The sequence below is a fragment of the Giraffa tippelskirchi genome, chromosome 4 (assembly GCF_054371585.1).
Source record: "Giraffa tippelskirchi isolate mGirTip1 chromosome 4, T2T-mGirTip1v1.2.pri, whole genome shotgun sequence".
NCBI lineage: Eukaryota > Metazoa > Chordata > Mammalia > Artiodactyla > Giraffidae > Giraffa > Giraffa tippelskirchi.
The window spans coordinates 56,953,709-57,015,491 of NC_137278.1; the positions used below are offsets into that span (position 1 = coordinate 56,953,709).

The following is a 61,783-nucleotide window of genomic DNA, read 5'->3' on the forward strand; positions in this document are numbered from 1 at the left end:
TTTTGCAGTGGCCTTGCCAGCTCCTTCCTCACAGGGAACTGGAATGCCCATATGTCAGTCTAAAAACTGACTCAGCTAGAAACTGGGTGAGGACTTGTAATTTTCCACTGAAGTGAAGGGCACCAGGCTTTTGCTTCCCAGCTCTCCATGTTTTCTGGTTATACAACCAAACAATATTCGGATGCCATCATATCTCTTCCCCAAAGACGTTATGGATCATTAGCCATTGCCACAGGTCTCTGTATATCAAGATACCCTGGTTGCCACTCCAAGATTGCTGCCTGTTCCAGTAATTATGTCTACCCTGCCTCTGATGGTTAAGTGCTCCCACCTGCCTCTGCTATTTCAGAATCTCGTTATTTCCAGTAACACCAGGGAGTCCAGTTCACTGTTGCCATGTCTTACCGTCACCCCAACCTATGGAGGACCCCACCACTGAATTTTTCACTGCCACGAGTGCACTTTGTATCACATAAGGAGTAAAGGGCTATGATGTTTGCAATTTATTCTCAAATTGTTCTGGAAAAAAAAATGTTAAGAATATACAGAGAGAGAGAACAAACAATAAGGCAAGGGAGGCAAAATCTTAGCAATAAAAAAATCTGAGTCTGTGTTGCTGTTTAGTCACTCAGTCATGTCTCACTCTTGAGACCCCATAGATTGTAGCCGACCAGGCTTCTCTTTCCATGGGATTTCCCAGGCAAGAATGCTGGAGTGGCTTGCCATTTCCTTCTCCGAGGGATCTTCCATCAAACCTGAGTCTCCTGCCTAGCAGGCGGATTCTTTACCATTGAGCCACCTAGGAAGCCCGTTGAGTAAGGGTATACAGGTGTTTTTTATACAGGTCTTTAATCACCTTTCCCATTTTTTCCATGGTAATTGAGATACTCATGCTTTCTTCTTCTTATGTCAGATCTGATCCTTATATATTCAGCAGGAAAATTTTGTAATAGAGTGGCACACAATACTTTCCAGGCAATTTCTGGCTACATTTCTTTTCTAATTTTTAATGCATCTCCTTTAACGTTTCACTTTCTTTTCTTTGATCAGGCTTCTGAAGAAACAACTTGGGATTAATCCTTCTAAGCCTTTTATTGTTTTGTTTTTATTTCATTTCATTAACATCAGAGTTTAATTTTACTAATCCCCTCTTTTGTGTGTGCTTGTGTGTGTGTACCTCAAGACCTCAGACTTGGACCAAACAAAATCTTTTTTCCTTTATACCCTCATCATTATTTTTTGAATGGCCTGCTTTATTTATTTACTTTTTGAAATATAATACAGGGACTTCCCTGGCTGTCCAGTGGTAAAAACTCTGCACTTTCAAAGCAGGGGGTGTGAGTTTGATCCCTGGTAGGAGAACTAAGGTCCCACATGTTGTGAGACATCGCCAAAAAATAAAATATAATAGAACAAACAGTTGCACAATCTTTGTCCAAATTAAGAACGGGAAAGAATAAGCTATATCTCTGTGATTTTGAACAATTAGATTGTTATCAACTGGATTGTATTTTAAATCATTAAACTGCATCACAGATTTTTTTTTTAAAGTCCATCTTTTGGGACTGTATATGAAAACAAGAGGATAACAACATGGCCTGAATGACTGTTATCAAGAAGTTCTTCTCCAAAACTTTATTTTCTTTCTCCAAAGCTTTTTACACTTTCAGTTCAGTCGCTCAGTCATGTCTGACTCTTTGCGACCCCATGAACCACAGCATGCCAGACCTCCCTATCCATCATCAACTCCCGGAGTCCACCCAAACCCATGTCCATTGAGTTGGTGATGCCATCCAACCATCTCATCCTCTGTCGTTCCCTTCTCCACCTGCCCTCAATCTTTCCCAGCATCAGGGTCTTTTCAAATGAGTCAACTCTTCACATCAGGTGACTAAAGTATTGGAGTTTCAGCTTCAACATCAGTCTTTCCAATGAACACCCAGGACGATCTCCTTTAAGATGGACTGGTTGGATATCCTTGCAGGCCAAGGGACTCTCAGGAGTCTTCTCCAATACCACAGCCCAAAAGCATCAATTCTTCAGCACTCAGGTTTCTTTATAGTCCAACTTTCACATCCATACATGACCACTGGAAAAACCACAGCTTTGACCAAATGGACCTTTGTCAGCAAAGTAATGTCTCTGCTTTTTAATATGCTGTCTAGGTTGGTCATAACTTTCCTTTCAAGGAGTAAGCATCTTTTAACTTCATGGCTGCAATCAGCATCTGCAGAGATTTTGGAGCCCTCAAAAATAAAGTCAGCCACTGTTTCCACTGTTTCCCCATCTATTTGCCATGAAGTGATGGGACCAGATGCCATGATCTTAGTTTCTGAATGTTAAGCTTTAAGCTAACTTTTTCACTCTCCTCTTTCACTTTCATCAAGAGGCTCTTTAATTCTTCTTCACTTTCTGCCATAAGGGTGGTGTCATCTGCATATCTGAGGTTATTGGCATTTCTCCCGGGAATGTTGATTCCAGCTTGTGCTTTACCCAGCCCAGCGTTTCTCATGATGTACTCTGCATATAAGTTAAATAAGCAGGGGGACAACATACAGCCTTGACATACTCCTTTTCCTATTTGGAACCAGTCTGTTGTTCCATGTCCGGTTCTAACTGTTACTTCCTGACCTGCATACAGGTTTCTCAAGAGGCAGGTCAGGTGGTCTGGTATTCCCATCTCTTTAAGAATTTTCCACAGTTCATTGTGATCCACACAGTCAAAGGCTTTGGCATAGTCAATAAAGCAGAAATAGATGTTTTTCTGGAACTCTCTTGAATTTTCGATGATCCAGCGGATGCTGGCGATTTGACCTCTGGTTCCTCTGCCTTTTCTAAATCCAGCTTGAACATCTGGAAGTTCACGGTTCACGTATTGCTGAAGCCTGGCTTGGAGAATTTTGAGCATTACTTTACTAGCGTGTGAGATGAGTGCAATTGTGCGGTAGTTTGAGCATTCTTTGGCACTACCTTTCTTTGGGATTGGAATGAAAACTGACCTTTTCCAGTCCTGTGGCCACTGCTGAGTTTTCCAAATTTGCTGACATATTGAGTGCAGCACTTTCACAGCATCATCTTTTAGGATTTGAAATAGCTCAACTGGAATTCCATCACCTCCACTAGTTTTGTTCAGAGTGATGCTTCCTAAGGCCCACTTGACTTCACATTCCAGGATGTCTGGCTCCAGGTGAGTGACCGCACCATTGTGATTATCTGGGTCATGAAGGTCTTTTTTGTGTAGTTCTTCTGTGTATTCTTGCCACCTCTTCTTAATATCTTCTGCTTCTGTTAGGTCTGTACCATGTCTGTCCTTTATTGTGCCCATCTTTGCATTAAATGTTCCCTTAGTATCTCTCATTTTCTTGAAGAGATCTCTATTCTTTCCCATTCTATTGTTTTCCTCTATTTCTTTGCATTGATCACTGAGGAAGGCTTTCTTATCTCTGCTTGGTATCCTTTGGAACTCTGCATTCAAATGAGTATATCTTTCCTTTTCTCCTTTGCTTTTGGCTTCTCTTCTTTTCACAGCTATTTGTAAGGCCTCGTCAGACAGCCATTTTGCTTGTTTGCATTTCTTTTTCTTGGGGATGGTCTTGATACCTGTCTCCTGCACAATGTCACGAACCTCCACCCATAGTTCATCAGGTATTCTGTCTATCAGATCTAGTCCCTTAAATCTATTTCTCACTTCCCAGTGTATAATTCTTAGGGATTTGATTTAGGTCATACCTGAATGGTCTAGTGGTTTTCCCCACTTTCTTCAATTTAAGTCTGAATTTGGCAATAAGGAGTTCATGATCTGAGCCACAGTCAGCTCCCGGTCTTGTTTTTGCTGACCGCATAGAGCTTCTCCATCTTTGGCTGCAAAGAATATAATCAATCTAATTTCTGTGTTGGCCTTCTGGTGATGTCCATGTGTAGAGTCTTTTTACACTTTGCATGCTTATTAATTTTCCTCCAATTTTTTTTATTTTAGAAAACTTCAAACCTATAAAATGTTGCAAAAATAATACAATATACCCTCTACTTTGATTTCTTGTTAGCTTTTTTATACATGTTTTCTCTATAGATAGCTAGATATGTTTGTGTGTGTGTGTGTGTGTGTGTGTGTGTGAGTCACTCAGTCGTGTCTGACTCTTTGCAGTTCCTTGGACTGTAGCCTGCCAGGCTTCTCTGTCCATGGGATTTTCCAGACAAGAATACTGGAGTGGGCTGCCATTTCCTTCTCCAGGGGATCTTCACAACCCAGGGATCAAACTCAGGTCTCCTGCATTGCAGGCAGGTTCTTTACTGTCCAAGCTACCAGGGAAGCCCCTTGATTACATATAGTATGAATATATACATGTACATATGTATAAATATGTGTGAATGGTAAATATAGGCATATATGTATACACCTATATTTACAGGTATATAGATATATACACTGACATTTTTTTTCTGAATTATTTGAGAATAAGTTACATTTCTTATTGGAATTCACCCTGAGACACTTCAATGTGTTTCTCCTAAAGAATTCTTATATATTATATATCATAATTCTCATATATTAAGCAACTGTTTTTTTTTTTTTTTGCCAAGCCATGTGTCATGTGGAATCTTAGTTCCCTGACAAGAGATGGAACCCAGGCCCTTGGTAGTGAGAGCTTGGAGTCCTAACCACTGGACTACAGGGAAATTCCCTATAATTCTCATATGTTAACTCAGTATCATCATCAAATACAAGACATTTAACATTTATTATCTAATATACATGTATCTCAGTGGTAAAGAATCTGCTTGCCAATTCAGGAGATGAAGGAGCCCCGGGTTCTATCCCTGGGTCAGGAAGATCCCCTGGAAGAGGAAATGGCAACCCACTCCAATATTCTTGCCTGGGAAATCCCATGGACAGAGAAGCCTGGTGGGCTACAGTCCAAGGAGTCACAAAGAGCTGGACAAGACTGAGCGACTGAGCACGCACACATACAGTGCATGTTAAAATATTCCAAATCATGCCAATATTGTAATGGCTTGGAGATGATCCAGCAATATGTCTTTTGCACCAGTCCCTGAACATTTTCTGTCTTTCGTGACACTAGCATTTTCAAAGAGTCTGAAATGGTTGTTTTGCAGATGCTCCATGTGGATCTGTCCAAGGTTCCCTCTTTCAAGCAGGGTCATGAGTGAGAGGCTTATGGTACTGTTGTGGAAACATACAGTTGTGGAACCTGGACTCTGAGGAGTGTGGAGACAGAGCAGACTCTCTAAGGGACTCTGGGCTTAGCTCAGGTATGAATGATGAGATGAAATTAACTAAACACAATGGCCACTGGGAGCAAGATCGCTCCACACCCACGCCTCAAGAAAGAGCAAGGGGGCTGAAGGAAATGACAAGCTGGGGAAGATGATGCCTTTAGTTCTGGATGGCGAGTGTTCCCTTTGAAAAATCTGAAGAGAAGTCCATATAGTCCAGGACTTCCCTAGCGGCAGAGTGGATGAGAATCCATCTACCAATGCAGGGGACACAGGTTTGATCCCTGGTCCAGGAAGATTCCACATGCTGTGGAGCAACTAAGCCCATGTGCCACAACTACCGAGCCTGTGCTCTAAGGCCCACCAGCCTCAACTACTGAGCTTGCACACCTAGAACCTGTGCTTCACAACAAGGGAAGCCACTGCAATGAGATGCCCAAGCACTGCAACAAAGAGTAGCCCCAGCTCACCGAAACTAAAGAAAGCCTGTGTGCAACATCAAAGGCCAGTAACAGTGAAAAATAAATTAATTAATTTAAAAAAATTCAGGTAGTCGGGGGAAGCCTGTGGCAGAGATCTGGGCTCAAGGAAACCACCTGTGACCTAATGAATTGTTTGAAATTCTCTAATAAATTACGTCCTTACAGAGAGTACAGGATAGAAAAGGCCTGGTTTAAGCCTTGAAGAACATCACCAGGGGTGGGAGCAGGTGAAGGGATGGCCAGAGACACAGGAGGAGGCCTGCAGAAGAAGAAAGACATGGGAATACGAATTTCAGGGAATGAGGAGCAAGGTTAAAGGTTAACTCTGACACTTGTTAAAATGGTAAAAAAAAAAAAAAAAAAGACTTTCCTCGGGACTATTGCAACAGAAGTATTGCAATAAGGGAGAGCTATCTGACTCTACTCTGAACACACCAGGACAAGGGGGATTTATAGCCAAAAGGCAGCTTGAAGGGCTCAGTGGATAGAAAATGACTGAGAGGAGACTTCAAAGGATTCTTGTTAAACTGACAGCAGAATTCTTGCTGTTAAGGCAGGTGAAGGACATATATATCAAAGGTGGAGGATGAGGAAGTTGATCACTTGTCAAAAGTGAGGGCTCAGTGCAGTGCTCAGTTACATGTGACTCTTTGTGACCCTACAGATTGTAGCCCACCAGGCTCCTTTGTCCATAGGATTCAACAGGTAAGAATACTGGAGTGGGTTACCATTCTCTTCTCTAGGGGATCTTCCTGACCCTGGGATCGAACCTGAGTCTCTTGAGTCTCCTGCATTGACGGGCAGATTCTTTACCACTAGCACCACCTGAGGGAATTCTCCCTAAATTAATTCAGAGGATTCTTTGCTAAGACTAGGCACTGCAGGATGGACATAGGATGGCAGCCAAGGTTAAGACTTAGTTAAGAGAAGGTCTGGGAGAAACTGACTCAAGTTTTGTTTTGTTTTGTTTTTCCATTTGCATGGATGGACCTAGAAATTACCATTCTAAGGTTCTGGCTGCAAAGTGGGAGACACAGGTTTGATCCTTGGGTCAGAAAGATCCCCTGGAGAAGGAAATGGCAACCCACTCCAGTATTCTTGCCTGGAAAATCCCATGGACAGAGGAGCCTGGCGGGCTACAGTCCATGAGGTCTCAAGGAGTCAGACACAACTGAGCACACATACACACATTTAGATACTCATAATGGAATGATTACCAAGTTAAATTTTTAGGTGGAAAAAGATGTAGAGATTAACATACTAAGTGAAGTAAATCAGACAAAGACAAAATATCACATGATATCACTTATATGTAGATCTTAAAAAATGATACAAATAAACTTATTTACAAAACAGAAATAGACTCACAGACATAGAAAACAAATTTATGGTTACCAAAGGGAAAAGTGGGGGAGAGGGAGGGATAAATTAGAGGTTTGGGATTAACATACACACACTACTATATATAAAATACATAAACAACAAGGACCTACTATGTAGCACTGGGAACTATATTCAATAACTTGTGATAACCTGAGACAGAAAAGAATATGAAATATTCTTATATAATTGAATCACTTTGCTGTACTTCTGAAAATAATACATTGTAAATCAAGTATACTTCAATAAAAATTGTTTATTTTGAAAAAATGTATAATATTAATAAGTTAGCATTTGCATAAGAAAAACATCATCAAAATACACATACAGGGACTTCCCTGGTGGTCCAGTGGCTAAGACTCCAACCTTTCAATGCAGGGGGACCAAGTCTGATTCCTAGTCAGGAAACTAGATCCCAAATACCGCAACTAAGACCCAACACAGCCAAACAAATATTTTTAAAAAATACACATACATACATGTGGGAATGTGCATTTACTGGTGTATACATAAGATGCTTCTTGAAAGATACACAAGAAACTGGTAGCATAGGTTTATTCTAAGGAAATGAACTTGATGAAGCAGGGGTAAAAGGGAGATTTTTCAGTAGATAGCTTTTTCCACCTTTCAAGTTTTTGTATTATGTGTATTTAAAATTAATGTGTAAATAAATATTCTTCTTGAGATCATACTATAATTATAGTACAATTTGCATTTTATTAGACATCTGTTCGGATGACAATATAAGGAAATGTCTCCTTTTTTATTTATTAATTTATTTTTGGTCATGCTACATGGCATGTGGGATGTGAGTTCCCTGACCACAGATGGAACCTGTGCCCCCTGCAATGGAAGTGTAGAGTCTTAACCACTGGACCACTGGAGAAGTCCCTGTCTTTGTTTTTAAATTATATGCATCACATTTTTTGTCCAATGTTTTCAAGTTTTTATTACTGTGAATTAGATTTCAGGATGCGTTCTTGTACATTCACATGTGTACACGCATGATTTTTTTTTTTTTCCTTTTTGGCTGCACTGCATGGCATGTGGGATCTTAGTTCTCTGACCAGGGACTGAACCCACATTTCCTGCATTGGAAGCACAGAGTCTTAACCACTGGACCACCAGGTAAGTCTGTGTATACTCAAGATTCTGTGGCATAAACGCTTACAAATGGAACAAGATACTTCCACACTGCCTTCCAGAAAGACTGTTACAGGCCACACACCTCTCCCTTCCACACCAGTGTGTTCCTAGTATTGTACCTATTCTATAGCCCTGTGCATTGTCCACAAATTGTGCAGGGTACCTTTGTGGCAAAGACAATACTGAGTGCTCACTTGCTTTGCCTCCAGGACACACAAGTAGGCCACATTTCCCTGAATCCCTTGCCATGAGGTGAGGCTGAGTCCTGGTTAGTGGCAATAAAGATATCCACCAGCACTTGCATAACTGGCTTCTAAAAACCCTCCCCGTGATCAAGTTCCTCTCTCTCTCTTCCTTCATCTGCTTGACCTGTGCAGAAGTTCAAGTGAGGAGCTCTCTGAGCCCTAGGGCATTAGGTTGAGCAGAGAAAGAAACTTTTACCAGGGGACTTGCCTGGTGGTCCAGCAGTTAAGCCTCCACATTTCCAATCAGGAGTCCCAGGTGGGATCCTTGGTCAGGGAACTAGATCCCACAAGCCACAACTAAGAGTTCACATATCACAACAAAGAATGCTGCAACCAAGACCCAGCGCAGTCAAATAAATAAATAAAAATGATTATTTAAAAAGGGATTATGGATATATTAATGTTTAAAAAAGAACTTTACCATCTCTCATTGTTGTCCCCTCCCCTCTCTCTTCCCTGGGAGTTGATCCCATGCCCTGAACCTGGCACCAAGTCTTTGCTCAAATGTCAACTTCTCAGAGGGTATTCCCCACCACCTGACCTAGCACATCCTCCTTCCCCCTGCCCTACATATCTGAGCAACTTTGAGGGACGTGGCTGTCTTCAGAGGTAAGCTGATAATTGCACTTCCAATGACCCTTCTTCCCTAGATGATGGTGCAACCTTAAAAAACCGGCTGGAGCCATTTAGGACAGAGGTGAGGGAGAACAGTGGTCAAACACTGGGCCCCAAGACCTCAGCTCACCACTCCACCACCACTCAGGGGCCCTGTACCTTACCAGGACAACGCTGGCCACATTTCCCAGGCTAAAGTCCTTACAGTAGTCTCTGAAGCCCTGCACCATCTGGGCATACTATTCCTGAACAAAGGAGGTGATCAAAGCATGGTGATCACCTCCTTCATTCATTCTAAAATATTTATTGAGGGACTTCCCTGATGGTCCAGTGGTTGGGGCTCCAAGCTTCCATAGAAGAGGTCGCCAGTTCCATATTGGTCAGGGCGTGCAGGACTTCACAGACCTTGCAGTGTGGCCAAAAATAAAATAAAATTTAAAAAATAAAAAATATTTGGGCTTTTCTGGTGGTCCAGTACTTAAAAATCCACCTTCAATGCAGGGGACACAGGTTTGATTCTTGGTCTGAGAAGATCCCACATGCGGCAGGGCAACTAAGTCCATGCACGGCAACTACTGAGCCTATGTGCTGCAGTTACTGAAGCCTGAGTGCCTAGAGCCTGTGCTCCACAACAAGGGAAGTCACTGCAATGAGAAGCCGGAGCACCGCAACTAGAGAGCAGCCCCTGCTCTCAGCAACTAGAGAAAGCCTCTTGCAGCAACAAAGATCCAGCACAGCTAAAAACAAATAAATCTTCAAAAAAAAAAAAAAATATCTACTGAGCATCTACCAGACATTATTCTCAAGCCTTTCGATATACCAGTGAACAGATGAGACAAAGATTCCTTCCTGTTCAAGTGGGAGAGACAGAGAATAAGCAATAACACTCATAATAAGGTAGGTGAAGAGGTAATAGGGCTTCTCCATTGGCTCAGCAGTAAAGAATCCATCTGCTATGCAGGAGACAAAAGAGATGTGAGTTCAAACCCTGGGTTGGGAAGATCACTTGGAGAAGGAAATGGCAAATCACTCCAGTATTCTTGCCTGGAAAATCCCATGGACAGAGGAGCCTGGAGTGCTATGGTCCAAAGAACTGGACACGACTGAAGCAACTGAGTACACACACACAGGCACAAACACATGAAGAGGTGATAAAGGGAAAAGAGCTGGTTATCTGAAGCACAAGGCAAGAAGTAGGTGTCCATGCTAAGTAGGGTTGTAAGAAGGTGACATTTGAGAAGAGACTTAGAGGTGACAGTCATGTGTTTCTCTGTGAGAAGAAGGTTCCCAGCAAAACAATGAAGTAAAGGCCCTGAGGCAGGGCCACGCCTGGAGTGGTCCAAGAGCAGGAAAGAGACCTCGTGGCTGGGAACTTGGCAGGAAATGAGGTCAGAAGGAGTGAGTGAGAAGGGTGCCCAGATGGCCCAGGGCTTTGGAGGCTACTCTGTGGATTTTGGCTTTTGCTCTGAGATGATGTACATTTGCAGTTTTAGATGGAGAGGTGACAGATATTCTTACTTACATGTTTAAACGATCCCCTTTGGGAACTTCTCTGGCAGTTCAGTGGTTAAGACTCCCAGTGCAGGGGCCACAGGTTGGGTCCCTGTTGGGGTACTAAGACCCTGCATGCCGCACAGCACAGCCAAAAAATGTGAAAAATAAAAGGATCCCTCTGGCCATTGTATTAAGAACACACTCAGGGTGGGAGGAAGGAGAAACTGGGGTAGAAGGGACACGGAAATCCAGCTTTGAGGGATGGTGGCTCTTCTGGATTTGGGAACAGGAGAGGCTGAGAGGTAGTGGGATTGTGGATATATTTTGAGGAAGGAGTCAACAGGATACTGGATGTGAGAGAAAAGCAGGGTCAAGGAGGCTCCCTGACCTGAGCAGCTGGAAGAATGGATCTGCCTGATTTAGGAAAAGCAGGAGTGGAGCAGTTTCAGGAGCAGAATCAAAGGCTCGGCTCTGAACACTGTAATACTGAGATGTTTCAAGACATAAAATGGAAACGTGGGTAGGCAATGGATATGCAAGCCTGGAGTTTGGGAGAGAAGCCTGAGTGGAGATTAAATTTCAAAAGTTGACCACCTGCCATTGTTTGGTTTGGCTATATTCCTTGGGGGATCTTAGTTAGCTGATCAGGGATTGAACTCGTGCCCCCTGCAGTGGAAGCACGGAGACCTAACCACTGGACCACGACCAAATTCCCTGCCACTGTTGCTGTTGCTATTTCTCCCCCAATCTATAATTTGCGACTCAGAGTAGTGAATCTTCCTTTGCTGCCTCACTCTGACTAATGCAGCTTAAACGTATAACTCCAGTACACTGCAGTTGTATGTGAACAGTCTGTCTTTGCAGATTAACTGTTGTGCTTTGCACTGGGACAGTGATGGTTTAATTTTTCACATTGTGAATATAGTGACTTTGTTTCCTAGGAGTCAGGATAATGAAAATGAGAATGATTATAATACCAATGCCATGGACTTCCCTGGTGGTCCAGTGTTTAAGACTCCTCTCTTCCACTGCAGGGCCCATGGGCTCAATCCCTGATCCGGGAACTAAGATCCCATGTGTTGCACAGCATGGCCAAAAAAAAAAAAAAATCAATGCCAGCATGATCCAGATAGCATATAAAATACAGACTAAATGTTTATGTCGGCTTCTGAGGTAGCTCAGTGGTAAAGAATCCACCTACCAATGCAGGAGACACAGGTTTGATCCCTGGTTCGGGAAGATTCTCTGGAGAAGGAAATGGCAACCCATTCCAGTATTCTTGTCTGGAAAATCCCATGGACAGAGGAGCCTGAGGGCTACAGTCCATGGGGACACAAACAGTCGGACATGACTAAGCAGTATGCACAAATGGAAGGAATGAATTAGGAAAGTAAGTAATCAAAATAGATCAGACTGCACACTGTACAGAAAAGAATTTGGGATTGCACATGGTGGAAAAGAGAATCTGAAAGCACATGTGGAAATTGGAACTCAGAAGTTCAGGATGAGATAGGCAAGTCCTTCCAAATCTAGCAAAAGCGCGTTTTTCTCCCCAAAAGACACCAAAGTTCAGCTGAAAACAGCAGCCATTAAATTGACACAAACAAGCACAATTAGTGCATTGTTCCCTTGGCTGTTCTATGAGCAGAATTACATTTCCTCATTCAGATACTGCAACTAAAATATCTTGTGGGCGAACAAAAGGGGAAACGCTAGAGCATAACAGATGTGTTGGATCCTTACGGTGCAAAACTGATTCCAGCAGCTCTCCCCAATGATCCCACATTGCACACGGACTCGGCCACGGCATGGCAGCCATAGCAAATGTTCACCTAGTGATTAGATTCTTTGAAAACTGGAGTTTCAAATCATCTCTAATTTCTACCAAGGTTGCCTTGAAATTGCAGAAGACAAAAGATTGCTGATCTCTTATTCAAATACAAACTGGTGGTGGTGGTTTGGTTGCTAAGTCATGTCCAGCTCTTGCGACCCCACGGACTATAGCTCACTAGGCTCCTCTGTCCATGGGATTCTCCAGGCAAGAATACTGGAGTGGGTTACCATTTTCTTCTTCAGAGGAATCTTCCCGACTCAGGGATCGAACCCGGTTTCCTGCACTGCAGATGGATTCTTTACCAACTGAGCTACCAAGACTTTATTTATCTGCGTATTTGGCAGAAAGTGAAATTGTAAATTTTGGCAAATCCTGTTCAGTGTATAAACTCCTTACCAAAGAAAATGAAAAGATGTTAACTTGCTAAGCGTCCTGGACATATTTTGCTAAAAAGAGATGTGATTTACTTCCCTGTGATATCGAGGCTTTCATAATGCACATTTTTGTCATTTTGCCACTTCCTCAAAATGTTAAGAATTAAATGAGTTTTTTGTTTTTTTTTTTACTTTTCTATTACATAAAATTCACTTTGCCTCGAACCTCTACTCTCAGCAGGCCCACATCACACTGATTCCTTGTGTCAGGCCAATGTGATGACATCAAGCTAAACATTCTCTCAACAAAAGCTTTGAAAATGGAATTTTGAGGATTCTGTTTCACCAATAAGTGAAAGAAAACAAGACACCCTAAAGACTGCAGGCAGTTTACAGAATTATTACTGGAAAAGGAAACAGAAAAAGCAAAACTATTAAATACTGTATCATCAGACAGGAAGAAATATGTCATTGTTATTTTTATTCTGTATAGGTTATACATCTACTTTAAAAAAATATTTAGTTTTGGCTGTGCTGGGTCTTTGTTGCTGCACATGGGGGCTACTCTTCGTTGCTGTGCCACGGCTCCTCTTATTGCGGGGCACAGAGGCTTCAGTAGCTGTGGTGCATGGGCTTAGCTGCCCTGTGGCATGTGGGATTTTCCTGAACCAGGGATCAAACTCGTGTCCCCTGCCTTCGCATGAAGATTCTTATCCACTCTGCCTCGAGGCAGCTCCTATATCTACTTCAATTAGTACTATTTTATTTGCCGTCTTCTTTTTTAAAGTCTCGCATTTCTATATGCTGAGAACATACATGCTTCCCTGGACCAGGTTTCCTGTGGCTTGCACTCTGCCAGGTATAGACTCTTTGAAGTTGCTCTTTTTCTTCATTTTTCCCATCTACATTTCCCCCTTTTCCTTGCCAGCACTTCACACTGCTGCATCGCAGTTACCACTTTATCCTCAATGTTGTCTCCTGGGAAGTCAGAGATTTTGCCTTGGGGCGATCTACCCATACTTGGCAGCCAGCACAGCACAGAGACGGTGTCCAGGCCTTGGCCCTTGGGAGACTCAGGAGGGTGGGTTTCCCTTACTGCACAAACTTGTCTATATTCTTGACACTTTTTTACTGCTTAATGCTATTTAGAGTGACTGGTTGAACTGATACACCTTGCATCCTATAATTTATGGCCCATCAGAGAAGGAGGAAAGGATATTAAGTTATTTGGATCTGATCTTATTTGTATGTCACCACCTCACTGGTAAATATTCATTGTGTTAAAAAGAAATACTATCATGGGCTTCCTTGGTGGCTCAGTGATAAAGAATCTGCCTGTCAATGCAGTATACATGGGTCCGATCCCTGATCCAGGAAGATCCCATGTTGTGGAGCTATTAAGCCTGTGCACCACAACTATTGAGCCTGTGCTCTAGAGCCTGAGAGCCTCAACTATTGAATCCACGTGCTGCAACTACTGAAATCCGAGTGCTCTAGAGCCCATACTCTGCAACAAGAAGCCTGTTCACCACCACTAGAGAGTATCCTCCCACTCACTGCAACTAGAGAATGCCCACACAGCAACGAAGACCCAGCACAGCCAAAAATAAATAAAGTCAAAAAATATATATTGTGACACTCATAGGCTCCCAGAATCTGCAAATTCTGTCTTATCAGGGGCTTCAGAATAGGGTCAAAAACTTTCAGAACCTTATTTCCAAACAAGTTAGTGTCATAAAATGTAGTCCATCAAAAATTAGGAATTCCACCAAAGTAGTGGTTCTTGGTTGCATATTGAAATCAACTTTGAAATTGGTATTTAGGGACTTTCCTGGCAGTCCAGTGGTTAAGATCCCAGGCTTTCAATGCTTGGAGTATGGGTTTGATCCCTGGTTGGGAAACTAAGATCCCACATGCCTCAAAGCCAAAAAAAAAAGAAAAAGAAAAAAAAAAAATCAAAGTCTGGGTCTTTCCCCAGGAGATTCTGATTAAACTGGTCTAGGGTGTGGCAACAGAACTTTTTTGAAAAGCAGTGCATTTTATGGTAAAAGCTAGCTTGCTTGCTTTCAAGATTGTCCATTTCTTTAGAGATCTGGCTTCTATTTGCACACATTCTGCCTGAAAGTTTTTGATGGTATAAATGAGGTATTTATCCTTTGAAGATAAATGCTGACTGGACTATTTATTATCATTCACATAGTGAATGATTATCAACTAAGTCAGTATGTTCAGTGACAAGCACAAAATGCTCAGTTCAACCATCAAAGGTGAAAATAATGATCCTTGAAGATGTTGCTTCCTGGTTCACATACTCCTGTCTCATCACCTTCACACTTCTTTGACTGGAATTCTGCCTCCTCAGAATTCTGAGCGTTGTCAGCTCACTCAACCACTTCAGCATCCACACAAGTTCCCTCAACATTGCTGCCTGTCCCTCCCCACACTCTTCCCAGTGCTTACCCGCTTCATGCCCACCACTTCTCATTGGCCTCCTGGGTTGACTATAGCTGTTCCTTGTGAACTGAGTCAAGCATTTTGAAGGCATTCTTACTATCTCAATACTCCCACCGACAGTGGCTGTAGTGTGACGTGGTGATGGCGTCAGTAGTGACAGGTAGCAAAGGTGGTCAGGATAATGGTGGCTGCTGATGAGGCAGCCATGAGAGACAGGAGGAATAGCAGCTGTGGCCACAGAAGTGAATGGTCACAAGGTGGAGACCACTGAAGAGAACTCAGTGGGTGAAGCAGCCAAGACAGCAACTCTTTGCTGGAGAACTTTCTACAGAGCTCACCCCAACCAAGTGTGTGGCAAGCAGGAAGTGGCAGGAAATTAAAAACCCAATCCTTTGAGACTTCTCCACACTTCACTGCAGGGGCCATGGGTTCCATCCCTGGTTGGGGAACTAAAATCCCGCAAGTCAAACTAAGATAAAAATAAAAACAAAGCCCATCCCCTTAAGCAGCCCTCAATCAAATAAATGGTGGGGGTCAGTGTACAGACACCCTCACCACTTGAGTGGGAAACCTATTTCTACTGCTTCCCAGATTTCCAAGAGGATGAAGCTGTTGTCCACGGTGGTAACTTGCTTGCTAATGCACCTCTGATGAGCTGCTTTCCCGTCCCTGTTTCATTTCCCAGACTCCTTCCAGTGCTTTCTGGGATCATCTCCCAAATACTAGTCCCAAAGTTTGTTTCTGGGGGAATCCAAGCTAAGATAATGCATCATGAACCCAGGATTATGATTCAAGCACATATGGCACATAACAAAAACAGACCATATGCCAAGCCATAAAGTCTCAACATCTTTCCAAAAGATTGAAATCATATAAAATGTGTTCCCAGCTCAATTGCAATTAGACAAGGTAACTAGAAAAATCTCTATACACTTAGAAATTTAAAATATAATTTTAAACATCTAAGTGATCTGAGATCAGTGAAAAAAGCAAAATAGCTATGCTTTGAGGAAATTTAAGTGTGTATATTAGAAAAAGGAGAAGGCTGAAAATCAGTGAGCTAAACATTTAAAAAGTAGAGGACAAAATTAAATCTAAGAAAAGAAGGATTTAATAATAAAGAAGAGATTTAAATTAAAAACAAATATAGAAAGAGGGCACCAACAAAGCCAAGAGTAGATTCTGTGAAAAGATTAATAATAGATAAATTGCTGTCAGGACTGACCAAGAGAAAAAGGAAGAGAGCACAAATAACCAACATCAGAAATGAGAAAGGGGACAGCCCTGGTAGTCCAGGGGTTGTTTGCCTTCCAGTGCAGGGGATGTGGGTTCAACCCACACTTAGTGGGTTCCAGCTAAGATCCCATATACCCCCTGGCTAAACAGAAGCAATACTGTAACAAATAAAGACTTTAAAAATGGTCCACATTAAAAAAAAAAAAAAAATCTTGCCCAGAGCCCAGGTGGGAACTAAGATCCTCCTACAAGCCAGGCAGTGCAGCTAAAAAAAAAAACGGAAATGAAAAAGGGGCCTTTTGTTACAGATTTGGTTAAACCTTAAAAAGATAATGAGAATATTAAAAACAAATTAATAGCAATTAAAAATTCAGATCATGTGAAAAATTCCTAGAAAATATATTTTACCCAAACAGACACAGGAATAGAAACTGTGAAATTTTTGTGGGCAAATATAGGCAAAAATTCTTTGCAGGCAAATGCCATTAAGAGGCAGTCTTCCCTCTCCCTTTAACCTGGGTTGGCCTCATGACTTACATTGACCGATAGAATGAGGTAAAGGTGGGAACTTTTTTTTTTTGCTCTCTTGGACCCCTGAGTAAAAGTGAAGTGTTAGCTGCTTAGTTGTTTCCAACTCTTTCCAACCCAATGGATTGTAGCCCACCAGACTCCTCCATCCATGGGATTTTCCAGAAAAGAACACTGGAATGGGTTGCCATCTCCTTCTCTGGGAATCCTGAGACCCACCTATAAGGAAGCTGGTCCAGCCTGTTAAAAGAGAGGCCCCTTAGAGATATTCTAAAACAGTCTCCACCTCCACGTTGTTTGTTCTTATCACTTCTTTTAGTCACTTGGAGAGAACCCCACAGCAGCTTACTCAAGTAGAGAGGGCTAGGCTGAAAACATACACAGAAATCTGAGGGCTCAACCTACAGCCCAGGGAAACTGAAGCTGGGAACAGAAAGCCACTGAGACCCACACCACCCTTTCAGGAACCACAAGAAGGAAGAACAATCCACTCTCCACTATCTGGGTTTTTTTGTCTGGGTCTCATGGCCTCAACCTTGGCTGCACAGGACTTCCACCCTGGCTCCTAAGCCAACTAACAATGCCCTTTGTTTCAGGAATCAGATCCCCTGGAGAGACTCCCGGCCCATTTTTCCAAGCCAGAGTGCAAGCTTTAGGATCTGGTCAGCACTGTGACATGAGTCCCCTCAAAAGAGGAACAACTTATCTGAATAGTGAAGCTGGGTGCAGGCTCTGGACTCGCTCTCTCCTGCACACCTGCCCATCTACCCTCTGCCCTTTAGGACTTGCCTCTGCAGGAAGACGGATCAACCAGCTGTGCCTGTGGAGCCTGTGATCCTGAAAATAAACACGGAGAAGCTGCAGTAGCCACAGCTGGTACCTACCCATCCCCTGAGCACACTCTCCTGTGTGCTGAAGGCTGCTCACTTCATTCCCTGCTGCCCTCTGCTCAGGGTTCTTCTGCTGGTGGGAGGGCACCTGACCACATACAGGGCAGTCAATGCCTGGGAAAACATCCCTTAATGTCAGATGGGGAGCTGGTGTACATACACCCTTATTTCCTTGCCCCTGGGAAGGGGAAACTGAGGGATGTTCTTTGCTATCTCCCAGAAGTCCCAGGTGGGACAGGGCCTCAGCAATGATTGGCTTGATGATGCACCTTTTATCGGCTGCCTTCCTCTCTGTCTTCTCCCTACTGGTGTTTCTGAAATCAAGCCCCCCAAATACTACCTGCATTCAAATTCTCTGTTAGACCCTTTATGTTGTTGTTTTAATCACTCAGTCATGTCTTGACTCTTTTGAGACCCCATGGACTGTAGCCTACCAGGCTCTTCTGTCCATGGGATTTTTCAGGCAAGAATACTGGGATGGGTTGCCATTTCCTTCTCCAAGGAATCTTCCTGACCCAGGGATTGAAACAGCGTCTCCGACATTGGCAGGAGGATTCTTTACCACTGAGCCACCAAGGAAGCCAGGGTTAGACCATGAAAGGATGGAAACCATGACAGAAGAGAAGTCCAGGGCGGCAAACCCTAAGCCACATCCTTCAATGCAGCTGTTTTCAATACGAAAGCAAGTATTTTCACCTATACTGCCTCATGTCCGTGTCTATCACCCAACTGGTTCTGAACTCAGGTGGCAAGGACGTATGTTATTTATTGCCCCCAAAGCCTCAAGGAAACACTCAGTGAAGACTTGGTAAATGCTACAGTTAAAAGGAGAGAGAGCTCTTCTCCATATCCATGCAGCAGGAACCAGGAAATGGATGTTAGCAGAGCTGAGGACAGAAGAGGGGTCGTCTTAACCCTGGTGAACAGTTGGCGCGGCTTGGCCGGTGCCCCAGGATCCCTTTGGTACACCAGGTTAAAGTGGGGAAACAGGGCCCCCTCAGGTGCTGAAGGCAGGACTCAAGCCTGGTATACAGTCTTTATACAGTCTTTATTGTGAATCTTGATGTCCAGGGAAGCCAGGCCCACATCCAGGGCACTCAGGACTCCACCTGGCCATTCTTCAGGGGCAGGGACATCCTGTGGCCAATCACTCATGTCCAGTTTTCCTACAATCCGAAGGGTCCTCAGGAGGCAGGAAGTGGGTGTGCCTGAGGAAAAAAACACATCAGCATCTACCAGCACCTCTTGTGTGCCTGGCTGGCCCTGGGACCATGCTGGAGAGACTGTGTAGACATAGCAGAGGCTGCCCTGGCAGAGCTCAGACTGGAGGAAAAGGGCGTCAGGTGATGACCTCAGCTATCTGTCACCTCGGGAGCAGGGAACTGTCACTGGGGGCAGAAACGCAGCATTCTGTTGGGTTTACAGAGGACCTGCTGTGTACATACAGGATTGTGACAGGTTCCAGGGACCCAGCAGTGGACGCAGACACACATCTGACTCTAGGGAGGGACAGATAACCAGTGATCAAAATTTCATCAGCTGATAAATCCCATGAAGAAAACTATGGACTTCCCCAGTGGTACAGTGGTTAAGAGTCTGCACTTCCCGCTTCCACTGCAGGAGGTATGGGTTTGATCCCGAGTCAAGGAACTAAGATTCCACATGCCTCTCAGACAAAAAAAAACAGAAAAAGGAAAGGAAAGACAAAATAACTACAGCTACATCAGGGTGAAGAGCAGAGGTGTCTGGTGTGTGTGTATGGGGGTACAAGTAGCACTTTATGCTGTCAGCTAAGCTAACACGAGATGTTTTTATACCATGTTGTACTAGATGAGCCTGTGCGTTTGCTATTTTGGAGACCAGAGGATACAGGAGGCCTGAATCTCAATGCCCCCAGTCAAAGAGGAAAAGCTACAACTGGGATGTTAAAACAGGGAAGGAGAGGACACTGAGGAGGAGCTGGGTGTGGGGTTAATTACTTTGAGTGCACTGGAGAACCACCTGGCTTTAAAGCAGCAGATGTGACCCATTTCCATTTTTAAAAGCTCCTCTGGATATCGCTTATGTGTGGAATCTGAAAAATGGTACAAATGAACTTATTTACAGAACAGAAATAGACTCACAGATGTAGAAAACAAACTTACGGTTACCAAGAGGAAAAGAGAAGGGGGGGATAAATTGAAATAAAACAGACTGTGTGTGTGTGTGTATATATACATACACACATATATACACATACATGAAAAAATTAGTGATAGTCGCTCAGTCGGTCCAACTCTTTGCAACTCCATAGACTGGCTCCTCTGTCCACGGAATTCTCCAGCCAAGCCTATTGGAGTGGGTTGCCATTCCCTCCTCCAGGGAATCTTTTCGACCAGGGATTGAACCTCGGTCTGTGTCTCCTGCATTGCAGGCAGATTCTTTCCGTCTGAGCCACCAGGGAAGCCCATATATATATATATGAATGAAACAGATAACCTACTGCATAGCACAAAGAACTCTGCTCAATACTCTATGATGACCTATACGAGAAAAGAATCTAAAAAAGAGTGGGTATATATTTAACAGATTCACTTTGCTGTACAGCAGAAACTAACAACACTGTAAATCAATTATACTTCAATAATAATTAAAAAAACAAATAAAAAACTTGTTTGGCTTCAAGGGGAGAGTAGACTTGAGGAGCAGGGCAGGGGTGACCACAGGAAGAGGAGGGAGAGGCTTGGTTGCTCACTCAGGGAGGGAGGGAGGGAAGAACTGGCCCTGAGATGGGAAGATGAGGTCTTTGGTTAGATGCCCAATAACTTGAAAGAAATGTCACTAACATATGATTAATAAACTAGTATAAATGAAGTCATTCCTGGGTGTTCATTGGAAGGACTGATGTTGAAGCTGAAACACCAATATTTTGGCCATGCGAAGAGCTAACTCATTTGCAAAGAGTCGGACATGACTGAGTGACTGAACTGAACTGAACTGATAAATAGTGTGCAGTCCTTACTGCATATTTTTTGGAAAGAATTAAGTCTGTCTCACAGATGACTCAATTGGGATTTGAACTCTTCTCTGCCTTACGAAAAAAACCCACTGACTGCAGGATCTGGTAGAAGGGCAGCTCCCCAGTCTTTAGCCAAGAACGCCTCTGAAACTGGCAATAGGAGAGAAGCAGTTACAAGGGGTAAAATATAAGCCACAGTGGAAGAAGCTCAGGGATCCTGGGAGGATGGAGATAGGCCACAAGGGGAGGTTTCCTGAGGGAGGGGACATCTAAGCTGGAAATGGAATGAGTCAGATGGAGTAGGAAAGGGCAGTCCAGGCAGAAACAGTGAGACAGAAGCCTGGCGGCAGGTGAGTTTAGTAGGCATTTGAGTAAGTGCAGGTTCACTGGGGTGGGAACACAGGGCTTGAGGGGGGAATGCGGGGAGAGGGAGGGTCAGAGGCCACATCCTGCAGGGCCCTGGAGGCTGTGCTAGAGTCGGGGAGGAGGGGTAGACTAGACCTGGTCAACATAAGAGCCATGAAAAGGTTCCTTTTTTCCTTTTATTATTGAAGTATAATTGCTTTACAATGTTGTGTTAGTTTCTGCTATACAACAAAGTTAATCAGCTATATATACACCTATATGCCCTCCTTCTTGAGCCTCCTTCCTACTCCCCCATGAAAAGGTTTCTAAGTAAAGCGGTACATTATCAGATTTCCTCTGGAATCACCCTGGGACCATCACAGAGAATGGATTAAAAGAGCTAAGACACAGCATGGAGGCCCAAGAGAAGGCTTCTCTTCTGGGTTCGAGAAGAGAAGATGGTGCCCCAAGAACTGAGAGAGGGGGGGCAAATGAAGGGGGATTGAGAGGGAACTGGTGAAAGATCTGACTTTCACCTTCAGAGCTCGCAATCCAGTGGAGGACACAGTAAATACCTAAACCAGCATTTCTCAACTTTTCTTTTTTTAAAATTACTGCCCCCCACCCCCTGCCAAGGAGTCTTTTTAAACATTCAAAAAAAAAAATTGCACCCATCCATGACATTTTAATACTATAGATATATTGTGCATCTGCTTATGTACTGTATACATTAAAACCAGTTATGATTTTTTTGCCCCATCCCTGCAGAGCTGACAGGCAGTGAGGAGGAGAGAGATGGGGCGTGGGTAAGGGAGGAGGCAGATTGGATCAGCCTGGAAAAGAACACAGAGAACCAGCAGAAAGCTAGGATTCTGTTCTCAATATGGACGGGAAGCTGCTGCAGAACTTTAGACAAAGATGTAATGTGATTAGTTTTCAGTTTCTAAATGTTCTCTCTGGCCACTGCATGGAGACAAGGTAAGAGGGGGGCTTCCCTGGTGGTTCAGTGGTTGAGAAACTGCTTTGCAATGCGAGGGACACCAGTTCGATCCCTGATCCAGGAAGATCCCACATACTGTGGAGCAACAAAGCCTGTGGGCCACAACTACTGAGCCTGTGCTTTAGAGCCTGGGAGCCACAACTACTGAGACCATGCAGTGCAACTACTCAAGCCCGAACATCTAGAGCCTGTGCTCTGCAACAAGGCAACAAGACAAGCAACTACCAGCACCAAAACCTCAAAAAAAACAAAAAAAAATCTTTAGAAAGGTAAGAGGGGAGTCAGGGAGAACAGGGAGAAGGCTGGGGCAGGTCTCCTGGTGGTGGAGGTGGCTGGACTAAAGCAGGGGCTATGGAAGGGGTGAGAGAGGACTGTGTTCTGGGGTCAGGATGCATGGTGAAGCTCTGTGTGGGGCTGAGGGTGACTCCCTGGTCTTTACTCTGAGCAACCAGGATGACAGGGTGGGATGAATGCTGAGCCCTATCTTACCTCCAAGGTGGAGGGTCTGTGTGTCGGCTGCACCTGCTCCGCACACTGCAGGAATCGGCGCACATGCTCTGCACAGTTGCCCATGGTGGCCTCATTCTGTCGAAGACATTCCTCAAAGGCCTTGAAAGGCTCTGAACAGGCCTGGCGGATCTGACGGATGATTGGGCTGCGGGACGCAGGGTATTTCAAGCCAGGGAGACTTCCACTCCGCTGCCCACCCCCATTGTCCCGTACTTGCCCACACTCACTGGGCGGACGTGCACTGGGCAATGCTCATCTTAAGGTGGTGACAGTCTCGCTGCCATGACTCTGGCTTGGCTGCCACACACTGGCCATACTGTTCCAGCTCCCGGCCGCAGTAGCGAGCAGTGATCTCCAGGGCCGCCTGCCTGTGGGACACGATACACTAGGAAAATTCCAGGCAGAAGGCAAGAAAGGGAATACTCAGGGGCAGGCACTTGGCCCATTTTGTTCACAGCTGTACCCAAGGTGCATATAGCAGTGTTCAGTACATAGTGAGTGTTCAAAAATCATTTGTTGAATAAATGAAAGTGTATGTGTGTACCATCCCATTTTAGATACTGTAGAGACAAGCTATTAATGGCTCTTGTTTTTTAAAAGCTTATACCAATGCATCCAATGAAAAGATTAAGACACAACAGAACAACTGAAAAAACTGCCTATACTTTTACTGTTCAAGTATTCATATTTGTACACTGCTTTTAGCTATTACCATTAGGAAAGAAAAAGCAAGGTCATTTCTAAAACTAAAATTTAAAATTTTGTTCTTAAAGACTTTTGGAAAAGAAATGACACTACATGTTCTTACTGTCACATCAAAAAGATGTTTCTGCTTGCTTGTGACCTTTTCTAAGTTAATAAACAATAAATAAGAAATGCTTTTTTAAAAAGGGAGGTAGTTCTGATCAGAGTCAGGAGTGGGACTGGGTAAATCTGAAAGTTTGAAGAATCCTGGAAAAGGGCCAGGAAGTAGAGAATTAAGCATGAGCCTTGGGGATGTGGAGCAGGCTAGAAGCTTCTGGGGAGATAGTGAAGGTCCTGGAAAAAAAAAGTCTGATTATCTAAGGCAGGTTTTAAGGGTCCTGGAAGAAAGGTCTTGGGAGTCCAGCATCCCCCAGTTTAGGCCTGGGAATCAAGCAGAGAAGTCTTAGGGCCTTAGGACTAACACCTAGAATTCTCCAAGAGAACCTGGGAGCCCTAAATGGGTTTGAAGGCCCTAAAAGTGAGGTTTAGGGGCCCAAGGGGGTGACCTCTTGGGTACTGGGGAAGGGTCTCTTGACCAGAGGGTCTTAAGAGATGAGGCCTGAAGACCCTTGTACTGAAAGTGAGACTTGAAGCCCTGGGGCGGGTTTGGGGGTCCTGGGGGAGGTCTCGGGGTCCTAGGGGCATGACCTGGAGGCCCTGGGTGAGGCTGGGGCTCTAGGGTAAATCTGGAGGGTTCTACAATTGAGCTTTTCCCACTCTCAGGAACATCATCTGGAAATCTAGAGTGAGATCAGAGGTGTCTAGGAACAAGTCTGTGGACCTTATAGGTGAAGTCTGAAGTACTGGACAGATCTGAAAGGTTCAGCAGGTACAGTAAGATGACCCAGGGGGAGGAATATGGAGCTCTAAGGACAGGTTTATTAAAAGTCCTAGAGCTTCTGAGACAAGTCCGGAGTGGTAGGGTTACAGGGTGAGTGACCAGACCTGAGGTTTCAGGGGCAAAGTTTGGGGTGTTAAGAGACTGGACCCGAAAGAGGAGTGGAATTTAAACGCTCAAAGGGCTCTGTGAACACGCAGAAAACTGGGCCCTGTGAAGGACAGAGCTGAATCCTGAGGCTCGGATCTTCAGGGAACAGAGAAGTCAATCCTTCCCGGGGTCCTGGCCTAAGTCCAGAACACTGGGGAAGAGGAGGAGTACGGGGGTAAGTACGGGGTAGGCGCTGCAGCTACTCACATCTTGAGGCCGATGGTGGAGGAGGATCAATGAGGGAGAGTAGTCCCGCCTTTTCCGATATCAAGTTGTCATGGCGGCGCCCAGCCCAGCTCCTTGACTTCTATTTTCGGTCGGTCGCAAAGCTGACAGAAGGCCCCTTCCCATCAGGCCCAAACGGTCATGGCGGCGCCCTGCGTAGCGACTTCCGCCTCCGGCCGGCAGGAGTACTTAACGCCCTTCTGTTTCCGGCTTCCCCTGGTTGCGTGTGGAATTCCCCGGAAGTACTGGGAAGTATCGCGGTACCTCCGCCATACTGGGAGTGCGGTGCGGCTTTGTGGGACGCCAGGACTTCGCCGCCGCCGATCGCTCTCTAAGCCTCCCGATTGGAGCTGGTGGCGAGCGGCTTCCACTGCTGCGCCCCTCAACATGCTGGTGTTCGCTGCTTGGTTGGGCGCTGTGGCTGCCGGCTGTTGAGCGTTCGGATGCGGAACCTGACCCCTGAGGCCGCGCTGCACCTTCTGTCTGCGCATGCGCTCGCCCGCTACTCCGGAGGCTGGTCCTGCGCGTGGCCGAGTGGGCGGGAAGGGGGAAGTCATCCCAAGAGCTGTACCAGGAGACCTGGAAGTCTTCTTTACTCAAGCTGGGTTACCCAGGCCGTGACAGCTCCCAGGGGTATACACTCTGAATCTAAGGACGGACGTGTTTTCATCTCGGGTCCCTGCCCCCATGGGGGAGTTAGTTAACTTCTCTGTAGTTCTTCATGTTACCACTACTTCCACCTCCTCGGTTGTCTTCAGGTGTGGAGGCTGTGTGTGAGTAATCCTTTGGTTAGACAATTGAACATCAGTCCTGCTGTCTCGTATACAGAGGTGTGCCCAGCCAAAATGAATGTAAAATGTAGTTAATCATAATGTCTTAAAGAAGTAATAGCCGTTTGTGAGCAAGTGACAATTGCTTGGGCTTCCCTGGTGGTTCAGCGGTAAAGAATTCACCTGCAGTATAGGAGACCCAGGTTTGATTCCTGGGTCAGGAAGATCCCCTGGAGGAGGGCACAGCAACCCATTTCTTGCGTGGAGAATCTCATGGATAGAGGAGCCTGGCCGGCCACAGCCCACAGGTCGCAAAGAATCGGACACACTGAGCAAGTGAGTAATGCACACGTTTAGCGTGCCTGACAATTGTTTGGAGTCTCAGAATATTATCCAACTGAAACAGCACAGTTCAGATGGGACTGGAACCTATGGACTGAGATTTTAACCCACTGTCTTTTAACTGAGATTGCTCACCTGGTCTCATGACTGAATGAAGCTCAAGTTATGTCTCTTCACAGAAGGAATTCATTGAGAGACAAAGTGTTAAGTAGAGTTATTTCCAGAGATGCACACTCTATAAGCAGAATGCGATCCCTCAAAAGGGGAGAGCAGCCCTGAAATATGGGGTGGTTAATTTTGGGGGGCTGGGTAATTTCTTAGGCTAAGGAGTAGGAGGATATTCCAACTATTTTGGGGAAAGGGGTGAGGATTTCTTGGGATTAGGCCACCGCCCACTTTTTGCCCTCTTGTGGTCTGCCTTAGAACTGTCATGGGGCTTCCCAGGTGGCGCCAGTGGCAAAGAATCTGCCTGCAATACAGGAAATGCAAGTTCCATCCGTGGGTCGGGAAGATACCCTGGAGGAGGGCATGGCAACCCACTGCAGTATTCTTGCCTGGAGAGTCCCATGGACAGAGGAGCCTGGTAGGCTACAGTCCATGGGGTCACAGATGGAGAGACACGACCGAAGCGACTGAGCACAGAATTGTCATGGTGTCAGTGGGGTGTCATTTGCATGTGCTAATGTATTTACAATGAATGTATCATGGGGCTCAAAGTCTACTGGATGTTGAATTCCTCCCTCCTGGGCCTAATTGGTTCTAACTCGTTTTTGTCATACTGACAACAGCTATGCTGTTTTTTTAATTTTTGGCCTCGACACACAGCTTGCAGCATCTTAGTTCCCCAACCGACCAGGGACAGAACAACCTGGGCCCATGGCAGTGAAAGCACCCAAGTCCTAACCACTGGACCACCAGGAAATTCCCAGGGAATGGTTTTTAAAGACAGGGTGAGGGAGGGGGTTGTGGGCTGTGTGATCAGTTCTGGACATTCTTCTAATTGGTTAGAGGTGAGGTAACCAGGAGTCAGCATCATCAGCCTTCTGGTTCCAACCAGTCTGGGTTCCATTTGCCTCAACCCAGTGTAGGTTTTGGTATCTGCAAAACAGCTCAAAGGGTGTGGCTCAGAATATTAACTATAGCCATGAGGAGAAACTAAAGGTCCTTGGCTTTGTTTAACGGCTAAGCAATTTTATCTTGTTTGACTGTTACTCATTCTGCTTTTTCTCACTTCTCTGATTAAATTTACTCTTTGGAACTTGGGGAAGATGTAGAAGGCTAAAGTTTTACTACAGACAAGAGGCAGGTAGAGGACATGGGGAGGGAGGTATGTTCTGAGGAGGCCCCATAGCATCCTGCTTGGTTCCAAGTGTGCTCGACTGTAAAATGGGGACAATGACAGTGACATTTTCCACATAAGACATGGTGCATGTGAGCAGTTTAGCACGAAGCCTGAAAGAGAGGAAGGGAATAGCATCAGCAGCTCTTCTCTTTGGCTTCAGATGTAGACTCAAGTCTCAGATTTCTCCCCTCCTGGGAGAATGAAATCTTCACCTGTTGCATGCCCTCCCCCTGAGTCTTATCCCAAAGTCTAGGTAATAGCTTCCTCTCAGGAAGGGATTCAAATGGCTGGGCTTGTAAGTAAGTACCATGGAGACGTCAGCAGGCGACCTCACCCCCACCCCCTCCCAGCCCACCTTGGGAGTGTGACATTCATGCCTCCAAACTTCTAGTTGCCTTTTGGTCTGTGGCTCAAGAGTGTAACTGACTTCCTCTCTAGGGATCAAATGTAAGGGATACCCAAGTGATCATGGGGTTTGGAGTGAAGCAGAGCTGGGTTTGAACCTGAGCTGTTGGAGAATGCTTCTCTTTGGGTTTCAGTTTCCCCATAACATGTTTCAGGATACCTTTGGAAGTAGGAACTGAGATGACATACACCAAGCACCTGGTATAGAGCACTTGATATTCTCTTTCTAGCCTCGTCAGAGTTTGTTTAGTTGCTAAGTTGCATCCGACTCTGGGACCGCATGGACTGCAGCACACCAGGCTGCTCTGTCTTTCAGTATCTCCCGGAGTTTGCTCAGATTCATGTTCATTGAGTCAGTGGTGCTGTCAAATCATCTCATCCTCTGTTGCCCCTTTTTCCTTTTTCCTTCCATCTTTCCCAGCATCAGGGTCTTTCCCAATGAGTCCGCTCTTCACATCAGGTAACTAACGTATTGGAGCTTCAGCTTCGGAATCAGTCCTTGCAATGAATATTCAGGGTTGATTTCCTTTAGGATTGACTAGTTTGATCTCCTTGCTGTCTGAGGGACAGTCAAGAGTTTTCTTCAGCACCACAGTTCAAAAGCATCAAATATACAGAGTGACAATATGAAACCTTGACGTATTCTTCCTAATTTTGAACCAGTGGTTCTGTGTCCGGTTCTAACTGTTCAGCATGGTTTAGTCACTAAATCGTGTCCAACTCTTGTGACCCCATGGACTGTAGCCCATCAGGCTCCTTGGTCCATGGAATTTCCCAGGCAAGAATACTGGACTGGGTTGTTATTTCCTTCTCCAGGGGATCTTCCTGAGCCAGGGATTGAACCTGGGTCTCCCACATTGCAGGCAAATTCATTTTGGATTGAGCCACCAGGGAAGCATAGAGCTCCTGAAATCCTTGGAATTTCCTAAGGGATGAGAGGTTATCTTTTGTTATGTTAATGAGGGCCACACCTAAGGATGAGGATTGGTAGCTAGGAGAAACAACCTTGTAATTAGATGGTTGGAATTTTCAGTCTCACCCTCCTGACTTCTGGGGAGAGGGAAGGGCCCAGAGGTTAAATCAGTTACATATGACCGGTGACTTAATTACTCATGCCTGTGTAATGAATCGTCCATTAAAAACCCAAAAGGAAGAGGTTTGGAGAACTTGCAGGTTGATGAACACCTAAAAAGATTTGAGGAGGTGGTCTGGTGGAGAGCTTGGAAGCTCCATGCCTTTTCCCCATACCTTGCCCTATGCCCCTCTTCCATCTGGCTGTTTCCAAGTGACATACTCAGTTATATCTTGGTCCAACAGCAGGTAAAATGTTATCTGAATTCTGTGAGTCTCTCTAGCAAATTAATCGAACACAAGGAGGGTTCTGTTGAAAACTCCCATCTTCTCTAGCCAGTTGGCCAGAAGCACAGGTTAGCACAGCCTGGGCTCAGGGTTGCCCCCCTGAAGTGTACCTGCTTATGGTGGGGCAAAGGAAGGCAGCCTTGGAGGACCAAGCCCTTAACTTGTGGAATCTGATGCCATCTCCCTGTAGACAGGGAAACCCAGCCCCACCCGGTTAACAGAAACCGGTGACTAACAGAGATTCTTGAGCTTATCTTTCAGCAGATAAGGAAACAGCTTGCTTAAAAAAAAGTTTATGTGTTCAGTGCACAATGAGGCTAAATAAACTGAAACCTGGAAGTTTGGAGCAGCGAAAGGTTTATTGCAGGGCCAAGCAAAGAGAACTGGTAGCTTGTACTCAAAAACTCCAAACCCTCCAAAGTTGTTTTTTTGTGGGGGGGTGTTTATAGACAATATAGGGTAAAGGCTGCAGGATGTGTGACTTTCTTCTTTTTTGTGTGTTTGACTTTCTATTGCTTGAACTTTTCTTAGTTCCTCCTTAGGTGGGGAGGCCACGCCATACAGCTTGTGGGATTTTACTTCCCTGACCAGACATTGAACCTGGGCACATGGCAGTGAAAGCGCCGAGTCCTAACCACCAGACCAGCAGGGAATTTTCCCTGCTTTTGTCCCTTCTTAAATAATTAATTGCTTGAGTCTCTTTTCTGAAACTCGAGAGGGCAGGGAAACTAAGGTGGACTTTTTTTTTTTTAAGGCAGGAGGTTGGGGAACCTGGAGGGGCCTGCAACTGGGATAGCCCTGTAGGGTTCCACTCAATTTCCTTAAGATTGGTTGAGACCACCGGTCCTGAAACTGGGCCTGCACAAATGTTGGATGAATGACTTTTTGACGTCAGAGGACTGGAAACTTCCACCCTCAGATCCTGCTGATGCCTCCACCTTTGAGCAGGCATCTCATGAAGCATGTTACTTGGATATCCTGTGCAGAACACCAGTTACCTCATCTTTTTCCCACCTCTGGCCAGCCACCCATCCCAGTGCCTAAGGCCACCCTGCTTCTTTATCCTATAAATATCCCAAGCCCCTTACCTTTGGGCAAGTGGATCTGAGACTTGTTCTACCATCTCCTCACTTGGCTGTTCCGTGAATAAACTCCTTTGTTGCAGACCCCTGGCTTGGTAACAGTAGGGTCAGAATTCAGTTGAATTGTAGGTCACCCAGCTGGTATCTGAAAAATTGGGTTGGTAGTGGAGACCTCCACCCACTGGAATTGCTGCAGAACTTTAGAGGACCCCTTGGAGAGGGTATACTGAACAAAGACCTGAGATGGAGAGAGAGGGAGCCCTGGGGACAAGTGTCCCAAGAGAGAAAACAAATGCAAAGGCCCTCACCTGAGGCTGGAACATGCAGGATCCATTCAAGGAGCACGAGGACAGGGAGCCACATGGTGAATGATGAGGGAGGTCAGGGCACTGCCAGGAGGCTGGATGCATGTGGCCTTGGGGGCAGTTACCAGGACTCTGGCTTTTACACTGAGTGAGACAGTGTGTGTGGCTCCAGATTCTGTGTTTTCAGTAAGCTTCCCAAGGCAAATCTACCTGTAATAGTGTTTGAGGATTCATTGAGAAGCCAGAGAGGCAGAAAGGAAGCTCCTTCTTTAGGCCAATTCATCTAGAATGGAGGTCCCCTTGGACTGCAAGGAGGTCCAACCAGTCCATCCTAAAGGAGCTCAGCCCTGGGTGTTCATTGGAAGGACTGATGTTGAAGCTAAAACTCCAATACTTTGGCCACCTCATGCAAAGAGTTGACTCATTGGAAAAGACTCTAATGCTGGGAAGGATTGGGGGCAGGAGGAGAAGGGGATGACAGAGGATGAGATGGCTGGATGGCATCACCGACTCGATGCGCATGAGTTTGGATAAACTGGGAGTTGGTGATGGACAGGGAGGCCTGGCTTGCTGCAATTCATGGGGTCGCAAAGAGACACGACTGAGCGACTGAACTGAGTATTGCTGCCCTGTGCTGAGGAATGTACTAGAAGCAGAAACACTCAAAAAACAGACACAGAAAAACTACTCGCCCTTGAGGTGGCATTAGTGGTAAAGAACCCGCTTGCCAATGCAGTGAACATGAGAGACTCGGGTTTGACCCCTGGGTCACTATACACTATTACACTATACACTGGGTAGGGAAGATCCCCTGGAGGAGGAAATAGCAACCCACTCCAGTATTCTTGCCTGGAGAATCTCATGGACAGAGGAGCCTGGCAGGTTACAGCCCATAGGGTCACAAGAGAGTCAGACATCACTGAAGGGACTGAGTACACGCACTTGAGTTAATTTGGGTTAAAAAGTACCTACTTAAAAATTCAAACCCCTCTGGGCAGGGTTAATGATTACTTTCTTCTTGACAGTTTAGCTGAGAATGGCACTAAGAATTGGGAGAGGTTGAGAAGGGAGGAGAAATCAGCTGTTCGATTTTATGTGAGATTTGCACATTTCAGCGGGGAGGAGGGTGTGGTGAAAAGAAAGGCAGAGGGGAGTAGGTCGTCTGGAAGGGAATTGGCCCAGTGACTGGCCAGGGAAAGAGTGGCCTCCATTGGACCCCTTCACCCCCTCTTCCCTGATCCCAGTGTTAAACATACTGTCCCAAGGGAGGCATCTAAATTTCACTCTTAGATCCCATACTATCCAACAGTGTGCTCCGCCAGGCGCTGAGCTCAGTCCTTAGATTCCCGAGGCTGTTGAACGATCAACCACAAACTGAGGAGACAGATACGTATTCTCTCACAGTTCAAGCCTGAAGTTCAGAATCAGGGTGCTGGCAGGTTGATTCCTTCAGGAGACTGGGAAAATCTTCAGGCCCGTTTCCAGCTTCTGGTGGTTGCCGACAGTCCTTGGTCTTTCTCTACTAGCAGATACTCATTCAGCCTTCACTAAGATCAACCTCCTCTGCCTCTGTGTCCTCTCCTCTTGTAAAGATACCAAGTCCCAAGCTCTAGGGGCCATGTTTGCTCACATCCTTTGCCACAGGCTGCAATCTGTATAATTGTCAGTAATTAACACTTGAAATTCAAAGGCTTTCCAGGACTGACTGGTGTGAGTGGAAGGACAGTCTGTAGTCTGCTGGCTGGTTTCTTAGGCACACCTGCCTCCACATTTTAAATGTCAGTGCAGTGGTTTCCCCTCTAATCCTACACTGCTTCTCCCACACCACATGGCTGGGCTGAGGGTGCCAGACAGATCCCAGAAGTGTGCTCATCCCATTGCTGCTGTTGTCACTGTAACATTTTTCCAGTGGGAGCAACCCTTACCATGGAGAGAATCACTCCAGTCACTGAAACATGTTTTTATAATGCATCACGCAGTACCAGTTACAACCACTAGGTGTGTGGCAGGTCCGTGTTTCAAGGGCACAGTTGGGTGGACAGAGTTGGCAGGATTGTTACAGGAACACTATAACCTGAAGATGTGCCAAGAGTGGCAAGGGATAGGGACTTCCCTGGTGGTCCAGTGGCTAAAACTTGGTTCCCAATGCAGGGGGCATGGATCCCATCCCAGGTTGGGGAACTAAGATCCACATGCTGTGCAGGTTGATAAAAAGAGTGATGTAGGACTCCTAACAAATCTGGGTGAGGGTGAGAAGTCTAAGGCTGGATGTCCTCCACTGGCCCAGACAGGTGGGGCCATGGCGCTGCCCTGTGATACAGCCTCTTGTATCACAAGACAGATGGAATCAAAAGTGGCTTCTCATTAGGAACTTAGGTGAAAGTATTTTGACTGCCTGAGGGATTGAAGGCTGAACCTATCCCATGGATTTGTCTCCAAGTGGGCTAGATCCGGAGGTCTGGCTTCTAGCAGCACCCAGTGATGGGTATCACCAGGAACCAAAATCTGCCATTCAATTGGGTATTTACTTCTTTGAGATACTCAAATTCTTTCATTATTTAACACTCCATTCATGGATATAAGTTAACTTACTCAGTTTTATGTTTAGCCCTATCCTCTCACTGAAGATATTTTTCTGCAAGTTGTGTAACATATAATTAAATCTTTTGAATATATTTTTCCTTTAAGTAATTTTTTGCTTGTTCATTAATTGAGATTATATATATATATATATTTACACGTGAGTTTCTCACACACACATAGACCTTGTATACCTTCTAATTTGAGTAGATATATTCATTTGGGTTCACCAACACTCCATTCAGAGAGACATAAAACATCATTCAAAGTGGCAGCTTGTTTCCGCAGACACCCAGCAACTCATTCATAGGGAAGAAACCTTTCAGTCTTGTTTCTAAATATTCCTATTAATAGGGACAGTTACTTGTATTCTAATACTCCAGATACATCACTTGTGTTCACAAACACTTCATTCATAGATACAAACACATCACTCATTCTGAACACTCGTCATTACACCAACATTCAATTCAGAGGTAAGTAAGCAATCATTCAGCTATACTCTTGAGTAGATACATTCATTTCCATTTTAGCTACATTTTATTCCAGATTCATAGTATGTGTTATGTAGATGTTTCCTTTCAGTAGACAGCTTTTTTTTTTCCTTCTTCTTTTTGGCTGCACTTTTTGTGGGACCGTAGTTCCCTGACCAGGGATTGAACCCAGGCTTCTTGCAGTGAAAGCATGGGGTCCTAACACATAAACCACTAGGGAATTCCTGACACCTTTTTTGTTTTCTACCAATATGCCATTTAGACATTTTCTATCACTCACTTCTGTGTATAAATCCTTCCTTTTAGTAGATACATTCATCTAGATTCACAAACACTTCATTCATGGAGATATAAAAGATATTCTAAAAGATACCAATCATTCTTGTATTCAGATATTTCCTCTGAGTAAACTGTTTTATACAAACTGTCTATTCATAGATATTAGTATATTTCATATCATTCCATGTTGAATATAGCTCTTTTAGATACATTTTTGTTATAGTCATGTAAATATAAATGCAATTTTGAGTTATATCTTTTTATGTGTTTTAGCAACCATTCACTCATAGACATGTTATATACAGATTCACTTTTATCACTCCTTCAGTAAAGACAGGCTTCCTTGATAACTCAGTTGGTAAAGAAACTGCCTGCAATGCTGAAGACCTGGGTTCGATCCCTGGGTTGGGAAGATCCCCTGGAGAAGGGAAAGGCTACCCACTCCAGTATTCTGGCCTGGAAAAATCCATGGACTGTATAGTCCATGGGGTCACAAAGAGTCGGACATGATTGAGCAACTTTCACTTTCAGTAAAGACATTGTTTTTTTGTTATACAGAGACCCAGTTTCTGGACACACATATCAGTCAGTCTTTTGAATAACTTTTTATGGAGTGATATATTAATTTGTGTTCTATCCATAGTCCATAGCATAGATGTCAAGTTCAGTGTTCTTACCATAAAAACACCAAAAAACAACCCAAAGGGGCACAAGGAAACTTGGAGGTGATGTTTATTACCATGACTGGTGATCATTCACAGGTGTATGCATATGTTCAAACCCACCTAATTATATACATTAAATATGTGCATTTTTTGTGTAAACATACACTTCAATAAAGCTGTTAAAAATTTTTACCTTTTGTTTTTTAATGTAAGGAAATACAAAATTACGTATATGCTTACACTGCATTTATATTGAACTGCTCTGCTCTACATGGACAGAGTTTGACAGTCACTGCCTGCTGAAAGCCGGATGCAGAGAACCTGGGGTTAGACAGACTTTCCCCTGAATATCCTTTTATTTGTCGATGTAGGATTTTTAAGAAACAAATATACTGAAAGTCACCTTCAGTAGTTATACTAGAGCAACTGAGAAAGTCTGCCTTCTGAGTTGCCAGGTCTTGGTTGAGAGCTGTGACAACCATGAAAAACTCCAGAGTAATAACTATTAATAGCCTCACCAGAATGACATCTTGTTTTAATCTGATAGCAGTCTTGACCGAAAAGACCTGCGTCAGGTTAAACGATGTCCAGCTTCACTTTGATGTTCATAGCTGCCAATTCAGCTACAAAATACCGAAAGACGTAAGGCACGGAGACGGTGTCGATGGTGTCACTGCGGTTACACAGGGCACAGTTGTACTTCCTGTTGCGCAGGGCGGACCACGATGGGGGCGGCTTCTCCAACAGTGGGGAGAGCAGACTGCCACACTTCACACACACGTGGGCCACTGACCGATCCGAGCAGTTGAAGAGGCGGTCGTGGAGGAGAAAAGATGTACCGTGAGCTAAAAGGGCGTCCCGCTCCATCTCCCCAAAACGGATTCCACCCTGGACGTTTCTCCCCCCTATAGGCTGGTTAGTGACTTTGTCTCGGGCTCCTGTGGTCCTCACTTGGAATTTGTCGGAGACCATGTGGCGTAAACGCTGGTAATACACCACACCTATGAAGATGTCTGCTTCTAGCTCCAGCCCACTAATGCCACTGTACAACCTCTCAGTGCCATAGTAGTTGTAGCCAGCGGCCTTCAGCATCTCGCCGAAGTATTCCAGGGCTGAGTTCTCCTCTGAGAAGATGAAGGGGGTCGCGTCGTGGCAGAGCCCATGAAGAGCTGCGGACTTGCCGGCCATGCTCTCAATCAGCATGCCTATGGTCATGCGGGATGGAAAACCATGGGGGTTGAACAGAATGTCAGGGACCATCCCGCTCTCGGTGAATGGCATGTCCTCCACTGGCCACAGCCTGCTCAAGATGCCCTTCTGCCCATGACGACTGGCAAACTTATCCCCAATTGTTGGGTTCCGGGGGACTCGCATCGTGATGCACACACACTTGAACTTGCCGTTTCCAGTATCATTACTGCACACTTTGATGTTATCCACAATACAGTTTTCTTTACTCCTAGGAAAAAGTAGACCAGACAGAATGTCAAAATATTTGTTAAAATGAATAGAAGGTGCCTTAGAATGTGATTATATTTGGACATCGGAGCTTTAAAGAGGTAATAGAAGTTAATAACGAGGCCATTAGGCTGGTCCCTCCCAAATGCAATCTAATAACTGGTGTCACCATAAGAAGAGGAAATTTGGATACAAGGAGAGACAAGAGAGGCACACATGCACAGGAAAAAATACCATGTCCAGACAAGGAGAAGGCGGCCGGCCACCTGCAAGCCAAGAGCCTCGGGAAACCAAACCTGCCTTCACTTTGATCTGGGACTCTGACCCTCCACAACTGTGAGAAAATAAATTTCTGCTGTTTAATAAATAAATGTCTGAGATACTTTTATTGATATATTTAGTGCTTCATAATGGATATTTGCAAAAATTATTCTTACCTCTATTCTTCACTACAAATAGAGCAGGTATCCCTAAAAATACTTATGGACAGGGCTATTGATTATATTCACTACAGAACTGTGATTGTTTGGAAGAACAGTAGCAAGAAAGGCAGCTAAAACCTAAAAAATCCAGTTTTAGTAACAGGGATAATGAATTCAACTTTTTAGCTAAGACACATTATTAACAACATGTCTGAGAGAGATGATCAAGTCTGAATAGTAACAGTTGTAAAATAAATCACAGATAACTCATCAGATGTAACAGACAAGAAAAGTAGGAAAACAAAGGCAGTACAACAGACCACGGAACTTCATCTCATATAAGAAATGTCCATTCAGTTAATAACTAAGCTACCCCTTGTATTTCCTCCAAAAATTCTCCTGTTGAAAAATAACATTCACTGACTTCCAGAGATTTCACTGACAAATAGTCCGTAAGAAATAGCCCCGGGTATGCAAACTTACTTATAGTACATGATAAAGCCTTCCCCGGTGTTGAGGTTCAGGTAGCTGTAATATGGATCTCCATACTTCAGTTGTGCTCCAATAAATGGCAATCCATCATCATCCAACTTCTGCAGAACCCGTGGGTCTCCAGGTTTGACTCCAAAGACCAGACTATCATCTCCTTGTTTAATTTTTTCAGTCAGATCTATGAATTCAGATTTGTAGACACTCCCATGGGCAAAGCCTCGTTCCCAAGAGGCCTTATTCACAATCTGTGAAGTCAGAGGATCATTAACAGACTGAGGCCAAATGAGGTTTTTCAAAATAAAGTTGGTTAGCATTATAACTAGTTTAACTGGCATTTGATTTTAAAACTCCACATCTCCCAAATCACCTATGCTAACTTAAAATCCAGACACATATAGATGGCTTATAACCCAATCATGCATAAAATATAAAAGGTAGATATTTCTAAGACTACTTTTCATTCATTTGACATCTACTTGTACTGTGTACTCAAATATGCAGGCTATATGCATATGAAATATCTAGTGATATCCCTCAAAGCTTGTCACTTTTTTGCGGGGTAGGAGGCCTTGCTGAGCAGCATATGGGATCTTAGGTCCCCAACCAGGGATGGAACCTGTGCCCCCAACACTGGGAGGACGGAGTCTTAACCACTGAACCGCCAGGGAAGTCCCCTTCTCACTTTTAACTTCAGTTCAGTTCAGCCACTCAGTCGTGTCCGACTCTTTGCGACCCCATGAACCACAGCACACCAGGCCTCCCTGTCCATCACCAACTCCCTGAGTCTACCCAAACCCATATCCATCGAGTCGGTGATGCCATCCAGCCATCTCATCCTCTGTCACCCTCTTCTCCTCCTGCCCTCAATCTTTCCCAGCATCAGGGTCTTTTCCAATGAGTCAGCTCTTCGCATCTGGTGGGCAAAGTATTGGAGTTTCAGCTTCAACATCAGTCCTTCCAACGAACACCCAGGACTTTTAACTTAGACCAAGAATTAATTAATAGAACATTCATACACCAAATACTAGGTACTCGGGCACATAAGAAATACTCCTTCAGTGATCTGATGGTAAACAGAAAAGTTAAAAATGAGACAGCGTGGAACTACATCTCTTGGCAGCGCTTACCATGGCATCTTCCATATCGTAGCCAGTGTAAGAGATAACAGCAACAATGGCATTTGTCCCAATTGGGTAGTTATCCATGTCATAATAATCATACATGTACGGTCTTACTAAAGGGCTCTGTGGAGTCTGAAGACGATACAGTTTATTATCTGATCGATCTTGAAAAGTAAGAAGTGGAAAGCCCATGGTCTGTTTACCTACAAAAGGAAAAAAGAATTAACCTTTTGTTTTTTTCCCCCCTTGATGTTAAAGATAACATATAAAATTGGAAACCAAATATTCATCATAAAGGAATGAATAAATGAGTAAGTCATGCTGGTTATGTTTACTACAGACTAATACCTGGTATGAAAATGAAGTAGACAAATGTGTATGAACATGACTCAACCATGAAAACAATGCTGAGTGAGAAAAAGTAGCGAATGACATTTACTAGGATATATTTGTGTACATTTGCCACACAATCCGAACAGTTCCAAACCTAGTTTATGGAAACATGTAATGTAAAAAAAGCACAAAAAGAGGATTTAAAGGATATATACAAAACTACAGGATATTACTACTGCTGGTGGGAGAGGAGTGATAGTAACTATTTATCTAATTAGATTACTTTCTTACACAGACAGCCACCTACCCACACACACATCCAGAACAAAATGTCAGTATTTGTTACTTTCTTACACAGACATCCACCTACCCACACACACATCCAGAACAAAATGTCAGTATTTGTTAACTGTGGGTAGTCAGGTACAGGACAGGTAAGTTTCTTTTTTGTACTTCCTTACAGTACAGAGAATCAATTCAAAACAAAATGAAAAAAAAAACAACAAAACAAAACAAAATGATTTTAAAAACTAAAATAGATCAATATATACATAGGGGAACTTTTATGAAACAGAAAAGGAGATTTGCAGCTTCCAGTAAGAGAGGGCTACTCCTACAATATCACACTCAACGTGTATAAGTAAAAGATCCAGAAGAAAAACGAAAGCCAATTACATACATACACATACTAGCTGAAAGCACTGAGATGTAACCATAGGTAGTTACAAACTAGAGAGGGATTAACACTTGGACAAAAGGAACCATGCTGAGTGAATTTCCAGTTTTCTCAGTTTTGAATGTTTTGTTTTCTATGTTTTGTCTGATGGCTCAGTCAGAACAGCAGTCCAAATCTTTGGTGGACTCCAGAACTATGCAAGGTGGGACAGACATAAGCAGTCCAGCTAAGGCTAAAGAGCACATTTCAACCACTGGAAGCTTGTTTCCAGAAATCTAAAAACCAGCCCTCTCCGGAGGAACAGAATAGAATCTACTTTTTTTTTTTCTCCTTTGACTACACGGCTTGCAGGGTCTTAGTTCTTCAACTAGGGATTGAACCTGGGCCCCAGAAGTGAAGGCACTGGGTCCTAACCATTGGACCACCATGGAATCCCAGTCTTTACCACATATTTTCCATCTACAATACAATCCAGTATTACTAGACATACAGAGAAACAGGAAAATGTGACCTAGACTCAAGAAAGATACGATCAGTGGAGACTGATCCTGAGATGATCCAAATGTTGGAATTGGCAGGTAATGACTTTAAAATACCTGTTACAACTGTGCTCAAAATGTAATGGAAAATACGTCTACAATGAATGGAGATCAGAATCTCAGATAAAACAGGAACTATAAAAATGAAACAAATGGAAGCTCTAGGCTAAACAATTAAGTATCTGAAATAAAAATTCAGTAATGACAGAAAAGTCAGTGACTATGACAAATCAATAAAATGACCCAATCTGAAGGAGAAAGAAAAAAAAAAGATGGAAAAAAGAGAACAGAACTTCAATGGCTTATGGGACAATATTAACAACTTATTGACTGGAGACGTATTAGTATGTCTTTTGTTACCCAAACGTTATTACCAGAGACATTTCAATATTAACTTATAATAATAAATCATCGGCCACACGTCTAGTTTCTGCAAAAGTCCTCCAGTCAATAATGTGTTAAAAGGCTTAACATATATGATGCATAACAGACATCTCAGGACATGAGACAGGAACAGTATTTCTAGAAATGACAGAATATCTTACAGATTTGACCTGGTTTTTTAAAACAGGTTTAGGAAGATCAGCAAACTGCAAGCAAGATAAATACAAACAGCAACATATTTGGGCATATCACAGTCAATCAGCTTACATACCAAAAATAATGGGAAAATCTTAAGGACAGAAGAAAAATAAATAACACTATAATCAAGCAAACAGTAATACACATAACCACTGACTTCTAATTAGAAATGACAAAGATCAAAAACAGAGCACAACAACATCTTTTAAGTGCTGGGGGAGTGGGGAACCCCAAAGTCCTGTCAACTCAGAATTATATATCCAGTTTCTGCAAGTGAAGATGAAATAAAGATATCCTCAGATAAATGAAAACTAAGAGAATTTGCAGCCAGCAACCTGCAGCTATAAAAAATGTTAGAGAACTTGTTCAGGCTGAAAATGACACTCCATGAAAACTTGAATCACCGGGCACGAATGAAAGAAAGCACTAAAGATGATAATGACGGGTGACCACATGGCTTGTACTCTTAACAAATCTAACCACAGGACCTCAGGCAAAACCAAACTGACGGACAGTCTACAAAATAAATTTAGCTTTTTCTTAAAAATAAGGTAAGACAGACATTTAAGGCTAAAGATCTAACTTAAAGAACTAAAGACACAAGAGAACTGAATACAACATATGGTTTTAGACTAGGTGCTACCCAGGGAAAAATTGCCACAAACTTTATTATGCTATAAAATAATATAATAATATTATTGCTAAATTTCCCGATTTTAGTAATTGTCCTTGGTTATGTAAGTAGACCACCCTGTTGTTAGGAAATACATAGCAGGATGTTCAGAGGGTAAAGGAGCAGCTCACTTTCCAACAGGAAACAGTGCAAATGAGGCAAAATCTAGGTAAAGGTTCTATGGAAGTTCTTTGTACTATTCTTATAACTTTTAGCTTTTCTCTGAGTTTGAAGTTATCTCAGAGTTAAACATTGCAGTCCGTTTTCTTCTGTGACCACCACTGCTCTGTGCTCCGTCTTACCCATCTGGCACTGGTACATGTTTCTCGGACTCTGGTTGTGATCTGAGAAAGGGATGAAGTTGGCGATCACACTCAGCAGGCTGTGAGGGAAGAGCTCCTGGTGCGTGGTAACTCCGGCCAGAACCTCATCCTCGAAGATGGCAACATTCATGAAGATCTGGAAAGAGGAAGGATCAGGAAGTTCAAGGCACAAGGTAACTGTGACTGCTAACACATATTAGCTCTTACTGTTGATCAGAGTTTGAGAAAACCTTCCCACCCACCCAGTATCATGAACACTGAAGGGATGCACAGTAAAAAATAACACGTCTTAAACATTTCCTTCTAAATCTACCCTAGTCCAGCTATGAAGGGGGATAGGAAGGAGGAAAAATTTTTTGTAAGTAGCACAAAGCCTAGAGTTTTACAACTACAGAGATGTAAGCAAAGATTGTGAGTGATTTTAGTGGAATGTTCCAGTCTCACCACCTAAGGCAGAGCCAGGTGCAAAGAAACTTGGGGAGCTGAGTGGGATGGGAAAGGCAGCTAAGGTGACCACCAACCCTCTCAGGTTTGATGAGCATGAAAACTGCTTCATGCTTATCACAGAGAAGGCAGAAAGTAAGTTGTGACTTTCTTTCAAATGCCTGACTGTCATGATAACTGTAACACTTTAACAGTTACTGAGTCTCTGAAAGCTGCACATTATATAATCACAGGGGTCTATGTACCTGTTCCATAGTTCCAATCAGTTCTTCTTTGCCTAGTTCCAAGTTCTGTACAGGCCGCACCAGTCGACAAGGAGTGGTAAAAAGGTACAATCCTGGGTACAGACTTGGTTTTCCTGTCATGGGGATCAGGGCCACCTCCATCCAGGGAGGAATTCTTTTTTCTCTCAACACCTGTTTTCAATAAAAAGAGAGTTCAGTGAAGAATCAGTGACGTCTATCTCCCTGCCACCTAGGAGGTGGGTACAGTGGAGATCTACATGAAAAGCAACATCTTGAAAGTTTTGCAGGTAACACACCTAGTACCCTGCCAGCCTCAGCTCCCCATAGATGGCTATTCACCCCACATTGAGAGTTGGCAAAAGCCCTACTTTCTTGGGGACTCAATCTCACTATCAGGCAAACTAGTAACAACTGAGACTGAGCAAAAGGTAAACCAAGAATGTGTAGGTAAACATAGTAAATGAAATTCTGTTGGCTGATGTCTAAAATATAAGATTACTGGTGTTATTTTAAAATGTATTCAGTGAGAAAGCCCTTCCATTTGGCAATTAAAAAACAAACAAAAAAATCTTCTATGAATGCCTGGGTGAAAGGAGAAATACTAAAATTACAGAAATGTGAAAAAAAATAATGAAATCTGTACAGTAGAACTTATGGCAATAAGTATAACATATATTTAAGTATATATAATATATACTTAAGTATATATGATACTTAAATATATAATATATAAGTAGACCTTATATATTTACAGTTAAATATATTATTAATAAAATGAAAGAATAAAAATAAATGAATTAATTCTTAGCCCAAAAGGTAAAACAACAAAGTACAAGAAATCAAAGATAAAATCTGAAATTAAAGAAGCAGAGTACAGAAAAAGGTTCAAAGTAATAAAACATTTCTAGTTCTTTTGATGTAATTGAGAAGGGGATGGGTATTCTTTTTCCTTGTGGGGAAAGCAAGGGTATGAATATACTGAGTAAAAAAAGGCAAAGGGGGGAAAAGCATGGAAACAAAATTTTAAAACCATGAGCCTGCTTTGCATATCTCTGAAACCAAGATGAAATGGATAAAATGCAGATGACCAGAACAGACTTCAGCAGAGGTAAAAAGCTTCAAGGCCAACTTCTGTATTAGACATAAAGGTATCAAGGAGCTGCCCCAAAGAGAGCACTAGAGGCAGATGGCCTCACAGGTGAATTCTAGAAGACCTAAGACCAGAGGACTCACTGCTGTGCAAACTGCTCCAGAGCACTGAACACCAAGGAAAACTTTCTAATGCTTTTTATCAAGCAGAAATTTGTGAATGTCAATTTTTAAAAAAATCTTAAATAGAATTGAGAAAATATCCATATTTAGTAGGTATTAAAATAATAACCAAGTGGGATTTATTCCAGGAATGGAAGACTTGTTATTCATCTTTATTATTAAAGAATGGTCTTTGTCAGGGAATGAATATAATACTTTTAATATGTCTAAGGAGAAAATCTCACAATTTTTTTCTCCATAGGCGAGGTATACACGCCAAAGAATGTGTGTGGGGACTAAAGAACATAATCTCAAAGTGATCACAGTTAACATCAGCAGCCAGGAGACCAGCCTACATTAAGTGCCTCCTGAAATGATATCCTGAGTCTCATCATAAGAAAGCTACATACTTCAAGAAACAGTGTATACAATTTGGCCCATACTCTTTAAAAATAAAAAAGTGAGACATTAAAGGCTGAGGGACTGTCCCAGATTAAGGGAGATTGAGAAACATGCCACCACATGTAACATGGGACTCTGGACTGGGTCCCAGACAAAAAAAAATATGAGTATCAGCTGCAGACTTCACCAACCTGAGATTTTTTTAAAGTGCATTGTGGTTAATAAAGAGAAAATCCTTCTTAGAAAATATACACTGAAATCTTCATGGAAAAGGGGACATGTCTGTACACTGCCTTCAAATGGTTTGGAAGTAAAATGTACATAGTATTTATAGAGCATACAAATGATAAAGCATGTGGGGGTAACATAACAAGTGGTGTGTCTGGGTAACAGGCATATGTGAGCTCTCTATGCCGCTCAAACATGCTTTCAGTGTAAAACTATCAAAGTAAAACGATGAAAAAACTGAAAAACAAAAAACCCAACTAAACAGGACAGAGCATAAACTACAAATTCATCCTACTGCCAAACTCATGGCCATTATCTAAGTAACAAAGACTCTTTCCCAGAGAGAATTCTAAAGATTAGTTATTCAAAGAATGTTATTCTTTTGACTTTTATTTCAAGAAACAAAAGGCAACCGGTTATGACTTCTACCTCGATTAGATTCAGTATTACTTGAAATATAAGCCCATATTTTGAGATCCCCTATATGCCACTAGTATTTACAAAGGGAAAAAAAAAAGTTAAAAATGTATTAGAATAGTAGACTAGGGCCTCAACAAAACAAACCAAAAAAAAAAAAAAAAAAATGCATGTAGCTCAAATACCTGTCACTGAACCTAACCGATGAGGTCAGTGTAAGGCAAGATGCTACCACCAGAAGGACTGTATGGGCAATTCCAGAATTAGCTTCTGACCTCCAACCCCCTGACACTCAATAATACCCTAGGGCTACCTCAACAACTAGAAAAGACATGAAAACCTAAGATGGAGGGACAAAACAATTCACAGAGACTCAAGATCACCTTAAAATGTCGGAGAGAATCAGCAATGCCAGGGGCAATCTCCTTATCGGCCCAGCCAATCATGACACCGTCCAGCAGGACAGGGTAGCACTCACTGTACGGCCGATGTGGAGTTCCGTCAACTGGAGTGACCCCTGGTGAAGTGAACAAATGGAATGATCTCATCAGGATGCTTTCCCAACATTTAAATTTCTCTCCAGATTCAACAATGGCTTTACCTTTCTAGACATCTAGTCACCTTGTCTCTAGACCAGAATGTTTTTATATTGCTTGAGGAAACATTTAAGTCTTTCAGCTGCTGCTGCTGCTAAGTCGCTTCAGTCGTGTCCGACTCGGTGCGACCCCATAGACGGCAGCCCACCAGGCTCCGACGTCCCTGGGATTCTCCAGGCAAGAATACTAGAGTGGGTTGCCATTTCCTTCTCCAGTGCATGAAAGGGAAAAGTGAAAGTGAAGTCGCTCAGTCGTATCCGAGTCTTAGCGACCCCATGGACTATAGCCTACGAGGCTCCTCTGTCCATGGGATTTTCCAGACAAGAGTACTGGAGTGGGGTGCCATTGCCTTCTCCAAGGACCCCCAGATCTAGGGTCCCTGGCTTTGAGGAGAGTAGCAGGAGGACAGGGGTATAAAGGAGGCTTTTTTCTGTATACCTTTTATATTTTTCTTCTGAGCCAGGTAAACATATTAACTTTTCCCCCCAAATCTAATCACATTTGTTCATTATTCACACATCACAAATTTGCCAACTTGCTAAAATGTATCTGTAACCCCAGCATCAATACTAGTGGCGCTTCTTGCATCATCTGAGGACATCTAGTGAAAATTTTGAGTCACCAGAAACATGTTTCCGGCTGAGGTCACACAATGGGATGCACAGTTTCAGCTCATACTGCAAACAAGGGTCCTTTTTGCACTGTTCAGTGTTGTATTTTTCGCATCTTTGTGCTTTTGCTGTTTAAAATGGCCTTCAAGTACAGTGCCAAAGTACAGGCCCTTAAGCACAGAGTTCTGCCGAGTCTTATGAAAACACTACATGTTAGATGAGCTTATAGTTACAGCGTAGTTAGCTGAAAGCTCAGTATTAATGAATCAACAATATATATTAAACAAGGCATCTTTAAACAGAAACATGCATAAAGCAAGGCCATGGACCCATCAGCTGATGAAAATGCTCTCACGAGAGGTATGCAGGAACCTAACCTTTTCTTCCTCAGGGGCAATGACTCAGTGTCTGCTAATTCAGTGCCAGTGGTGACTTAGAGAAGTACTGCAAATAACAAGAATCTACTCTAGTTAAGTAAAGAACACTCATCCATGAGCCATCAACACCCTCTGAAGACAGCAAGTGCTTTAAAAAATGGCACAGGTTATCCACAGTATGACACCATCACCCTTATATGAATTCTCTGCTCAAACCCCAGAGAAGCACAATTTAATAGCTTTGCACCTGTCAAACCCACACAAGCAAACAAGACAGACTGCTGACTGCCGCGCACCACCTACCCAAGTTGCAGAGTAGAGCTGGAATAGATGCTGTGTACACAGACTGTGTGACGACCTCACAGATGGCAGTTAAGTGGTTCATCAGACCACAAGGCTCCCCGTCAGGGGTGTGCACGGGACAAAGGAAGCCCCAGGACTCCGGTAGCAGCCTGCGCACAGTGGTGGTCCGCATTTTAGCAAAATCGGCCCCTCTGTGCACACAGCGGAAATGGGAGAGATAGCGTATGAAGTTCAGCTTGTCAGCCACAACGCAAAGTCCAGAATCTTGCAGGAAGCCAAGACCTTAATAAAACAGACATCATTGAAAAATGGAATAAACTGAAGAAAAAGAAAAAGTCTATTTTTGTTGGAGGTTCTGAAAAGATAATAAAACCTGAGAACACATTCAAGATCATGCATGCTCAGTCGTTAAGTTGCGTCTAACTCTTTGAGACCTCGTGGACAGCAGCCTGCCAAGTTCCTCTGTCCATGGGATTTCCCAGGTAAGAATACTGGAGCGGGTTGCCATTTCCTTCTCAGGGGATCTTCCCAACTCAGGCATCAGCAGGCAGGTTCTTTATCACTGAGCCACCTGGGAAGCCCACACTAGAGATCACAGAGTGGGTTATCACAAAGTTTACTCAGCTGTGGTGAGGGGGAAGAGTTTACAAAAGAAAAAAATACAGTAAAAATCCCCAGATTTCACAAACTGTATTAGCCTCCTCCATATGATCTCTACGGAAAAACATAAATGAGTAACAAAACAGCAAGTAATTAAACGGGATTCATCTGAGAGTTGTATAACACACAAGCACTTGTTCGCCCTTAAGGAATTTGCATCAGTATCATCTCCTTTAAAAAAAAAAAGAAGATTTCTGGGCCTTCAATAACCACTTTGTAAAGTTTTCCAGTTGTTCTGATACGACTGGTTTAGGGATGGGTGTGTCTAAAAACCCTTCCAGACTATCACCTAATTAACCTTTTCTCAGAGATCTGTCTCTGGTTTTCAAGAAGGAGGCACAGGAAATGCATTTGATCATTAAAATCAGATTTAGCTATACAGACAACCTGTCTAAAGCCCTTCAGCCCAATATACACCTGTCAAAATTCACAACCTGAAATCAGTCTTTAATGGGTAAGCAGCTAACTTTCAAAAAGAACCTCTTTCAGGACTTCCCTGGCAGTCCAGGGGTTAAGACTCCGAGCTTCCACTGCAGAGGGCACAGGTTTGACCCCTGGTCAGGGAACTAAGAACCCATGTGTCATGTGGTGTGGCCAAAAAACCAAACCAAAACAAAACAAAAAAACATCTCTCATAGCAATATGCAAACTGACTTTAAGCAAATAATTTGAAAATTGTAACAAAATGAAGCCCATCTATTTAATTTCACCTGTTTTAGAACGTAGATTCCCAGTAGCAAGAAGGTATTCAAATGGTTTTGTAAGATCTATCCCCAGACTAAAAATCTTCATCAAATTTTCACTGTTTAAGGACACGTTGGTCTTCTGAGACTTCTTGTCTATAGCTATTTTAATAGACACTAACCAAGCTTCCAATTTTTCCTGGAATAAGAAAAACAGTTTAATTTTTAGGTGTTTTATTTAACCACAAATTTCGTATTTACTCAGTCCATGGAATTTTCCAGGCAAGAATACTAGAATGGGTTGCCACTTCCTTCTCCACGGGATCTTCCCAACCCAGAGATCGAACCTATGTCTCGCGCACCTCCTGCATTGGCAGGCACACTCTTTACCACTGCATCACCTGGGAAGCCCTAATTATTGATAACGAATTTGGAGATTTTTACTTCAGTCCTCTCCATCTTTCCTGTCATTGTGTTATCTCTTAAATTCTTTTTAGGGAGAATATTAAAAATATAAAATGCTATCTAATCAAATTTTATTGTAAAATTCTCTCCCTAGACACACACAGACACCCAGAGTTCTCATTATTTACAGTAATCACTGCACAGAACCCCTGCTCCCAGAGGAAATGCAGGGTCAGACGTCAGTGAGTTTCCATTTACTGACAACATCTTTGTCAACTGATCAACACATGACCTTGTTTTCTGTGTTTGTGAACAGACATCTTAGTTTACACTGTTGATTCTTTACCACTCAGCTCAGAGCAAACAGCATCATAACTCCTGCCTGCACAAAGTGTGTCTAACACAAGTGTTTTCTCTGTAAGGCAGGCACAACGCAGCCTTCTTGACCTTATGACCACGGAAAGGGACTTCAGCACTGAACATGGGGGCCATGTTAAACAGCAAAATCACCAACAAAACGCAGAAAAATGTGAAAAATATGGCATTGAGGAGACACTTGTTTACTGCTCATCAGAACTGAGCTGGGCCTTGTGCCTCAGAAAACTAACTTTTCAGCACTCTGTGCATGTCTGCAAATGACCACGAGTGTGCCACAAGTACTGATATTGCTGGGGTTATAAATAAATGTTAGTGAGTAGTTGAATTTGATAGTACAGAATCTGTGAATAACAGATGAATGAATCACTGACTATAAGTGAGTATATTGGCCATTAACACTTCATCATTAATGTTATGACCAAGATTTGACAGTTTTTATTTAGCATCTATAAAGATACTAAAGAAAGTCCTGAACCTGCCATAAGCTAAGACCTCTGATTAAGTCCCTTACTGCTAAACAAACAAAAAATAGAAGGAAAAAAAAACACAACCCTACAAAAAAAATGCTCAAACTAGAAATTATAAGCATGCAAGAAACAACGCTGAATATGGCCACAGCATCCCACAAGAGGTAACGATGCTCCAGGGTGAACTTACCTTCAGAAACATGAGGAAGAGCTGACCAGGAGTTAGAACCTCCTGGTTCACTAAACTGTCAGGATTCTCCTCCATGCACTCTCCTTTGGCTAAAGCAAAGAGCTTCCGGGTCATGAGACAAAGCACATAGAACTTCTCAGTGTTGGATTTTAGGTGGATACAGATACACTGGCTGCCGAAAGAGGAAGCTTAAAACAATCCAGCTACTGATGCTATTCGATGTCCTACTAACCAGGGTCCCCAATCCACATTTACCCCAGATGTCTTCAGTCATTTTCCAAAAAGTGCTTTTCACTTTTGCTGGCAACATTAGCAAAAGAACAGAACAGACTCACAAAATCTAGAACTGTAGGGACAGGCCATAAGTGGCTATTTAAATTTAAATCAATTAAAAAAAAAAAAAAAAAAGACTCAGTTTCTCAGTTGAAATGGCCCTGAATGTGGCTTGTGGCTACAGATTGCTCAGTGGAGGACTACAGCAGGGCTCCTTTAACACTGGATACAGAAGACAGAGTCCTAGCCTTGGGGAAATAAAGGGACATGATGCCTGCAGCTTTCAGATAATGCAGAAAGAAAAACGATGTATATGCAGAGAAGGTAAGAAAGATGTTAATAAACTGGTGAGCTGGAAGTCTGAAGTTATTTCAACATAAAAGCTTAAAAGTACAATATAAGACAGGAAGCTAGCAGGAAGAGAAAGGTGAGGATGGCTGCAGGAACAAAGTTAGCCCCTATCTCGCTTCACCAGAATCCCACCCCCAGGGCTATTCTGATTTCCAGATGACTCACCAGCCCCAAGCATATCCATACCAGTAACCACAGACACCCTCCAACCCTAAGAAACAGTTTCACGTACTTGAACAGAAATTCTGCAGCTTGTTCGTTCGGGTACCAGTCAGGAAGGCTGAGTTTCACTCTGAAGCGCTCCCCCAGATAGTTAAGGACCTGTTTTTGTGTGGAACATCCCTCTTCCATTACAATCCTCAACATCTGAGAAACCGAGTTCCTCAAGAAAGAGTCATCCTCCTTTCCTTTGATGAGCTCCTGAAAGATCTGATAATCGGAAAAACTGACAAGTGCCTAGAAAAGAAAGAAAGAAAAAAGATTCTTTTTAAAAAAAAATTAATTATTTTAATTGGAGGCTAATTACTTTACAATATTGTGGTGGTTTTTGCCATACATTGACATGAATCAGTCACGGGTGTACACGTGTCCCCCTATCCTGAACCCCCCTCCCACCTCCCTCCCCATCCCATCCCTCTGGGTTGTCCCAGTGCACTGGCTTTGAGTGCCCTGTTTCATGCAACAAACTTGGACTGGTCATCTATTTCACATATGGTAATATACATACTTCAATGCTATTCTCTCAAATCATCCCACCTTCGTCATCTCCTACAGAATCTCAAAGTCTGTTCTGTGTCTCTTTTGTTGTCTCACATACAGGGTCATCATTACCATGTTTTTAAATGCCATATATATGCAAAAAACAGTTGTTTTTTCAAAAGTGTTAACCATCTTTATCATTTAGTGATAGTTCTCTCCTATTTCTTTTTAAAACCCAAGAAAAATCAGCCCTATACTATTGTTGAATCTAAGCGAGCTCTTCAAAATAAGGGTCACACTTGTATGGGAGACACCAAGATGTCCCAATGACCCTTCCCTCTTGGTACCCACAACCTTGGTCTCCTCTGCCTTGAACAGCACTGGCCTGTGTGACCAAGGTAGTATGGCAGAGAAGCTGAAGTGTGACTCTCATGGCTGGGTCGTGACGGGCACTACAGCTCCAGCCTCATTCTCCTGGTGAACTCTCAGGGGAAGACAGGTGCCTCAAGCAGCCTGTGGAAAGGCCTGTGAAGAGGAACTGAGACCTCCTGCCAAGAGCCTGCACTGACTTGCCAGCCATGCTCGATCGACCTCAGAAGGGGATTCTCCAGCCCCGGGCATCCCTTCTACACAACAGCAGCCCCCACTGACATCTCATGGCAACCTCCTGAGACCCTGGCCAGAACTGCCCAAATCACGAGCTACTTCCAAATTTCTGACCACAGAAATAGAGAGAGAAATATTACTCATGTTTCAACCACTGCATTTTTAGGTAACTTGTTATGGGGCAGTGCATGAATGCTGATGAGGACGACCTATCCATTTTGCACTTCCAAAGATCTGCTTCCTAACAAAAGAGGTATATTCAGTAAGTCACACCTTAAGTGCAAATCCCAAAGGAAGAAAAAACAGTTCCTTCCGGTAAATAAAGTTCAACATAACCGTGCCATTTTCCAAGTAGTGAAGGTTCATATTGACAGCGGAATGTTCCTCTCTCACACAGTGCATTGAAACTCCTATTGAAACAAACAGAGCAAATAATCAGAAACTCAGCAACACTACCATTAAGCATAGAATCCATGGCTATAATTAGAGACTGATTTTTAGCTCAAGTGTAAAAATAAACTGTTTAACTATAGGACTCCAGACTGCAAAATGCTATCTTGAAAAGCCAGGCCCTGTCATGGAGAATGATCAAACAGAGGTCAGGCTGCTATCAGTCAGAGACCAAGGGGAATGCTGTGACTCCTGATCTGGAAGAATTCAGAGGCCCAGACCCACCTCTGGCCAAGTCAGCCAGCCTTCAGTGTCATAAGCAATAACATAAAAACCCATGTTCAGGGGCTTCCCTGATGGTGGTGAAGAATCCACCTGCCAATGCAGGAGACATGGGTTTGATCCCTGATATCTGGAAAGATCACACATGCCACAGAGTAACTAAGCCCGTGAGCCACAGCTATTGAGCCCACATGCGGTAACTATTGAGCCCACAAGCAGTAACTACTGAAGCCCGTGGCACTCTAAGAGCCTGTGCAAAGCCACTTAAGTGAGAACCCCAAGCACTGCAACTAGAGAGTATCCTCTGCTTGCCGCAACTAGAGAAAAGCCTGTGCAGCAACGAAGACCCAGCACAATAAAAAATAAATAATTAAAATTATTTCTTTAAAAAAAAAAAAGTTCATTCAGTTCGGAAAAAAAAATTGAACACAGTAGAAAGTAGGTGTCCCACTATGAATTTATAGCACAGAACTGCTTAACAGAAAAACAAACCAAAAATTATATATATGAGAGAAAAACATTGGACTCTACATGGATACATCTATTTTTAATAAAATAGCTTAAATATTTCTGAAAGAACATTCCAAAACTCCCTGCAACTTACCATACTGAGTGTAGCCAGGCCCTCTGCTTTTCCACTTTGGTCTTACCATTGCAATGGGGAAATTTCTGCGAGGCATAATCAACATTCGGATGACTTTTTCAATGCCATTGATGATAAAATAGCCTCCCATTTCCTGCCAAAGAGATGAATTAAAAATTTTTAAACAAAGACACATAACTACCTGCCAACATGATACTGACCAAGGGCAAGTATCACCCTCATTCCTAACCAGATGTACACAAGTGCCCTTGGGCAAGAGGAACTGTGGGTCCCTGGGAAACTGCCGACTTAATTAAATCTTCTCAGGCACATTAAAAAGGCTGTAGAGATGTGGAAGAAAAGTATGGAAGGAAATTATGGTACTTCCTTCGACCAGACAGGTTGGGCACAACCTGCCACAATCTTATCCCTAAAATGACTGCACTCTTCAGTGACATTAAAAACCAAAAACAATTTACTCCAAAGTCTAAAGTTGAAAACAGTAATGGTTTTGCTTCCACACGAGTATGGTTTCTCAAATAAGTTAAAAACTTTTGACTGTATAAAAGCTCTGGAAATCAGAAATTCAAATAAGCTAAATAGGAAAATATTTTTAATAAGTTCCAGTTAATAACACATTTGTGCAATATCACATAGGAGCTACTGTGAAGCAGGCATGGGCTTCCCTGGTGGCTCAGTGGTAAAAAATCCACCTGCCAATGCAGGAGACACAAGATGTAAGAGATGTGGGTTTGATCCCTGGGTTGGGAATATCCCCTGGAGGAGGAAATGGCAACCTGCTCCAGTATTCTTGCCTGGGGAATCCCATGGACAGAGGAGCCTGGTGGGCTACAGTTCATGGGGTTGCAAGAGTCAGACATGACTGAGTACACACGTGCGCACACACACATACACACACAGCAGATATATCATGCTGGGTGCTCTATGTCAGCACGAGTGAGAGAACTACATGCCATTTTCAAAAGAGAAAACTGAGCCTCAGGAAGATTAAACTTCCCAAAGGTGCACAAGGGGAAAGTGGAATAGCTGGCTGTCAAACCCAGATTTGCCACCAAAGGCCTCTTCCCACCACATAATACAGTCTCCCTGTTGTAGGCAGAGTCTGCACATCTTGATTACTTCAACCCAAGCCATCTAGCTGAAGGAAATGCTGAAGGGAGGGTATATGAAGCATTTAATACATCCACAGAATTTAACTGTAGGTAAAGCAGACATATTAAACAAGTTTTGTGGGTTAAGATGCTGAGAGAGCTGTAAAATTTCAAATACATCTCTAAATATGTATCATTCAGAAAATTAGAGAAAAACCTATCAATTTCCCCCCACAAATAGTAATATTCTCTAACTGCTGCTGCTACTGCTGCTGCTAAGTCGCTTCAGTCGTGTCCGACCCTGTGCGACCCCATAGATGGCAGCCCACCAGGCTCCGCCGTCCCTAGGATTCTCCAGGCAAGAATACTGGAGTGGGTTGCCATTTCCTTCTCCAGTGCATGAAAGGGAAAAGTGAAAGTGAAGTCGCTCAGTCGTGTCCGACTCTTAGCGACCCCATGGACTGCAGCCTACCAGGCTTCTCCGTCCATGGAAGTTTCCAGGCAAGAGTACTGGAGTGGGGTGCCATTGCCTTCTCCAATTCTCTAACTGGAGAGTTCTTTTTCTTTTTTTTTTAAATCACAAATAATGCTTTTAAGTATTTAGCTTCTTATAGTACTCACATAACAGAAACTGACAAATCCATCTTGTTGTTGTTTAAATGTTAAGACATGTCCAATTCTGTGACCCCTTGGACTGTAGCCCGCCAGGCTCCCCTGACCGTGGGATTTCCTAGGCAAGAATACTGGAGTGGGTTGCCATTTGTTCCTCCTCTTTTTCCTCTTTTTGCTGATGCCACACAGTATGTGGGACTTAGCTCTCCCACCAGGGATTGAATCCACACCCCTTGCAGTGGAAGCATGAAGTCTTAACCACTGGACCACGAGGAAAGCCCCTAGAGTGTTCTTTTTCATATACTGTCTCATCTGAGACTTGTTATGAAGCCTACACAGAGCACAGACAAGACATCAAGGCCCCTGCTACCTATCTAGAAATTAAAGCAGAGAAAGAAAACTGAATTCCCCGACAAGCTTTCTGTTCTCGAACTCCCAGTTCTGGCCCTTTCTACTGTCAACGGGTCATTCAGGGCACGGCTCCCCTGTAGGTACCTCTGCTTCCTCATGGTGCTCGATGAGGGCTTTTGGAGGAAGGTTGTATAAGTTGCAAAGCTTGGATTTCACCATGATGGGAACGTAGCCCAGAAACTGCTTAATGACTCCTTTTGAGATTCCATTCACTGACCAGCTGATATCGGCCTAAGTGAAAATGAGAGAGAGAGAAAAGTTAAAAAAAAAAAAGGGACTATCTAGATCTGTAGGAATAAATGAGTATTCTGGGGAGGGAGACAGAGGGATGGACTGGGACTTTGGGGTTGGTAGATGCAAACTATTACATTTAGAATCGATAAACAACAAGGTCCCACTCCATAGCACAGGGAACTATATTCAATATCCTGTGATAAACCACAATAGAATACTGAAAAAAAAATGTATATAAAGAAAGAATAGATGAGTATTTTAAAAGATTAAGGCAGAGGACCATAAACTAAATGATTTTATGCTTTAGGTTTAAAAGATGGCATCTCTTGGATGACAGCACTGAGAAAGCCAAATTCTGGTATAAACCATATTAGGCACTGGGCTTATTCTAAAAAATGTACAGTGTGTGAGTCGCATGCCGTCACTCATACTCACTGTCAGTTTTCCCCGGTAGGTGCTCCTCCGGCCTCGGCACTCTGCTGGATAAACGTTGAGCTCTTTGCAGATGCTCCCTTTGGGAACGGCTGGAGGACTGATGACGGCATCCACAATGGTGAGAGAGATCCGCTCATCTTTGAAAGCAAATTCAAAGGGAGGGACGGCCTGAAATACAGTTGAGACAGTCAACTACTTGCACTTTCAAGGCACTTTCTCTCTAAGACCTCTTTCAAATCTCAAGTGCTCTGCAAGCACTGATGGCTATCATGCTAATGCAACACATCTAAAAAAGAGCCAACACTACATCTGGTCTACTCATATCCTCACTAAGTACCTAAGACAGCATTAAGATTTTTTTGGTCTACTGACTGCTGGATTCTATAATAGGTTCTAGGGATACAGCTATTTATGGGACAAAGCTGTTCTCTGAACCAAGTGCCTGACTTCAGTAGTGTGTATATGTTAATCCCAAACTCCTAATTTATCTCTGCTCCACATTTTTACTTTGTACCCTCTGTGTGCATATGTTGTTGTTCAGTTGCTAAGCAGTGTCCAACTCTTTGCAACTCCATGGATTGTAGTCCCGTCAAGCTCTTCCCCAAGAATACTGGAGTGGGTTGCCATTCCCTCCTCCAGGGGAATCTTCCTGACCCAGGGATTGAACCTGGGTCTCCTGCATTGCAGGCAGATTCTTTACTGTCTGAGCTACCAGAGAACCCATTTTAGCGCAAACATCCCTTGATCATCTCAATGCTGGACTTTTTTTCATTGTTTTAATAAATCCCAGGGTCAATTAACTTATAAGCAGATTTACAATTTTTCTCATAGACATGATACAATGAGTCCAGGCATTATAGAAATTATTTCCCATTAGACAAAAATATCTCATCTTTTGCAAACGGGTGAAGCAGTATTAATCTTCGAAGAAGCCTTGATGGCTCCCCTATTATTTGTAGAAGAGAGTTCAAGCACCAGAGACTGGTGCAGCTTTCAATATTCTCTCCACCCCTCCTGCAGAACAAGCCCTACCCAACAAAAGCATAGGGTAGAGACCCTGAGCTCTGCTCCTGTTTCCCCTGGAGAGAACCCACTCTTCTCTTGAATTCAGGAGGTCCTGCCCTGGATTAGCTGCACCTCCCTCCTCTGTGCCCCCGAAGTACCATACGTAGCCCCTTGGCAAGAGCATTGCTCCAGAGTACTGGCACTGACTGCCTTCACAGCTCCACCTGCTGCTGCTTTTAAGTCGCTTCAGTAGTGTCCAACTCTGTGCGACCCCACAGACGGCAGCCGACCAGGCTCCCTCTTCCCTGGGATTCTCCAGGCAAGAATACTGGAGTGGGTTGCCATTTTCTTCTCCATCACAGCTCCACCACCTCCACCGAAAACACGATCGCAAGCAAGAGCTGTCTCTTACACAGGTCTGCCTCTCCCTCATTGTCAGAGCCCAGTGCCCGGAGACACCAGGATGCTTACTAAATGAGACTCTATCCCATTATTTTCACCTGAAGCCTGCTACCATCTCCCTCTAGACCAATCACTTTAGTTTGGAGTAAATGTTACCTAATGATGTTACCAATCTCTTAAGGAGGACCAAAGGTTTCCCACTGAATCTCGCTTGAATGCCTCACTGGCACCTTCCTCGACACAGCCCAGCGCCGGGCCTGTGCCCCACTCCCCTGTCTCCTGGATCTCCCCTTCCCTCTCCCAGGCCCCCAGCCTCACTCACCTCTCCCCCTTCCTTCTCCAGGGCCTCACACACCCCGCACCCCGTCCGCCGCCAGGGCCCTTTGCTCCAGCCGCCTGTAGCAGGGGCTAGCGGCGCCGGAGAGCGCAGAATTGAGGAGAGCCTGGGAGGACGCCGAGCTCACCTGTATCGCGTGGCTGAGGCCCTCGCGCACAGCGTAGTTGAAAGACTCTACATGCGCCCGCGTCAGCTCCTGCAACGCTGGCTTTTGCTGCTCCCGCGGGATCCCGTAAGAGGGGTCGGTCAAGTGCTTTAGGCTGGGCCCATTGGGCAGGTTCCGCCACCGGCCGCCGGGATCCATGAGTTTGCCTGCGCACCGGGGGCCAGCGACTGCTCCACACGCGCCGGAAAAAAATGCCCGGCGCCCAGCACCCACGACCTGCTGGGAAATGTAGTTCCTCTTGGTCTGACGTTCCTGGGTCCTCCGATTTTACAGGGTCGACTAGAAACTAATACTGTGGAGCAAATGGGCCGGTTCAAAACCCTGCAGAATCGGAGAGCGGCGGATTGGCCCCCTCTCTTCTCTTCCGGCATCCACCCGTGTAGATCTTCCCTTTCCACTCAGAAAGCGGAAATCCGCTCTACGGCCAATTCCGCGTGTGAAATCTCCATCTTTCATTTGCGCTTTAGGACCGGCGGAGAGTGGTGTTCAAAGATTTGCTTCTCTTTCCTTGACTACTTTGCGATCCATTACTGATGCAGACTCTCGGAGTGACACCCAACCGGAGTCTTGGCTTCAAGGAAAAAGCAGTTGGGCACCAAACCGACTGCTCTCTACCCAACTGTAAAGTCGGGAAGATTCATCACTGGGACCGTCTAGTGGTGGTCCGCCCCCCCATTAGCCCCTCCCCGCGTCGTCTAGACTCGAGTCTTGAAGGGGAGCCTGCGAGGTGTGTGCAGGCGGGCGTCCTAGCCATAAGATCCTATAGTTATTTAGTCGCTAAGTCATGTTCAACTCTTTGCGACCCTGTGGACTCTAGCCCGCTAGGCTCCTCTGTCCATGGGATTTCCCGGGCAAGAACACTGGAGTGGGTGATCATTCCCTTCTCCAGGGGATCTTCCCCAACCCAGGGATCCGAGGATCTTACTTCCCTGACCAGGGATCAAACCTGTGCCCCCTGCAGTGGAAATGCAGACTCTTAACCACTGGACCTCCAGGGATCCTTTGAGTCTCTGTAAATCCTATAATCCATTCATCTCCCCAGAAAACGATTTGTCGGAGACCGTCTGCAGTTGTCTTTCAGCTTAATCTTTCCTGTGTCTGTGCGTTTAACAGCTCTATTGTGTACTGCGGTATAACTGACACACAATAAACTATGCCCATTTAAAGGGTTCCCGCTGGTAAGTTTGACCTATGTATATACACCCTGGGCTTCCGTGATGAAGCTATCATCACAATTAAGATAATGAATTCATTCACCACTTACAGAAATGCCCACCTGACCCAATTGCACCTTTACCTAGGTCAGGTGGTAATTCTCATTACTATATCAATTAAAAAAATTATCTTCTGTTTCTTTCTTATGTTTACACCATCAAATCTCCCAAGATGTGTGCAGTTGTGACCGAAATTCTGCCTTCTCTTCCTTTACAGCTACTGCTCCTTTTAAGAAAAACTCTCTTCCTCTATTCCCTCTCCCTTGGTCAGGAAGGCAGGAGAATGAGGGGATCATGACAGGTGCAGTCATTTCCATCAGCATACAAACTTGCTGGAAAAGCTGTTAGACAAAAAACAACTCACTGATCTCTTTCTTGTCCCCTTTAGAACACGGATCTTAAAAAGGTTGATCATCATTCCTGTCTCTCCACTGCTTTCAAGGTTCATCCATGTCTCAGCTTATTTAGTACTTCATTCTTTTCACAGATGATTAAGAACCCATTGTATGGAGACCCATTTTGTTAATCTGTTCACCTGTTGATGGACATTTGGATTGTTTCTGCCTTTGACTGTTGGGAGTAATGCTGCTAGAAACATCCATGCACAAGTTTTTGTACAGACATATGTTTTCAGTTCTTGGGTATTACAGCTATTTATGGGACATATGGTAACTAACTTTCTGAGGTACTGCCAGGTATTTCCAAAAGCAGCTGTACAATTTTACATTCCCACTAGCAATGTATGAGGGTTTCACTTTCTCCTGTCTTCACCAGTATTTACCCTCTATGTTTTAAAACTTATAGCCACCTAAGTACATGTGAGGTAGTATCTATTTGTGATTTCTGTGTTTCTCTAATGACTAGTGATATTGAGCACATTTTCATGTGTTACCATTTGTATATTTTCTTTGGAGAAATGTCTGTTTAGATACTTGGTCCATTTTTCAGTCTCTTTTTAGGTCTATTCAGCATTTATCTTCTTGAGTCAGTTTCATCAGTTTAAATGTCTTTCTAGGAATATGCCCATGGTATCTAATTTGCTGGCCTACAGTGTTCATAGGATTCCCCTATAATCCTTTTTATTTGTAGTAATATCCCTCTTTCATTCTTTATGTTAGTAATCTGAGTTCTTTATATTTTTTCTTCGCCAGTCTAACTAAAGGTTTCTCAATTTTGTTGATCTTCTTTGAAGCACCAACTTTTGGATGCATTGATTTTATCTATTGTTTTTCTATTCTCTAATTCATTTATTTCCACACACCTTTATTGTTTCTTTCTACTTCCTTTGAATTTAGATTACTCTTCTAATTTCTTAAGGTGGGAGGTTATGTTATTGATTTGAGATCTTTCTTAAAAATAGTTATTTAAATATATAAAATTTCCTTTAGGCATGGCTTTAACTGCATCCCAGAAGTTCTGGTATGTTGTGTTTTTATTTTCATTTATCTCAAAGTTCTAATTTCCCTTGTGACTTCTTTCTTCAATCCATTGGCTATTTAGGGCTGTGTTTTTTAATATTCATAGATTTGTGATTTTCCCAGATTTGTTAATGGTTTCTAGTTTTATTTCATTGTGGTCAGAGAACATATGTAGTATGATTTTAATAATTCATTGAGGCTTTATGGTGTACCATATGGTTTATTCCTGAGAATGTTCCATGTCTACTTGAAAAAATGTATATTTGCTATACAAATATATTAAATATATAGTTGGGTAGAGTGTTCTATAGATATTTGTTAGATCTGGTTAGCTTATATTGTTTTTTATTTCACTGTTGATCTTCTAGACATTATTGAAAATGGGAGATTGAAAGCTCCAACTATTATTTTGAATGTCTATTTCTGTCTTCAGTTCTGCCATTTTTTGCCTCATGTATCTTGGGACTCTTTTGTTAGGTGCATGTGTTTATAATCGTTGTATCTCCTGATGGATTGATCTTTTTATTATTATAAAATGTCCTTCTTTGCCTGTAGTGACAATTTTTTTCTTAAAGCCTATTTATCTGATATTTGTACGGCCATCTAAGCTCTCTCTGAGTTACTGTTTGCATGGTGTATTTTTTCCCATACCTTCACCTCTTGTGTCTTTGAATCTAAAGACCGTCTCTTGTAGATAGAACAGAGTGGGATTGTGGTTGTTTTGGTTTTTTTATCCATTTTGCCAGTCTCTACCTTTTGATTGGAGTCTTTAATCCATTTGTATTTAATGAAATTACTGATAAGATAGGAATTTATGCCTACATTTTGCTATTTGCTTTGTATATGCCTCCTACCTCCCCCCATTCCTTCATTACTGCCTTTTCTTTTGTTAACTATTTTCTAGTGTAATATTTTCCACCAGGGCTTCTCTGGTGGCTCAGATGGTAAAGAATCCGTCTGCAATGCAGGAAATCTGGGTTCGATCCCTGGGTTGGGACGATCCCCTGGAGGCAGGCATGGCAACCCATTTCAGTATTCTTGCCTGGGGAATCCCCATGGACAGAGGAGCCTGGTGGGCTACAGTCCATGGGGTCACAAAGAGTCAGATACGACTAAGTGACTAAGCACAGCACAGTGTAATATTTTAGTTCCCATGTCCCTTTTTACTATATATTTAAAGTCATTTTCTTAGTGGCTAATGTGTCTTGGGGTGGATGTCTTTGAATCTGTTCTACTTAGAGTTCATTGAATCTCTTGAATGCATTTTAATGGTTTTCATCAAAGAGGGAAAGTTTTTGACCACTACTTCTTCCAGTATGTTTTCTGCCACCCTCTCTCTCTTGCCTTTCTTCTAGGATTCCTGTTATGTCTATGTTGGTGTACATATATATTTCTGGAGCCTGTTCATTTTTTCTTCATTCTTTTTTCTTTCTATTCCTCAGACTAGGCGATCTCAACTGAATTCAGATTCACTGATTCCTTCTTTGGCCAGCTCAAACCTGCTTTTGAACACCTCTATTAAATTTTTCATTTGCTTTATCATACTTTCCAATGCCAAAATTTCTACTTTGCTTTATTCAGAAAACAATTTCTATTTCTTTAATGATATCGTGTCTTGGATGACACATCATTCTGTCTCTTTTATTTCTTTAAACATATTTTAAATAGCTGGATTAAAGTGTTTATGTAGTTAAGTTCAATGCCTGCGCTTCTTCAGGGATGATTCCTATTGACTGTTCCCTCTGTGGGGCATGCTTTCTTTTTCTTTGCATGTCCCATAACTTGTGATGAAAACATTGATAATACTATGGGGCAATTTTGGAAAACCACTCTTCCCTCCTCAGGGTTTATCGTTGTTTTTATAGTGACTTTCCTGAACTAATTCTGTCAAGCCTGAATTTTTTGATATATGGCCACTGAAGTGTCTGCTCTATTAGCTTAGTGGTCAATAATGATTATACAGAGATTTCCTTAAACACTTGGAACAAGTACATCTCCCAGTCTTTGGCACAGGACTGTGTGTGTGTATGTTTGTGTGTGTATGAAAGGTATGCCTTCATGCTCAGGCAGGCAGTTTACATCTCTGCCTTAGTCTTCACTTCCTGCTTGTGAAGATCCTCCTAGTCAGACAGAGGTGAAGGCTGAGGGAATTCAGTTCTCCTCTGGGCACGTACACAGCCTACACTTGTATTTTTAGGAATATACTGACGCTTTTCAAAACTTATGACCATCTCATTCCCCATCTTTCCCTTCTAAGTTTTTTTGTTGTTGTTGTTCCAGCTGCTAAAACCATCTCAGCAAGTTGAGGTGTTAAACAGTTGCTGCTGGTTATTTTTAACAGATGCACCCAGGGATAGGCTGCTCACAGTGGGCACACTCTAAGACAGGTCAAATAAAATAAACTCTAAGATGAGGACTTACATGAAACTGCCAGTCAGGCCAAATAACACCTCACTAGGAATGGAGCTTTGGGTGAGCTGCAGCACCATTCTGTACCCTCCAATGGCTGCTAGGCTGCTGGATTTCACCATGACTCTGGGGCTCTTGGTGTCCAAGGCTATCACAGAGCTAGATAAAGGGGATGAAAACGTGGCAAGTTAAAACATCACCAAACTTGCTGTTCTTATCAGT

General features: G+C 43.4%; 2 protein-coding genes across 5 annotated transcripts; both read right to left on the reverse strand.

Moving 5' to 3' along the window:
* Positions 1–18,942: 18,942 nt before the first annotated feature.
* On the reverse strand, positions 18,943–24,897 carry CHCHD5 (coiled-coil-helix-coiled-coil-helix domain containing 5). Its single transcript, XM_081593548.1, has 4 exons — positions 24,706–24,897; positions 22,994–23,134; positions 22,746–22,911; positions 18,943–19,121 (listed from the first exon to the last, which is right to left on the reverse strand). Coding segments are annotated over exons 1-4 (333 nt in total). The 5' UTR covers positions 24,708–24,897; the 3' UTR covers positions 18,943–19,097.
* A 9,498-nt stretch (positions 24,898–34,395) lies between these two features.
* Positions 34,396–56,724, reverse strand: POLR1B (RNA polymerase I subunit B). 4 transcript variants are annotated; one of them, XM_081593545.1, is made up of 15 exons: positions 56,482–56,724; positions 54,611–54,778; positions 54,026–54,172; positions 51,874–51,960; positions 50,825–50,961; positions 49,479–49,702; positions 48,623–48,794; positions 47,210–47,381; positions 45,840–46,121; positions 44,336–44,469; positions 41,655–41,825; positions 40,945–41,101; positions 37,846–38,042; positions 36,710–36,963; positions 34,396–35,805 (listed from the first exon to the last, which is right to left on the reverse strand). In XM_081593545.1, exons 5-15 carry the CDS (start codon positions 50,951–50,953, stop codon positions 34,923–34,925), a joined length of 2,775 nt encoding a protein of 924 aa, XP_081449671.1. In that variant the 5' UTR covers positions 50,954–50,961; positions 51,874–51,960; positions 54,026–54,172; positions 54,611–54,778; positions 56,482–56,724; the 3' UTR covers positions 34,396–34,922. The 4 variants fall into 4 exon arrangements, with proteins under 4 accessions (XP_081449671.1, XP_081449667.1, XP_081449670.1 ...); XM_081593541.1 differs by having other exon boundaries at positions 51,828–51,960; XM_081593544.1 differs by having other exon boundaries at positions 51,828–51,960; positions 56,340–56,516.
* Positions 56,725–61,783: the final 5,059 nt, after the last annotated feature.

Coding starts and splice junctions, on each gene's coding strand:
- CHCHD5 (XM_081593548.1), bottom strand. Junction 22,912..22,993: donor GCCCAGTGCACGTCCGCCCA/GTGAGTGTGGGC, acceptor TGCGTCCCGCAG/CCCAATCATCCGTCAGATCC. Junction 19,122..22,745: donor ACAGACCCTCCACCTTGGAG/GTAAGATAGGGC, acceptor TTTTTTCCTCAG/GCACACCCACTTCCTGCCTC.
- POLR1B (XM_081593541.1), bottom strand. CDS start 56,658: ATGGATCCCGGCGGCCGGTGGCGGAACCTGCCCAATGGGCCCAGCCTA. Junction 54,779..56,481: donor GCCTCAGCCACGCGATACAG/GTGAGCTCGGCG, acceptor ACTGTATTTCAG/GCCGTCCCTCCCTTTGAATT. Junction 48,795..49,478: donor GCTGCAGAATTTCTGTTCAA/GTACGTGAAACT, acceptor CTCTTTCGGCAG/CCAGTGTATCTGTATCCACC.